The 60,984-nt window shown below is 38.9% G+C and overlaps 2 protein-coding genes across 3 annotated transcripts; both read right to left on the bottom strand.

Moving 5' to 3' along the window:
• Positions 1–299: 299 nt before the first annotated feature.
• Positions 300–25,253, bottom strand: LOC133621008 (heterogeneous nuclear ribonucleoprotein R-like). 2 transcript variants are annotated; one of them, XM_061982771.1, is made up of 15 exons: positions 25,109–25,253; positions 15,922–16,082; positions 15,731–15,849; positions 15,552–15,659; positions 15,358–15,471; positions 14,412–14,588; positions 14,006–14,141; positions 13,679–13,884; positions 10,410–10,559; positions 10,216–10,334; positions 9,610–10,148; positions 6,396–6,458; positions 934–967; positions 773–835; positions 300–642 (listed from the first exon to the last, which is right to left on the bottom strand). In XM_061982771.1, exons 2-12 carry the CDS (start codon positions 16,076–16,078, stop codon positions 6,427–6,429), a joined length of 1,857 nt encoding a protein of 618 aa, XP_061838755.1. In that variant the 5' UTR covers positions 16,079–16,082; positions 25,109–25,253; the 3' UTR covers positions 300–642; positions 773–835; positions 934–967; positions 6,396–6,426. The 2 variants fall into 2 exon arrangements, with proteins under 2 accessions (XP_061838755.1, XP_061838754.1); XM_061982770.2 differs by lacking the exons at positions 300–642; positions 773–835; positions 934–967; positions 6,396–6,458 and having other exon boundaries at positions 9,398–10,148.
• Positions 25,254–27,781: 2,528 nt separating this feature from the next.
• Positions 27,782–40,173, bottom strand: atp5if1a (ATP synthase inhibitory factor subunit 1a). The gene is made up of 3 exons (XM_061983411.2): positions 39,989–40,173; positions 28,136–28,248; positions 27,782–28,043 (listed from the first exon to the last, which is right to left on the bottom strand). The coding sequence occupies exons 1-3, from the start codon at positions 40,058–40,060 to the stop codon at positions 27,902–27,904; spliced, it is 327 nt and encodes a 108-aa protein (XP_061839395.1). The 5' UTR covers positions 40,061–40,173; the 3' UTR covers positions 27,782–27,901.
• Between the last annotated feature and the right edge of the window lie 20,811 nt (positions 40,174–60,984).

Below are 60,984 nucleotides of genomic sequence, written 5' to 3'. Positions count from 1 at the left end.
TCCATTACTACGCACTCGTTTGAGTTTATCATCCACATGCGTACTAAGTGCAATTTTTTCATTTTGAGTAAAAAAAAAATGGCGTAGTACAAAACTTAAAAGCACAACATATTATAAAAGCGACATAAAACGTAAACATACAAAAAAACTAAACCACAGCAATGCTAGTGAATGTGCTAGTTCGTGACGTAATCTGCTTAAAAATGACAAAAGGTTTAGGGGCGGTATAGCTCGGTTGGTAAGAGTGGCCGTGCCAGCAACTTGAGGGTTCCAGGTTCGATCCCATACCCACCTAAATGTAACTTAGTTATTGGGTTTCACTATGTAAAGCGCTTTGAGTCACTAGAGAAAAAAAAACCCTCATTTATTTATTCATGAGTGAGCCATCGAATAATCTATCTTTGAATTAGGGCCATGGAACAAATTGACATCTGTGATAACTATTGCATAAACCGATCCCTTGACACTTGTGCTAGTAGAATTATTGATGACAATAATTAAAAAGCAGACAAATATGTAAAAAAACCCAAAAAAACAACAAGTATAAAAGTCTTATCAGATGATTGCACTCTACAGGAATGTGACTGAAAAGCTGCTTGAATGAAGCTTGTGGTCATCTCACACCATCTGCCTCCGATGGCTCTGTATATGGTAAACATACATCAGGAAATATTACAATGATGTCAAAGGGGGGAAAAAAAACAACCTTACTTTGGTTATAACGTGGATTTGACAAAACAAAATCTTGCATTACACCACAAATCTTCCTTACTTGTCCCCTTTAGTTGCATGTTGTGGACTGTGAAGGTTTCCTTGCAGCTTGTGGAGGCTTCATCTACAAAGGGGGAAATAGGCATGTTTACTATTTTCACTTGACATTAAAAGGTAAAAAAAAAAAAAAAAAAAAAAAGCACTTTCAAAGTGACATCTTACCCATCAGTCCATGTGTCTTAGGGAAGTACTGCTTCTACAGGTGACAAGAAGCAACATATAGACAAGATAAAGACACAATGTCTGATGTTAGAGGCATTGGGCACCATATTGTTGATGCATATATACAATATATATGTAAATTAAACAAGACAACCAAACAAATCCATGTGAAAAACCTCTGGCTACACACTTAAGAAGCTTACCTGCGTGGTTTACCTTGAACAGAGCCACTTACTCTCATCTTGTGGCAGCAAAGAGTACAATCACCATGTGTGCAACAGCCAGTTTCCAACATGAGCCAATTTCACCCACAAAAACATTCAATTTAGTGAACATGTATATCTCTTGTTTTCGGGTGCGACAGTGAATGCAGCATCTTGTAAGGCAGAGGTGTCCAAGGGGGGCCTTTTTTCAACACACATCTTATTTATTAATGGATCGACACATATTGTTAAACTGAAATAGAATCATTATTAATTAGATGCGTTGTCAACTATAACACAAATGTGGATGTTTTGTTTGGACAGCTTGGTGGTACCCCAGTTTTCATATAATTGGATTTTCACTAAAAGTATACCGTCTCAAGTCCCTTAAGAATCCCATGTGTTGGCTGCTTCTTTCCTCATTTATATCAAGGGTCTCTCACCCGTCGTTCACAAGCTACCGAGAGCTCACTAACCCTTTCCGAGTTTGCTTGCTCATAAACATGCAGGTTCGGCAATGCAGGAAGCTGTGGCACAGTAGCTAGTTTACCTATTGTCCTCCTCTATGTGTGCTTTTCCAACTTAACTCAACTAGATAGGTGGCCCTTTCTCACGGTACAACCAAATAAAAAAACCACATCATAAACAAACTATGTGCTAACCAACGTGTTATTTTTAGCGGCAACTCCTGGAGTATATCCAACCAAATGTATTGATGCCTTATGAACCTCATATTCTAACAGTAATTATTTACAATTGTGGGGATGTGAAATTAAACATGGGCACTACCTTTCCAGTAAATAACTGCAGGGCTATTCAACTAGTTTTGGGGGACAGTCCCAGAAAGCGAAAAACGTGAGGGCCGTACATCTTCGTTAACTATTACTCATATTTTTTATGTTCCTAAGAACCAGCGTCGTCTGCAGGTGACATTTGATTTTTGTCTGTTTGTATTGTCAGAAATTCCGAACAAAAATATCTAGGAACATATCATTACAATATGGCCTGCCATGACATTTAGATGGCCTGCAAAAAAAATGTGTTCCTTCAATTTTGACGGACAAAACGTAGACTGCATGCAACTTCGTAAGTTGTACACTTAAATATTATCTGCAACAAGAATCTTAGTTATCAAAAATGTATACCGTATTTTTCAGACTAGAAGTCACAGTTTTTTTTCATAGTTTGGCCGGGCTCCAGTGCGACTTATATATGTTTTTTTCCTTCTTTATTATGCATTTTCGGCAGGTGCAACTTATACTACGGTGCGACTTATACTCCGAAAAATACGGTACATAAATCGCTGCTTGTCACCCTTACTTAGGATTTCAAATCAAGTAATCCATCATATGTTAGTAAAACAATATACCGTATTTTTTGGACTATAAGTCACAGTTTTTTTCATAGTTTGGCCGGGGGTGCGACTTATACTCAGGAGCGACTTATAGTCCGAAAAATACGATAATATTCAAAAACAGTGGTAACGAGGCTAATATATGTTTCTATTGGTATGTATTAGTACAAGCGGACATAATTGCGATGTGGCCCTCAGTGAAAATGAGTTTGACACTCCTGATTTGTAGGATGTCGCTCTAGCGTTTTTAAGAAGCAGGAGCACAAAAAGTTATTTTTAACTGAACACGTGGGTCAGTCTGGTGTCATTCTCGGGTCGGATTTGGCCGCCCGTGGAATAGCACTGACATACTTTAACGTTCAGACAAAACTAGCGTACTCCGTTTGGGTTGAAACAAGCTATGAAAATGAATGTGGCAAAAGTAAGTCATTTTTATTTTGTAAAAGCCTGGAAAACCCTTGAATTATATGTACTCTGCATTGTTTTCTACATGTAAAACTACAATTGTTCTATATTAAACATGCTTTTTGGTAATGTAATGGAGTGTCTGGAAAAAAGTAATTGGATTTCTTGTGGGGAAAATAAATGGCTTTCAGAAGGGATTACTTATGAAAACTGAGGTAGCACGACCTACATTGTTTTTAGCTACCGTATTTTTCGGACTATAAGTCGCAGTTTTTTTCATAGTTTGGGGGTGCGACTTATAGTCAGGAGCGACTTATGTGTGAAATTATTAACACATTACCGTAAAATCCATCCATCCATCCATCCATTTTCTACCGCTTATTCCCTTTTGGGGTCGCTGGAAAAATATCAAATATTATTATTTAGCTCATTCACGTAAGAGACTAGACGTATAAGATTTCATGGGATTTAGCGATTAGGAGTGACAGATTGTTTGGTAAACGTATAGCATGTTCTATAAGTTATAGTTATTTGAATGACTCTTACCATAATATGTTACGTTAACATACCAGGCACGTTCTCAGTTGGTTATTTATGCCTCTTATAACGTACACGTATTCAGCCTGTTGTTCACTATTCTTTATTTATTTGAAATTGTCTTCCAAATGTCTATTCTTGGTGTTATGTTTTATCAAATAAATTTCCCCCAAAAATGTGACTTATATATGTATTTTTCCTTCTTTATTATGCATTTTCGGTCGGTGCGACTTATACTCCGGAGCGACTTATAGTCCGAAAAATACGGCAATATTCAAAAACAGTGGTAACGAGGCTATTATATGTTTCTATTGGTATGTATTAATACAAGCGGACATAATTGCGATGTGGCCCTCAGTAAAATGAGTTTGACACTCCTGATTTGTAGGATGTTGCTCTAGCGTTTTTAAGAAGCAGCAGAACAAAAAGTTATTTTTAACTGAACACGTGGGTCGGTCTGGTGTCATTCTCGGGACGGATTTGGCCGCCCGTGGAATAGCACTGACATACTTTAACGTTCAGACAAAACTAGCGTACTCAGTTTGGGTTGAAACAAGCTATGAAAATTAATGTGGCAAAAGTAAGTCATTTTTATTTTGTAAAAGCCTGGAAAACCCTTGAATTATATGTACTCTGCATTGTTTTCTACATGTAAAACTACAATTGTTCTATATTAAACATGCTTTTTGGTAATGTAATGGAGTGTCTGGAAAAAAGTAATTGGATTTCTTGTGGGGAAAATAAATGGCTTTCAGAAGGGATTACTTATGAAAACTGAGGTAGCACGACCTACATTGTTTTTAGCTACCGTATTTTTCAGACTATAAGTCGCAGTTTTTTTCATAGTTTGGGGGTGCGACTTATACTCAGGAGCGACTTATGTGTGAAATTATTAACACATTACCGTAAAATCCATCCAACCATTTTCCACCGCTTATTCCCTTTTGCGGTCGCTGGAAAAATATCAAATATTATTATTTAGCTCATTCACGTAAGAGACTAGACGTATAAGTTTTCATGGGATTTAGCGATTAGGAGTGACAGATTGTTTGGTAAACGTAAAGCATGTTCTATATGTTATAGTTATTTGAATGACTCTTACCATAATATGTTACGTTAACATACCAGGCACGTTCTCAGTTGGTTATTTATGCGTCATATAACGTACACTTTTTCAACCTGTTGTTCACTATTCTTTATTTATTTTAAATTGCCTTTCAAATGTCTATTCTTGGTGTTGGGTTTTATCAAATAAATTTCCCCCAAAAATGCGACTTATACTCCAGTGCGACTTATATGTTTTTTTCCTTCTTTAATATGCATTTTCGGCCGGTGCGACTTATACTCCGGAGCGACTTATAGTCCGAAAAATACGATAATATTAAAAAACAGTGGTAACGAGGATAATGTATGTTTCTATTGGTATGTATTAGTACAAGCGGACATAATTGCGATGTGGCCCTCAGTAAAATAAGTTTTACACTCCTGATTTGTAGGATGTCGCTCTAGCGTTTTTAAGAAGCAGCAGCACAAAAAGTTATTTTTAACTGAACACGTGGGTCGGTCTGGTGTCATTCTCGGATCAGATTTGGCCGCCCGTGGAATAGCACTGACATACTTTAACGTTCAGACAAAACTAGCGTATTCAGATTGGGATGAAACAAGCTATGAAAATTAATGTGGCAAAAGTAAGTCATTTTTATTTTGTAAAAGCCTGGAAAACCCTTGAATTATATGTACTCTGCATTGTTTTCTACATGTAAAACTACAATTGTTCTATATTAAACATGCTTTTTGGTAATGTGATGGAGTGTCTGGAAAAAAGTAATTGGATTTCTTGTGGGGAAAATAAATGGCTTTCAGAAGGGATTACTTATGAAAACTGAGGTAGCACGACCTACATTGTTTTTAGCTACCGTATTTTTTGGACTATAAGTCGCATTTTTTTTTCATAGTTTGGGGGTACGACTTATACTCAGGAGCGACTTATGTGTGAAATTATTAACACATTACCGTACAATATCAAATAATATTATTTAGCTCATTCACGTAAGAGACTAGACGTAGAACATTTCATGGGATTTAGCGATTAGAGTGACAGATTGTGTGGTAAACGTATAGCATGTTCTATATGTTATAGTTATTTGAATGACTCTTACCATAATATGTTACGTTAACATACCAGGCACGTTCTCAGTTGGTTATTTATGCGACATATATTGTACACTTATTCAGCCTGTTGTTCACTATTCTTTATTTATTTTAAATTGCCTTTCAAATGTCTATTCTTGGTGTTGGGTTTTATCAAATACATTTCCCCAAAAAATGCGACTTATACTCCAGTGCGACTTATATACGGTATGTTTTTTTCCTTCTTTATTATGCATTTTCGGCCTGTGTGACTTATACTCCGAAAAATACGGTACTCTGCATTGTTTTCTATGTGTAAAACTACAATTGTTCTATAGTAAATGTGCTTTATGGTAATGTAATGGAGTGTCTGGAAAAAAAAAAAATGGATTTCTTGTGGGGGGGGAAAATGGCTTTCAGAAGGGATTACTTATGAAAACTGAGGTAGCATGACCTACATTGTTTTTAGCTAATGTAAAAGATTGCATACATATTTCTGTATGTTGCCCTCGGTGGAAAATGTTTGGACACCCCTGTTGTAAAGGAAGGCAAATTAACCCTCTGTTACCAGAGCAGCAAAGGACATGCACCCACACCCTATTAATGTGTGTGATGACTGTTAATAGTAGGCTACTGTTTGCAGGTGCGGGTCTTAACATTTTGCAGTGATTTTCAGCACCCAGGTGGCTCGGGCCAATTCCCCCAATTTTAGGCCCTCGCAGAACTTGAGCGAAGGAGAGGAGTAAGGAGATAGACAAATAAAGCATAAGCAAGACTAGTGATTACAATAAGGCACAGGAGGGGAGACAGCACTTTGTGCAAGGCTAGCTCACCCTGGAGTACCGCTCAGGTGAGTTCTTCACTCTAGCAGCGCTGCTCTCTCATTGCTTCTCCACCTAAGCAGGTTGGAATAAGAGGACAGACGTGAAACAAAAGACAATGGTACCACAGCATTAAAAAAAAAAAAAAAGGTTAATTATTCAGACGTTGCTTCTGAGGAACCTGCAAAATGTGAAGAATTTTAACCCTTTTGGGTGGTCACATCCTTGGTGTCTTCAAAAAGGAGAGGCGAGGGATCGAGCTGATGTGCAGATTTTTGCAAAATGGATTCAATACAACTCAATAGACATCATACATTGTTTGAAAAAAATATTATATCATCCAGATTATACAACAAGTTGTCTGGTACGATTATGTGGAGAGATGTACAGTGTTGAAAGAATGATGTTTAAATTACAATTAAATATGGCACCCTGTTTGTGAAAATACAAATATCCTTTTTGAGTAACGTTTATTTAGGTCCTAATAGTTTGCTGCACTGCATCATAGTGAAAGCGTGATATTTCCCCCCCTCTGAATATTAGCAACAACTGTCATTGTGATTCAACGTATTCCACTGCAAGCCACAAGCGCATCAATAAACAAGTTGTAAATGTAGATCTTTAAGCAGCTCTTCAATTCTGCGCTTCTACCTAATTGAGGGAAGTGAGTGTCGAGAGCATCCGGAAAGTATTCAGTGCTTCACTTTTTCCACATTTTGTTATATGCCTTATTACAAAATGGTATTGAGCAAAGGCTGTGAATACTTATTTACATGTGATTCATTATTTTGTAGTGTTTTTTCTATTTGTAATAAATTTGCACAAAAATTACATTAACATTTTTTTTTTCATATTGTGTGTAGAATTGTAAGAACAATGAATGTATTCTATTTTGTTAAAGTTAAAGTTAGTATTTTTTGTGCAAATGTACTACAAATAAAAAACTACAAAATAATAAATCACATTTAAATAAGTATGCACAGCCTTTGCTCAATACTTTGTTGATGCGCCTTTGGCAGCAATTACAGCCTCAAGCTTGGCACACCTATTTTTACCCATTCCTCTTTGGAGCGCCTCTCAAGCTCAGTCAGGTTGGATGGGACACATTGGTTTTCATTTAGGATGTCTCTGTACATTGCTGTGTTCATCTTTCCCTCTATCCTGACTAGTCTCCCAGTTCCTGTCGCTAAAAAACATCCCCACGGCATGATGCTGCCACGACCATGCTTCATTGTAAGGATGGTATTGGTGCTTGGTTTCCTTAGAACATGATGCCTGGCATTCACACCAAAGAGTTCAATCTTTGTCTCATCAGACCAGAGAATTTTGTTCCTCGTGGTCAAAGTATTTCAGATGCATGTTGGTAAACTTTTTACGAAGAAAAGGCTTTCGTCCGGCCACTATACCATACAGGCCTGATTGGTGCAGAGATGGTTGTCCTGGAAGGTTATCCTCTCTCCACAGAGGAATGCTGTAGTTCTGACTAGACTAAGATGAATGCAGCAATGTACAGAGACATCCTGGATGAAAAACAACACTTCCCATCCAACCTGATGGAGCTTGAGAGGTGCTGCAAAGAGGAATGCGCAAACACTGTGAATACCTACGTATATGTGATTTTTTTTAGATTTAATACATTTGCAAATTAAAAAAAAACATTCACATTGTCATTTTGGGGTATTGTCTGTAAAATGTTGAGGACAAAAATGATATACCGTAATTCTATTTTGGTATAAGGCTGTAACATAACCAAATGTGGAAAAAGTGAAGCGCTGCAAATACATTCCGGATGCAATGTAATTATATGCCGCATTTGGATAGAAATTGTCTTAAAAATAAGACAAAAGAAAGTCAAATGTGTCAAACTAAAAGGTTATGCACTAACAGTCAGCATTTTGGAGTCCACCGAGGTCATTAAATCATACACTGTACATCTATGCACACAAAGGACTTTGATAGGTTTGGTGCTTCGAAAGTTGTTGAAATTCATAGCACAATTTTATTCGGGAATAATAAAGGGTTAAAATCCTCTTTAAGAAGTCTTTTCAAACACATTTTTTTAAAATTTATTGCATCCTGTAGCATGTACCAATTGTAGCCTTGTGACTGATTATCCTTGAGGCAAAGAATTTGACTTGGAAGAGAAGATCTTCATCCCAATGTGAGAATTGAGGTTGAGCTTCAATTGTGCTGCTGCATGAAAAACCACTGAATTTAAGATTTTGACAATTGATTGATTGATTCTCAGCTGAGTTTTATTGAAACGGGACAAACGCAGAAGTTATAAATACATGTAACACCAGAGAACAAACTGCTATGGCTCTTAAGGTAAGCCAAACCAAATTCTAGTTGGGCAATTTCAGAGCAAACAGGAAATTATGGTATCAATTAAAAAAAAAAGCACAATTTGATGACCTCTAAAAAAGCTAAGCATACACTTACAAAATGTTTGTTTCCTCCTCCTGTGTGGATTCTTTTCTCCACTGTTGCAAAAAAAAAAAAGGAATCTGAAGCTCTAACGGTAAGCATTTATGTACAAGCAAGTCCCCAAGTAACTATGGTGCTTCAAATACATCAGTTATGTACACAGCTCTGATAATCACAGCAAACAACCCGCAACACTGCAATTGCTGGGGTATTCTAACTAACTCAAACTTGATGTTCCTACAGAATTGTCTCATGTAGTGGAGGGTAAAAAGTCTGCTGTGTCGTGCCGCGTACATGCCTGATGTACTTTAGCCACGAGAACCACAAATAAAGGGAGTACAAGAAAGGGAGAGAAAGGACACGGACACAAAATGTCCTGCAAGGCAATGTCATTTTTTAAAATGTCCTCTCAAGACTATTGACCATGAATGTCCACTTGGGTAATGTTCACTGTTGGTTTTAAGGTAATCAGGGAGAGAGAGTATCAATAAATGGGTTTCCGTTTTTTTGTTAAGAGGTGTTCCAATGTCACTTTAAATGACTCACCACAAGTTAACCTTCACATTTGCACGAGTAATCATCTTAAGCCAATTCAGGGGTCTTTTTTTTTTTTTTTTAAAGCTACTGACATACAGAATTTTAATGAGGGATGAATAAAAAACAATTCAACAAATATGGCCAATGTATTTTTTGATGTTGTGTCATCATATAGCCAAAATTTTGTGATGCCTTTACTTCCACTGTTGCCCATAAGTATCCTGTGAAAACTCCATGGTGTCATTACTGTAACCATAGTTACCGGAATAGTCGGCCCCTTGCTGCAGCGGCTGCTGGGCGATGGGCTGGGACCCCCAGTTCTGCTGGTTGTTGGTCTGGCGGCGCTTGGAGTCTGGCTGGTTGAACACATCTGCCTTCCTCTTGCCTCCGACATTCCCCCCACGATTCCCCCGGGCCCCACGAGGCCCGCGGCCCCTCTGTGGCTGGAACGGGGTTCCCCGACCTCCACGGCTACCCCTTGGTGCTCCCAGGGGCAGCCCTCTTTGGGAATAACCTCCCCTGCCTCGGGTCGGTGGCGCCCCACGGGCCCGAGATTGAGGCAGCCCACCCCTGTTAGGACGGCTGCCACGCCCTCTGCTACTGTATACGTCATCGTAGCTGTAGTAAGGGTCTTCATAGCCACCACGGTAGTCATGATAGTCATAGCCATAGTAGTCATCATAATAGTCTTCATAGCCATAGTAATCTGCTGGATAGGAAAACCCACCCCGACCACCCCGCCCTCTACCACGCCCTGGTGGTGGCATGCGTGGAGGTGGGTAGTAATAGTAGTCGTCATACCTGCAATGAAAACCGATGTTAGCTAGTTATTGCAGAAGGCAACAGTCTGTTTGCTTCTCATGCTCACCCTGAATTCCTGGTCTGCCTAGCCGCTTGGCGCTCTTTCCTCTTCTTATCTGGAGGCTTTGCCAGAACAATCTCGATTTCTTCCCCTCCAAGCTGCTTTCCATTCATCTCATCCATAGCCTGGCTCCATTAAGAATCTGGTAAGCCCATTTCAAAACATGCAGGATATAACATTCAAAAGTATGCTCGACTCACCTTTACAGCAGCATCCCTGTCTTCGAAATGGACAAAGGCATAATCTTTTAGTTTTTTCACTCGCTCCAGCTTTCCAAACTGGGAGAATGTCTTTTCAAGGAGTTCTTCTGTTACTGCTGTGGCCAGTTTCCTTACAAAGAGCACTTTTACCTGCACAGGGAATCATACACAATCCTGTCATCACTCTTTTAAAATTTGTGATCGATACCACTGCTAAAATACATCCACAGCAAAATCTACTTGAAAGTCAAGAGACGTGATGAGTAGGATGAGTAATACATGAACAGCTAGCTGATCATTATCAGGCATGTGAGCACCCTTTGAAAAAAAAGGAAAAAAAAGAGGAAAATTGACAATCTGCGCCAAGTGCTGCCATGCCCCCCCCCAAAATTTTGAAAATCATGACTACCTTTCCTGCAATTGGTAGCATTTCAACACTATATTTTACCTTTAAACTTATTCTCATCTACTAACCTATTTTGTCTAACCTCTTTTGGCTGTCTTTTTGACACTTACATGTACCACATATTTTGTTTTGTTTTTGTAAGTAGACAATTTACTAACATTATTATAATTTAAAATGTAATGTAAAATTCTATAACATGCATGCAAAGAACTCAGACAATGTTTCCCATTTGGCAACTCTATCCTGTAGCCACATCCCCTCGGGTAATATTGTTGTGACCTCTGTCACGTCAAAAATATACCTTCTTGCTGGCTACTAATACACGATCCAGAACTACAACTGGTTCGGAACTAACCGTGTTTGGATTGTAATCATCCAAATAAGGTGGTGTATGGTGTGACAAATTTACTCCCATATGCGCTTAAAATAGTGTGACTTAAAAAACAACAATAAACTGTCGCACATGTGCAAAAAGGGAGTTCCCTATCATCGCACTTTGCTCCTAAAATAAATCCATCCAAATTTTATAAAACTTGAGTAAAATTTTCGGCCATCTGTATAGCATGTTTGAAATAAATTTAACCCATAACCAAATGAACAAGTGATTGATCACTCGCGCTGAGAGCTGTGTGTAGCCCTCCCAACCCCACCCTTCCTGCGCCATGCACAGAGGGGAGCGGGGCTGCGCTTCCTAGTTCACACACTCAGTGTTCCAACACGGATGATACTACATCTTAGTTGAAGGAACTGGTCAGTAAAAGACAATTTTTTCATGACCACTTGACAAAAATTGCACGGTCGGAGGGAATATTGTACAACAAATCAATGATAGAAGTGACAAACTTGCCATTAAAATAATACTACGTTTGTTGACAAGGACATAAAGCCATGTCCTGCAATTCGGTGCGGCCTTTAGGCAAGAGGAACAGCGAGTACCTGCGGCGGAGGTGAGCGTTAAACAAATTGTGTTTGCATGCTATTGTTTTATATATTTTTGTGGGTTTACATAATTTACTCACGGAACTTTTGTTATTGTTAGAGAGTTACAGTCGGACGGGTTGTTGCGATAAGAAGCCACGGATGTATAGATACCCAAGCACCCACTACTCCCATCTAGCTAATATAGAGTGGCGGTTAGCTTTTTTAAAGAAAATACACGCATCATTGGCAATTGAATTAATCATGACATCATATACATAATGACTTCATATTGGCCACGCTCCTAGCCACTCCCCCACCGCCAAATCTATATTGACAATTTGGGAAAAAGCTTCATGCAAATTTTTTAAGGCACAACAAAAGAAAACTGGCACATTCAACTTAATGCTAATAGACTACTTCCTGACTACGGCAACACAGAGGACCAACTAAAATGAATGCGTATTTGCAAATTAGACTCAGAAGTGTAAAAAAACAAAATATAACAACTGGACAACAGAGTTATTATAAGCCCAGTTTTCAATGTAAACATTTTTTTTATAATCAAACAAATTAACATTTATTTCCACATGAACAAACCCAAAAATACCCAAAGTTGGGACCCTTGGGTGCCTGTATCGATTTCCAAATACTGTAAATTGGTACTAGGGCGGCATGGCTCAGATGGTAGGGCGGCCGGCCAGAAACATCAGGGTTCCTTGTCCGAATCAAGCTTTCGCCATCCTAGTCACTACCTTTGTTTCATTGGGCAAGACACATCACCCACCTTGCTCCCAGTGCCACCCACACTGGTTTGAATGTAGCTTAAATGTAGATAATGGGTTTCTCAATGTAAAGTCAATAGAGAAGAAGCAATATATAAATATAATTCAATTCACTGTATCAGTTCAAATGTGAAAGGGACCCAACCCTATCCGCAAGGGCACAGAAAACTTAAAATTATTATTATTTGCAGATGACGATCCTACATTTTAAGGAATGTGAGCACCCTTGGAGGAAAAAAAGAGGAAAACTGACAAAAAAGAATGGAAGATTTCTATCGGTACGAAGTGCTTCCACGCAAGCCCTGAAATAAAATTTTAAAAATCAAGACTACATTTCCTGCAATTGGGTGCATTTCTACACTATAATTTACATTTACATTTATTATCATCTACCAACCTCTTTTGGCTGTCTTTCACACTTACATGTCCCATGTAATGTACCACATAATTGTTTTTAGTAGATAACAGACTAAAATTATTATCGTTGAAAATGTAATGTAAAATTCTATAACATGCATGCAAAAAACCCAGAAAATGTTTCCCATTTGACAACTTCTATCCAATAGCCCCCTCTGGTAATATAATTGCGGTGTTATGACCTCTGTTTATACCCGTCACGTCAAAAATATACCTTCTTCTTTGCTACTAATAAATGCTCTAGAACTAAAACTGATTCGGAACTAACAGAGTTCATATTGTAATCATCCAAATATGATTAACAGCAAAGTAGAAAGCCGTCGACGTTGTGGCTTGGAGAGCTAACGCCAGCGACAACAAGTAAGCCAGCAAGATGATGCTAACTCGCGAGCTTCTTTCGCTAACCGCTGATCGTCTCCCTGTCCTGCAATTTACCCCGGCGTTTAGGCAAAAACAACGGGTAGCTGCGGTGGAGGCATGCGTTAAATTTTTGTTTGATCATATTTTTATTTTTATTTTGTAGTGGTTTGACATAATTCACCTATGGAACTTTTGTTATTGTTAGAGAGTTCCAGTCGGACGGGTTTTCATGGGACGCATTTCCTGTGTTGTTGCACGCTGCAATATTTCATTTAAAAACCCTGTGATATTTTGATGCGGAAATGAATGTTTAAAAACGCTGATTTCGGCTTTTTCGGACATTTGACATGCCTGATATTTATATAAAAATATGTCACACTTACCTTTGCCATAATCTCCGGGTCTGGCTCAGCAACAGGGTCGGCCCACTCCACAGTTACTGGATTCCCCCACACTTTGACCTTTCCACTCATGAGCCGACGACGGGCCTGTGCGGCCGACTTGTGGTCCTCATACTCCAGGAAGCAGAAGCCCCTGTTTTTCTTCTTATCATCTGGCTGGTGGTACAGAATCACTTCTTGAAGACCCTCTGGAAGGTAAATCAGAAAATGTTCAGTCCCAGTAGTCCAGTACAAAATACATCATATTTTCTAATTATTTGTTAGACTTTGTTTTGCACACAAATCCTCCCCTGGGATATTGAAACTGACCTGTAACTTTGCCAAAGTCTTCCAATATACTTTCTCTAGTTTTATTCTTTGGGATAGATCCAACAAACAGGCGATTGTTTGCAACAGATATACACACTCCCAAGTATTTCCCAGGGCGAATTTCACAGTTATCACACTAGAGGATAAACAAAGACAGTCAACAAATGAGCAACCTTCACAAGCAGGAATTGTGATCAACTGTTATTATTTTCTTAAAACTATACCTGCAATATGGACAATGTGTAAATCTCCGTATTTATCTAAGCCAGCCACAATGGCACTAGCGCTATGCTAAAAGATTATAGAAGTGTCCCCATACTTCAGCAGGTTGCCATTTTTTTTTTTTTACAATGCAGTAATGTTGATGTAAAGTGTATTTCGCCAAATATGCAACATGAGTACTTACAAGCTTCACAGCCTTTTGCGCATCATCCTTATTGCAGAATGTAATAAAGGCGTAACCTCTATTTTGACCAGAAAGCGGGTCCATCATTAACCTGAGGTCCCAGATAGGGCCCGCAGACTCAAAGAGTGGCACCAACTCATCTTCATACAAGTCTCTTGGGATTTTTCCAACAAACACCTGAAAAAGGCACGACACAATGGTGTCAGTATAAGTATAACACCGACTGTGCTAGATTAAAAATATATACAATGAATGCAAGAGTGTTTTGTTATTTTAATGTTTTACAGTAGTAAACTTTGATTTACAATAGACTGATAATCAAGAACGGTCACACGCTGGCCTAGTGGTTAGTAATGCTTGCCTCACATTTGGAAAATCGAGGGTTCTAAGCATATCTGTGGTGATTGAATGTTCTCCCAGTTCACATCTTTTTGTAGTCCGGCCTCACCCCATATCCAAAAAACATTCATGTTAGGTTAATTGTAGACAATTGTCCACAGGTGTAATTAAAAATGTAAGATTGGATGGGCTCCAGCTTACCTGTGATCTCAATAAGGATAAGCAGTTTTAGAAAAATGAATAACAATGAAAAAGGTTCACTTTAAAAAAATGCCTGTTAAAACTTGGACAATCCATCTGGATTTTTTAATAAGCCTGCCAACCGTTGCTAAACTCTGGATTGGCATTTTCCCTCTCAGGCACATTCTGACTGCTTAGGGAAAAATAAATTAGCTTTTTACCTTTCAAAAGAGTCCAAATGATTCAATGGGAGCTTTGAATGTACGGTAGGCATTTTTGTCCCCAAACAATCTTGTAATGCTCAGAGGTAAAGCTTTTAGAGTGGAATTACAAAATTTGCGTACTTTTAACAGAACTTTTTCTGAGGGGACCCTTTCAGGTTCCTTAAGTTTAGTGTATAGATGTTGGTAAATTAGTATATATTTACCTCTGTCCCAATCCCTGGTTGGATTCCTTTGAAAACCTCCTCAGGCGGGGGGCCTCCATATTTCCTCTGCCCTGTGGTGACGTCCAAAGTGTATCCCGTCAGGTCCAAAAGAGCCTATTAATGAACACACAAACGGAATGAATGTCATGACTTAGAAGCAAACTTTTACAACACAATTCTGAACTCTTCCATACCTTTATCTTTGCTTCATCTGGCCCTTTGGTGGACTCTTGTACTTTGCTACCTTGCTTCTCTCTTTGTCGGTAAGTCTTCATTACTCCACAGAGGAAAGCACTCTTGTTCTGAATGAAAAGGGAGATTCAAATTGAAACGAATAACTGAAAACCCACAGTGGCTCTATTTGTGTCGTTACCTGTACGTGCGACAGGTCACTCTCTCTGAACTGCTGCAGCACAGCAAGTGCACCCTCCTCACTGAACTCACGCAGTGCATCAATAGCCCTCTCATCCAATTCAGCATACACCACCAGGCCTACATGACCACAGATAAGGTTAGTTTCAAACATTTCAGGAACATTTTGTATTTTCCACGTGGGCTGCTCACCTGTTTGAAAGATGTTGTCCAGACTTTCCGCAACTTTCTGTGGGAGCCCAGCATCAATGAGTATCTGGTAGCTTTCCGAGAGCGTCCCGGTAACATCCATGGGTTCTTCTTCCTCCGTTATTAGGGCAGAACTACCGTTCACCTCAGCGGCAGCCATTCTCCTGATTCAAAATATAATACACTTATACGATGGAGCTTTCTTCTGATGTTTTGTTTCTCCACTCACAATTCTGCTGTGATGGAGAAAATTATATACACATACACAATTTAACAAAAAATAAGATTCAATACAAAAGCTTCAGTTAAAAAAATTATGCAAAGGACCAAAATGGACACGGTCAGATGTTTTAGTCATTTTATGACAAAATGGAATCATACTTTGATATGTTGCTACTATTTTGCGCCTCTTTGGTAGAATAAGAAACAGCTTTCATAATCAACTAACAACATTTTTACCAAACAAGGCACCCAATCATAATTCATATAGACTCTAGAAAGAGGTTCCAAAGCCTCTGAAGCAGAACCTCCAGGTTCTGTAACAGCTTCTTCCCTCAGGCCGTAAGACTCTTGAACGCATCATAATTAAATTATCCCCTAAACTCCCCACAAAATGGATTAACTCGCTGGAATACCATTTCAGTTACGGTGGGCCAAAAATTAAACGTGTACGTTTGACTGTGTGTTTTCGGTAGAGATGTGCCAATCGGCATCGGACAATTTTTATAAAACGTTTGTGACTGGCCATGGCAGATTTATTTCACAAGACTGATCCCGTCTGACTGACACAATTTGCAGTACACACAATGTAAGAGGAGGACGGACTGATACATAAATAGGTGGTTTCGATACCAGAGATAGTATCAGTATGTAATTGATACAGGTGTAATTAGATATATACTTCTATTTTCCAAATAATTTTGTTGCAGCTTTTGTTAAAAACAAGTTTCCTCTATTTTGAAGCTATTATCATATCTGATTGATAACACCAAAAGACTTCCAAAGTTTGCGAATAAATAGATATGATCAAAATAGTATAAATCTCAAAGAGAGACATTTTAAGCGAACATGAGCAAGCTAGTCGCGTGATCCGTGACATAGGGGTGGGAACTACAGATCCCTTCCCCACCTACAACAATGCTAATGTTTAAGTCTGTGAATCGTTGGGCACCACACATTTCGATTCGATTCTTGGGTGTAACCATTCGATTCAGAATCGATTTATGATTCAAAACGATTCTTGATTCAAAATCAATAATTTTTAACAATGTTGTGTGCCATTCTATGATTAACTACATTTCTCCATAAAATAGACAAACAGCTCTGATAAATTTATATTTTACTTAAAAGAAAACTTGTTTTGTTCAAAAAAATTCTACCCAAACATTTAATAAAGTCAAACACAAATTAGGCAACAAGATAAATATCACACATTTCTCTTTTCTAAAGTAAATATGGGCATCTACAAAAACAATATGATTTGCCTGAGTGGCTGGACAGAACAGATTTAAAGAAAGAAAAAAAAAATAGAAAAAAAAAAAAAGTATATTTTTGTGTTTTTGACTAGATTAATAATTGTTACAAATAAGAATTGTAATTCATTCGAAATGGTTTTTTTTCGCCACCCCTACTAATCATGCAGGCTTTGTGAGAGCCAACACAGATTACTTTGGCCAAATTATGATCCAGAACTTTATACTTTTTACCTTATACTTATACCTGAATTTTAGTGTGAAACACTATAGCAATGCTAAGTGCTAAACAAGAAATAGAAACTAAGAACATAATAAAATTATTGCCTACTGTACAAGGTCTGCGCTCACTGAGATGACTGATTGGATGTACCGTATTTTCCGCACTATTAGCCGCACCTAAAAACCACAAATTTTCTCAAAAGCTGACAGTGCGCCTTTTAACCCGGTGCGCTTTATATATGGATAAATATTAAGATTCATTTTCATAAAGTTTCGATCTCGCAACTTCGGTAAACAGCCGCCATCTTTTTTCCCGGTAGAACAGGAAGCGCTTCTTCTTCTACGCAAGCAACCGCCAAGGTAAGCACCCGCCCCCATAGAACAGGAAGCGCTTCTTCTTCTACTGTAAGCAACCACCCACCCGCGTAGAAGAAGAAAAAGGGCGCGGATATCACCGTACGTTTCATTTCCTTTGTGTGTTTACATCTGTAAAGACCACAAAATGGCTCCTACTAAGCGTCAGGGATCCGGTTCATGAAAAGACGCAATCTCTCCATCCACACACGGATTACTATTTCACAGCAACTGATATTCCTGTGAAACGCACTGTGGATACAACGGGAGCACGTACGGTGAATATTCGCACCACAGGGAATGAGAAGTCATCCTTCACTGTGGTTCTAGCTTGACATGCTTATGGCCAGAAACTTCCACCCATGATGATATTCAAAAGGAAGACCTTGCCAAAAGAGACCTTTCCAGCCGGCGTCATCATAAAAAGCTAACTCGAAGGGATGGATGAAGAAAAGATGAGCGAGTGGTTAAGGTAAGTTTAAGTTTACGCGAAGAGGCCGGGTGGCTTTTTTCACGCAGCTCTGTCCATGTTGATATACGTATGTTTGTGATTGCACATTTGCGTACATTTTGGGAGTGAACAGAGTTGTTAGAACGCTGGTTTTTAATATATTATTAAAGTTTGACTGACCTATCTGACTGTTTTTTTGACATTCCTTTAGCGCAGTTAGATGCGGCTTACAACACCGGGCGGCTTATAGGTGGACAAAGTTTTGAAATATGCCGTTCATTGAAGGCGCGGCTTTTAACCCAGGGCGCCTTATGGTGCGGAAAATACGGTACATATCTTTCCATTCAGATGAATAATTACCGTATTTTTCGGACTATAACTCAGTTTTTTTCATAGTTTGGCCGGGGGTGCGACTTATACTCAGGAGCGACTTATGTGTGAAATTATTAACACATTACCGTAAAATATCAAATAATATTATTTAGCTCATTCACGTAAGAGACTAGACGTATAAGATTCTCAGTTGGTTATTTATGCGTCATATAACGTACACTTATTCAGCCTGTTGTTCACTATTCTTTATTTATTTGAAATTGCCCTTCAAATGTCTATTCTTGGAGTTGGGTTTTATCAAATACATTTCCCCAAAAAATGCGACTTATACTCCAGTGCGACTTATATATGTTTTTTCCTTCTTTATTATGCGTTTTCGGCCGGTGCGACTTATACTCCGGAGCGATTTATACTCTGGAGCGATTTATACTCCGAAAAATACGGTATTCATAATCCACACAAAGAGTTTAAAGGAAAAGTTTCTGCCTGCAGACATAGTCTACGGTTGTTGTGTCTTTGTCTCCATCTCCGGATATAAATTGAATGTCACAGATGAAAAACGTTTAAATACATCGCCAACTCCTCCTCTTATCCAGATGAGAGGCATGATTTATAATCTAGAATACCTTTGACGAGCCAAGACGCGATGCAGCAGCAGGACACCGGCTGGCTCACAGTACAGTACGATAAGCTCTCTGTTATCAATGTGTTATGTCAGACCCACTCGACATCCATTGCATTCGGTCTCCCCTAGAGGGGGGGGGGGGGGGGTTACCCACATATGCGGTCCTCTCCAAGGTTTCTCATAGTCATTCACATCGACGTCCCACTGGGGTGAGTTTTTCCTTGCCGTTATGTGGGCTTTGTACCGAGGAAGTCGTTGTGGCTTGTGCAGCCCTTTGAGACACTTGTGATTTAGGGCTATATAAATAAACATTGATTGATTGATCAATGCGCCTCTAAAAAAATTGCTTGTCTGCGTTAGCGCTATATTGCAATATTGCAAATATTAGGTTAATCAGGTAACGATATGCAAATAAAGTATTGTTGGCGGGTTTTGGATGGTTATTTAGAGGGCTTTGAGGGCGGAATAGAGAGTCCTCATTGACTCAATTTTAAGAAGACTTTTTATTTATGTAGTAGACTGCATTAAAAAAAAGAAAAACATATGTGTACGTGTCTTACATGAGGATAGTGAATAATACATCACATCTCAAATGTTTGCGTATTTCCAGTATAACTGATGTGTTCATATGGTGAGAGCGCAGAAGCATTCCCATCGTGACGTCATCCGACCCCGAATCTACGGAAATTACCGAAGACATTAGGAGCAGAATATTCAAAATGGCCATCAGAAATTGTAGCATTTTGTGATGTTTTAGATAGTATTTCCACATACTTTGCGGATCGGAAATACAATTGGATATAGTTTAATGGATACAATAAAACACAATTTAGCATATAAAGTCAACTTTGTTTCCCTTTCTACTGGTATTTTAATGTTTACAAACTCAAGGAATAATTCCTTAGACACAGAAGGCCTTTGAGGGCAAAAACTACAGGATATAAATAAGAGAGTAAGTTTTGCTTTTGTTTAGTTAATGTGTACTATTGACTTTGCTTTGCTTATACAGTAAGTAATAAAAGAGAATAAGGAACAAGTTAAAAATATTGTGTTAAAATTGTTACACCGTCAACAGCACACACCATCAATAAATGGAACAAATTACAGTTAAAAAATGTAATCAGTATTAATATTGGCTGATCTCACGCATGGATAATCAGGAACGAGTTATACTTGTAACATTTTATATTTATTCGCTACAAAATGTGCTTTGTGTTAATATTTCTGGGTGTCTGGAACAAAATAATTTGATTAGCATTAAGTCTTCGGGGGGAAGACATACAGTTTTTGACTAGGGTTGCCCGATATAGATGATATACGAAATAAATTTGGCGAACGATAAGAGTTTTGTTGATGTTGATGACACATTCTAGCTGTGTCTCGTTTTGAAAGGTTTTGATTATTTATATGCAAAATATTATATTGTGAGATTAATTTTTATCATAAGGGGCTACAGTATATTACCGTAATATAGATTTTAGGCCATATCACTAATCCCTATGTCTGACCTTTTGGAACAAAAATCTAAATACTGCACCACTGTATTTAAAATTGTTAACACAATCCCCTTTTGTTCCACAGGAACTTTCTCAAACAAAGCATTTTCAGACTAAATGAGCTGGGGGGGCAGTACTTTCCAAATACCAAAACCTTTGGCCGCAGTTTGCAGTGCTAAATGCATCGGACTGGAATGGACTACTTTGTGCATTTTATTCTATCTGTGATGTTTGAATAGCCTACAGCTGGTTGTGTTGAGAAATGGAAGACTAACAGGAAAAAGCCTCCTGACAATGTGGGCGAAAAATCAAAGGTTTAAGCTCTGCAGTGGTTTCAGGACATGCAAAACTGAAAGAGGCAACTCGTAAGCTTGGCAACCCCAATCTCTTTCTGGAGATTGTTAAATGTTGTATTTTTTCCAACATACAACTCTAATTTCTAATGTATAGTATATTGAGGAATACCCAAACTAGGGTTAAAGAGCTAAATTTGGCCCACCGAGTCGTTTCTTTTGGCCTGCCAAAGGGTGCCCCTAATTTCATACATATTCATATTGACCTCGTTCAAGCTCACACAATCATGGTGGTATGTCTGCAAGGCTAACTGGTTGCTATCCATTTAATGGAGCGGCTGTATGCTTAAAATTGCTATGTTTGGCAAGCCGCCCATTGGCACATTTTCAATTTAGACATTTTGGGCGCCCCTAGTGTATTGCATGCAATATGTATGGTAAGTATGCCAAGGGTGTCACTCTAGTTGGTGTAACCATCACTAACACATTTACCTGGACTCCTTAAATCACAAGTCTTGCCAAGAAGACTGCCAAGCGACTGTATAGACTAAGCTGGTCTAGAGATCTTCTCCCCTCCAAGACCAGAGTTTAAATCCAAAATACCTACATAAGATCTCTTGTGAAATATTCCTCACCAATCTGTAGTGGAGCAAGTATTGTTGCACTCGGTCTTCTCAGCAGACTTAAGAAAAAAGAACCTTATCTCTTGTAGATTGAAGACTCAATCAAACCTTGCATCTACCCATTGATGCTGAGACGGGATGTAGCAACTCTGCATCTTCTAAAAACATTTGTTCTTCAAGCCATCCATGGAGCTTGGTGCTAACGACATTACTCTCAAGTACCCGGACAACAAGATTGTTCACTACAAAACATCAATACTGGATAAATCTACATGAATCTTCATACATACGAGTGTGCCATTTGTGGAACTCACTTCCAGCTTACACACCTCCCCCCCACCGTGACACCACATATGGATGGATCCATTCAAGAAAAATGTCAATAAGTATTTAGTTGATAAATTATCTATGGATGTTCTCATTCATCCAGGTCATTGTATTTTCAGGGCATTCAATCGATTGCAACTGGACTGTTTGTTTTGTTTTGCATATGGACTATCATTGTTGGTGATGTTTGTGCATTTTGTGTAATGTTACAGTGGCCAAAAATATTAAAAATATGTGTTAAATAAAACCTCTACCTTGCTTTTAATGAACTCTTAGGCCTACTACACTACTGTTTCTTAACGTTGGTTATTATGGTGGCCTTTGGAGAGTCAAGTGATTATTGCAGTGGTACTTGGTGGAAAAAGTTTGAGAACCACTGCTCCAAGTAGGGCTGGGCGATATATCGAGTTTGTAAGATATATCGATATATTTTTAAACAAGATATGAATTAAGAAAATATCGTAATATCGATATAATAATGCCGCTTATTTGTTGTGTTCCTTGTTCTCCCCCGCTTCCCCTCCATGGGCTACTAACCCCTCCCCTTCCTCCTTCCAAGACATGCTTGCAGGATAAGAACATCCATGATTGGTTGGTTGTTTACTATGATGAGTCACGATTGGTTAGGGACAGGCCAGAGGAAAGATAGGGCGGTCATCGAACCAGGAAGGGAAATCACAAAGTGCCTGCCTGCAAATGTATTTTTTATCAGAGTGTGATACATTTTGTATTATTTGCACAGTTATGTTATTTACTTTACGTAGAAAAAATATATTTCTATTTTATTTATGTTATGTAATTCTGTACTACTTAAACCATGGGTGTCAAACTCTGGCTCGCGGGCCAAAATTGTAATTTCACTTGGCCCTTGAGGTGATATCAAATTAACACTAGAGCTGGCCCGCCGATTATATACAGCGGCGGTGCATGTCACTATAAAGTTATATAAGCCTTGCTTGTTCAATATTCAATGCAAAACTTGTTTGGGTCCCTATTAAAAGGTTAATTTGTTCAACCTTGGCCCGCGGCTTTGTTCAGTTTTAAATATTGGCCAACTCTGTATTTGAGTTTGACAGCCCTGACTTAAACAGTTTCTTTTCTGTGCTGTTAACACCCGTCTTGACTAACTGGGTTAATAAAAGTGCAACTGACTGTTTTTACAGAACAGTTGTCATTCACTTCAATTTTACTGAATATCGCTCAAAAATGAATATCTTATTATGTATACTTTCACCGAAAAATATATCGAGCTATAAGTTTATATGCCAATTTCAAAAGACCACGGCCCCCTGGCACCCCTTCTCAACTGTCTATGCAACGTCAAGGCTTGGTTAGCCCAGAATTTTTTAATAATGAATGATGGAAAAACGGAAATTTCAGTTTTTGGTCCGGCCCTCACTGACTTGGGACCATTGCAAAATTATGTGCGTCCCTAAGTCACCAGCCTTGGCGTCACTATAGACAGCGATTTTAAACTTGAAAAATAAGTCAATGGCGTTTTTAAAATGGTGTTTTTATCATCTTCGTCTTTTAGTAAAGGTAAAACCGTTTTTATCTTTTAACCTTTTTGAACAAGTCGTGCATGCTTTTATTTCAAGTCGCCTGGACTACTGCAATGCACTTTATGCTGGCATTAGCCAAAAAGCTATCTCCCGGTTGCAGTTAGTCCAGAACGCGGCAGCACGGCTTTTAACAGGGGCCAGGAAACGCGAGCATATAACCCCAATTCTTGAGAGTTTGCAATGGCTCCCTGTTCATTTTAGAATTGATTTTAAAACTTTGCTGTTTGTTTTTAAAGCTTTACATGGACTGGCACCTCAGTATATCTCGGACCTCATCCAAATTTACACTCCTGCGCGCGCTCTGAGGTCCGAGAGCCAGCTCCTGCTCGTGGTGCCCAAGACGAGACTTAAAACCAGGGGAGACAGGGCCTTCTCTCTGGTTGGCCCTAAGCTCTGGAACACTCTGCCCCTCCATGTTCAAACTGCTCCCACAGGGGAGTGTTTTAAGTCTCGTCTTAAGACTCACTTTATTCTTTGGCTTTTAACACTACGTGAGTTGTGTGGTCTTCTGTCCTCTGTGTTTTAAAAAAAATAAATTTTGATTTCTATTTACTGTTTTCATTGGTTTTACCCTTTAAAATCGTTTTTAATCATATTTATTTATTTTTTGTTTTTATTCAGTCATTGGTGGAGCATAATATTGTTTTTAACATGGCTGTGCAGCACTTTGGAAACATTCTTGTTGTTTAAATGTGCTATATAAATAAAGTGGATTGGATTGGATATATCGAATATCGAGTTTAAGTAAAAAATATATCGATATACTTTTTCGTCCATATCGCCCAAGCCTTAGCTCCAAGCATTGTAAAAAAAAAATACAAAACTATTTTTCTGCAACGCTAGTTTGATTTACTTACTGTGGACCTTTGATTTTCAGAGATTACAATTACTAAAAAATAAAAGTTCCTTAACAAATGGTGAATAAGAGGTTTATTACAACCCTCTTATGCGGACAAAAGGGGTCGTCCTCGCCGAGCTGTAATATTGCGTCGAGTGATCCCTAAGCTAATAATGCACTGCTAACAAATATATGTTTTTCATATTATGCAAAGTTTTCGTCCAAGAATCTAAAATGCGTTACTTTTTCTAACATGCGAGTATTTTGGTATGTAAGGTAACATCATTCGCTTACCATATAGCAGCCTCGCCGCCCCGCCCCCTCGCAAACCTTCGCTAAACTACGGCGGTGAATAATGCTTCATTGTAATTATATTCGGGTACTTTTGTTTAACACAACATGCGTGAAATATGTGAAATAATGTTGTGTGTTTTAGGCACTGAAAAACCTCCACTTGTGAGCAGAAAGAGCCGGCGGTGTGCTTGCTAGGTAGCTTGCAGCAGAGGTGTATGAAGGCCGCGCTGTGCAGAAAGATAGCAAAAAAAAAACACAAGAGCCGTACAAACTGCAAAACGGGTAGTTAGCAACACTTACCGCTTTAGTTCCGACAACCGAGAGTAGCGTGTTTGGATTTATAAGACAACAACTGTGCCCGGCAAAGCGAGAAAAACGTTTAAAAAATGTTTTGTGTCGAAACCACGAGACAAATTTCCAGACGGCTCGTCTCGTCGACGGTGAACGTGAACACCGGGCAAACATCGCGAGAACTGGACCAAAAAGGGGGTGGGCGTCTCTTTTTTTCCCCATTGACTTCTCATTCAAGAAATCTGACGTTGCACACTTTAAATGTATGATTATCCATCCATCCATCCATCCATTTTGTACTGCTTGTCCCTTTCGGAGTCGCAGGGGGTGCTTTGATGGATTGAGACTTTTATTAGTAGATTGCACAGTACAGTACATATGGTACCCGAATACGTTTTTCAACTTGTTTAAGTCGGGGTCCACTCAAATCAATTCATGGTACAAATATATACTATCATCATAATACAGTCATCACACAAGTTAATCATCAGAGTATATACATTGAATTATTTACATTATTTACATTCCGGGGTGTGGGATGTGGACGGGGGGGGGGGGGGGGGGGTTGATATCAGCACTTCAGTCATCAACAATTGCATCATCAGAGAAATGGACATTGAAACAGTGTAGGTCTGACTTGGTAGGATATGTACAGAAAGTAGTGGACATAGAGAGATCAGAAAGCATAAGAACAAGTATATACATATGATTATTTACATTTGATTATTTACAATCCGGGGAGGTGGGATGTGGAAGGGGGTGGGTGTTGGTTTAGGGTTGCAGTTGCCTGGAGGTGTTCTTTTAGTGCGGTTTTGAAGGAGGATAGAGATGCACTTTCTTTTACACCTGTTGGGAGTGCATTCCATATTGGCATAGAAGGAGAATGAGTTAAGACCTTTGTTAGATCGGAATCTGGGTACAACGTGGTTAGTGGAGTTCCCCCTGGTGTTGTGGTTATGGCGGTCATTTACAAACCCCGTTTCCATATGAGTTGGGAAATTGTGTTAGATGTAAATATAAACGGAATACATTGATTTGCAAATAATTTTCAACCCATATTCAGTTGAATATGCTACAAAGACAACATATTTGATGTTCAAACTGATAAACATTTTTTTTTTTTTGGCAAATAATCATTAACTTTAGAATTTGATGCCAGCAACACGTGACAAAGAAGTTGGGAAAGGTGGCAATAAATACTGATAAAGTTGAGGAATGCTCATCAAAGACTTATTTGGAACATCCCACAGGTGAACAGGCAAATTGGGAACATGTGGGTGCCATGATTGGGTATAAAAATAGATTCCATGAAATGCTCAGTCATTCACAAACAAGGATGGGGCGAGGGTCACCACTTTGTCAACAAATGCGTGAGCAAATTGTTGAACAGTTTAAGAAAAACCTTTCTCAACCAGCTATTGCAAGGAATTTAGGGATTTCACCATCTACGGTCCGTAATATCATCAAAGGGTTCAGATAATCTGGAGAAATCACTGCACGTAAGCAGCTAAGCCCGTGACCTTCGATCCCTCAGGCTGTACTGCATCAACAAGCGACATCAGTGTGTAAAGGATATCACCACATGGGCTCAGGAACACTTCAGAAACCCACTGTCAGTAACTACAGTTGGTCGCTACATCTGTAAGTGCAAGTTAAAACTCTCCTATGCAAGGCGAAAACCGTTTATCAACAACACCCAGAAACGCCGTCGGCTTCGCTGGGCCTGAGCTCATCTAAGATGGACTGATACAAAGTGGAAAAGTGTTCTGTGGTCTGACGAGTCCACATTTCAAATTGTGTTTGGAAACTGTGGACGTCGTGTCCTCCGGACCAAAGAGGAGAAGAACCATCCGGATTGTTATAGGCGCAAAGTTGAAAAACCAGCATCTGTGATGGTATGGGGGTTTATTAGTGCCCAAGACATGGGTAACCTACACATCTGTGAAGGCGCCATTAATGCTGAAGGGTACATACAGGTTTTGGAGCAACATATGTTGCCATCCAAGCAACGTTACCATGGACGCCCCTGCTTATTTCAGTAAGACAATGCCAAGCCACGTGTTACATCAACGTGGCTTCATAGTAAAAGAGTGCGGGTACTAAACTGGCCTGCCTGTAGTCCAGACCTGTCTCCCATTGAAAATGTGTGGCGCATTATGAAGCCTAAAATACCACAACGGAGACCCCCGGACTGTTGAACAACTTAAGGTGTACATCAAGCAAGAATGGGAAATAATTCCACCTGAGAAGCTTAAAAAATGTGTCTCCTCAGTTCCCAAACGTTTACTGAGTGTTGTTAAAAGGAAAGGCCATGTAACACAGTGGTGAACATGCCCTTTCCCAACTACTTTGGCACGTGTTGCAGCCATGGAATTCTAAGTTAATTATTATTTGCAAAAAAAAAAAAAAAAGTTTATGAGTTTGAACATCAAATATCTTGTCTTTGTAGTGCATTCAATTGAATATGGGTTGAAAAGGATTTGCAAATCATTGTATTCCGTTTATATTTACATCTAACACAATTTCCCAACTCATATGGAAACGGGGTTTGTACGTTATGGAAGTAGTTTGACATGTACTTAGGTATCAGGGAGGTGTAGTGGATTTTGTAGACTAGGCTCAGTCTGGAGCCTATATCACAATTAAATGCATTTTTAGGACAAAATACTCAAACAGTAACAATTATTGCATGTGAAATATTAAGCACTTTATTGGTCGTTGCATTCAAAATTGTCCGGGATAACAGACTTGGTCTAATAAGTCAGCATCTGATTATCATTTATGGTACAATAATATGGTGGTTTAGTCATCATGTTTAAGCTTCCTAATTTTGCCCTTATGACGGTCAATCTCCTTTTGTAGGCGCTCAATCTCCTTTTTGTGGTGCTCAATCTCCTCTGTATGGTGCTTCCTCAGTGCTTCCATCTGCTCCTTCTCCTTTTGCCTGCAAGTTGAAAGCATTTTTTTGGGGTAATTTTGCGATTATGGAAAACAACTAAAAGACATGAGAAAGTTATTCCATGTGATGGGTGTCACCTGAAGTACCGCTCCTCCTCTGCAACTCCTCGTTTTCCAAAGGCTCCCCCTGCTTCCCTCACGGCGCCTCCTGCCCCGCCACCTTTTCCTGCTCCCCTGCCTAGTTCACCAAGCTGGAATAACAGACCATATTCCAAAACATCAGTCATAATGCAGTGGTATATGTCTTTGGAACAATTCACCGGTATTCAACACATACTCTTCACACATGTTTAGAGTTTAATATGTAATCATTTCAACATTAACCTAAAAATATAACATATACTTTACAACGCTAGATGTAAAATGTCAATTTTTTTAATGCTTAAATCAGGGGAGTCCAAAATACGGCCTGGTGGCAATGTTTAGCCAGCAGATCAACTTTTTGTTGCCACTTAATAGTAATGCTGTACTGCGATAAACATATACTAGTGACTACACTAAAGTAAGCTATATATAAAGTATATATAAAGTAAGTATATATAAAGTAAGTCGTGATCAAAAGTTTACATACACTTGTAAAGAACATAATGTCATGGCTGTCTTGAGTTTCCAATACTTTATACAACTCTTATTTTTTTGTGATAGAGTGATTGGAGCACATACTTGTTGGTCACAAAAAACATTCATGAAGTTTGGTTCTTTTATGAATTTATTATGAGTCTACTGAAAATGTGACCAAATCTGCTAGGTCAAAAGTATACATACAGCAATGTTAATATTTGGTTACATGTCCTTTGGCAAGTTTCCCTGCAATAAGGCGCTTTTGGTAGCCATCCACAAGCTTCTGGTTGAATTTTTGACCACTCTTCTTGACAAAATTGGTGTAGTTCAGCTAAGTGTGTTGGTTTTCTGACATGGACTTGTTTTGTCAGCATTGTCCACACGTTTAAGTCAGGACTTTGGGAAGGCCATTCTAAAACCTTAATTCTAGCCTGATTTAGCCATTCCTTTACCACTTTTGACGTGTGTCTGGGGTCATTGTCCTGTTGGAACACCCAACTGCGCCCAAGACCCAACCTCCGGGCTGATGATTTTAGGTTGTCCTGAAGAATTTGGAGGTAATCCTCCCTTTTCATTGTCCCATTTAAAGCACCAGTTCCATTGGCAGCAAAACAGGCCCAGAGCATAATACTACCACCACCATGCTTGACGGTAGGAATGGTGTTCCTGGGATTAAAGGCCTCACCTTTTCTCCTCCAAACATATTGCTGGGTATTGTGGCCAAACAGCTACATTTTTGTTTCATCTGACCACAGAACTTTTCTCCAGAAGGTCTTATCTTTGGCCATGGGATGTCAGATGAAAGAAAAATGTAGCTGTTTGGCCACAATACCCAGCAATATGTTTGGAGGAGAAAAGGTGAGGCCTTTATTCCCAGGAACACCATTCCCACCGTCAAGCATGGTGGTGGTAGTATTATGCTCTCGGCCTGTTTTGCTGCCAATGGAACTGGTGCTTTAAATGGGACAATGAAAAGGGAGGATTACCTCCAAATTCTTTAGGAGAACCTAAAATCATCAGTGGTTGGGTCTTGGGAACGGTTAGGTGTTCCAACAGGACAATGACCCCAAGCCCACGTCAAAAGTGGTAAATGAATGGCTAAATGAGGCTAGAATTAAGGTTTTAAAATGGCCCTCCCAAAGTCCTGACACTTTGGTTACAAACGTGTGGACAATGCTGAAGAAACAAGTCCATGTCAGAAAACCAACAAATTTAGCTGAACTGCACCAATTTTGTCAAGAGGAGTGGTCAAAATTTCAACCAGAAGTTTGCCAGAAGCTTGTGGATGGCAACCAAAAGCGCTTTATTGCAGTGAAACTTGCCAAGGAACATGTAAAAAAATATTAACATTGCTGTATGTATACTTTTGACCGAGCAAATTTGGTCACATTTTCAGTAGACCCATAATAAATTATTAAAAGAACCAAACTTCATGAATGTTTTCTGTGACCAATAAGTATGTGCTCCAATCACTCTATCACAAAAAAACAACAGTTGTAGAAATTATTGGAAACTCACCACAGCCATGACATTATATTCTTTACAAGTGTATGTAAACTTTTGATCGCGACTATATAAGTTCCATTTATATTATACAGTACACACTGTAATAAATGTGAATGGCGTACAGTGTTCCCGCTTTACTTCACAGTTCACTTACTACGGTCACCATGCATCCCGGATTTTAAAGTACCATACGGTACCATTCAGTACATTAAGATTTGAGTACAAAGTAATTTTCATTTTAGAATTATGTAGGTTTTAGAGTGTGTTAAGTGATTTGGGAGCACAGGTAGTGTTTATAATTGTGTGGAAGACCTGTAGAGTGTGAAAATGGCTTATAAAGACTTTAAATGCATGTAATATTCATAAAAATCATAAAATAAATAGGGGTCCGGATCCGGAATGTAACCACTGCAATAATCAAAGAAACACTGTACTCACTTTTATGATGTACTGTAAATACAGTATTAGGGGTGTAAGTATATATAGTGCATCCGGAAAGTATTCAGAGCGCTTGACTTTTTCCACATTTGATGTTACAGCTTTATTTGAAAATGGAATAAATTAGTTTTTGTCCTCAAAATTCTACATACAATACCCCATCGGTGTACAAAACCCAAATCCAGGGAAGTTGGCACGTTGTGTAAATGGTAAATAAAAACAGAATACAATGATTTGCAAATCCTTTTCTACCTATATTCAATTGAATAGACTGCAAAGACAAGATACTTAACGTTAGAACTGGTAAACTTTGTTATTTTTTGCAAATATTAGTTCATTTGGAATTTGATGCCTGCAAAATATTTCCAAAAATTTGGCACAAGTGGCAAAAAAGACTGAGAAAGTTGAGGAATGCGCATCAAACACTTATTTGGAACATCCCACAGGTGAACAGGCTAATTGGGAACAGGTGGGTGCCATGATTGGGTATAAAAGCAGCTTCCATGAAATGCTCAGTCAATCACAAACAAGGATGGGGCGAGGGTCACCACTTTGTGAGCAAATTGTCGAACAGTTTAAGAACATAATTTCTCAACCAGCTATTGCAAGGAATTTAGGGATTTCACCATCTACGGTCTGTAATATCATCAAATGGTTCAGAGAATCTGGAGAAATCACTGCAAGTAAGCGGCAAGACTGAAAACCAACATTAAATGCCCGTGACCTTTGATTCCTCAGGCAGTACTACATCAAAAACCGACATCAGTGTGTAAAGAATATCACCACATGGGCTCAGGAACACTTCAGAAAACCACGGTCAGTAACTACAATTTGTCGCTACATCTGTAAGTGCAAGTTAAAACTCTACTATGCAAAGTGAAAGCCGTTTATCAACAACACCCAGAAACGCCACCGGCTTCGCTGGGCTCAAAATGATCTGAGATGGACTGATGCAAAGTCAAAAAGTGTTCTGTGGTCTGACGAGTTCACATTTCAATTTGTTTTTGGAAACTGTGGACGTCGTGTCTTCCGGACCAAAGAGGAAAAGAATCATCCGGACTGTTATAAGCGCAAAGTTCAAAAGCCAGCATCTGTGATGGTATGGGGGTGTATTAGTGCCCACGGCATGGGTAAATTACACATCTGTGAAGGCACCTTTAATGCTGAAAGGTACATACAGGTTTCGGAGCAACATATGTTGCCATCCAAGCAACGTCTTTTTCATGGACGCCCCTGCTTATTTCAGCAAGACAATGCTAAGCCACATTCTGTACGTGTTACAACAGCGTGGCTTCGTTGTAAAAGAGTGTGAGTACTAGACTGGCCTGCCTGTAGTCCAGACCTGTCTCCCGTTAAAAATGTGTGGCGCATTATGAAGCGTAAAATACGACAACGGAGACCCTGGACTGTTGAACAACTTAAGCTGTACATCAAGCAAGAATTGGGAAAGAATTCCACCTGAAAAGCTTCTAAAATTGGTCTCCTCAGTTCCCAAACGTTTACTGAGTGTTGTTAAAAGGAGAGGCAATGTAACACAGTGGTAAAAATACCATTGCGCCAACTTTTTTGCAATGTGTTGCTACCATTAAATTGGTAAGTTAATGAAAAAAAATTAAGTTTATTAGTTTGAAGTTGTCTTTGCAGTCTATTCAATTGAATAGAAGTTTAAAAGTATCTGCAAATCATTGTATTCTGTTTTTATTTACGATTTACACAACGTGCCAACTTCACTGGTTTTGGGTTTTGTAAACATAGGGTTTTTTGTTGGTTTTTTTAGAGATTTTTTTGCAAATTTATTGAAAATATAAAAATAAGAAACCACATGTACATAAGTATTCACAGCCTTTGCTCAATACATTACAGCAATTACAGCCTCAAGTCTTTTTGAATACGATGCCAGAAGCTTGGCACACCTATCTTTGGTCAGTTTCGCCCATTCTAACCTCTTTGCAGCACCTGAGAGGTTGGATGGGAAGCGTCGGTGCAAAGACATTTTCAGATCTCTTCAGAGATGTTCAATCGGACTCTAGCTGGTCCACTCAAGGATTTTTACACAGTTTACACCCCAGTCTGAGTTTAACAGCGCTTTGGAACAAGTTTTCATGCAGGATTTCTCTGTACATAGCTGTATTCATCTTTCCCTCTATCCTGACTAGTCTCCCAGTTCCTGCCGCTGAAAAACCTCCCCATAGCATGATACCGCCACCACCATGCTTCACTGTTGGGGTGGTATTGGCCTGGTGATGAGCAGTGGCTGGTTTTCTTCAAACATGACACCTGTCATTCGCACCAAATAGTCAATTTTGTCTCATTAAACCACAGAATGTTGTTTTTCATGTTCTGACAGTATTTCAGGTGCATTTTGGCAAACACCAGATGGGCTGCCATGTGCTTTTTTACGAAAGAATGAAGAATTAACCGTACAGACCTAAATAATGGATTGCTACAGAGATGGTTGTCCTTCTGCAAGGTTCTCCGCTAGGGCCCTTCTCTCCCGATCACTCAGTACACAGCCGTCCAGCTCTAGGAAGAGTCCTGGTGGTCCCAAGCTTCTTCCATTTGCGGATGATGGAGGTCACTGTGCTCACTGGGACCTTAAAAGCAGCGGATATTTTATGTACCCTTCCCCTTATTTGTGCCTCGAGACAATCCTGTCTCGGAGGTCTGCAGACAATTCCTTCGACTTCATGTTTGGTTTGTTCTCTGCCATGCACTGTCAAGTTTGGGACCTCATATATAGACAGGTGCGTTTCTTTCCAAATAATGTCCAATAATAATTAATACATTTGCAAAAATCTAACCCCCCCCCAAAAAAAACTGTTCCCATTGTCATTATGGGGTGTGTTGAATTTTGAGGACAAACATTATGTGGTAATGTGGAATAAGTCAAGCGCTGTAAATACTTTGGAAGTGCACTGTATGTAACGGAGTAACATGCACATTCATAATGATGCAGTGTTTTTGTATTTTGGTCATTTTAAGCATATGACGGCACATGAATGTGACAGACACATCACAATGTTCGCTATTTCCTTCAACAACAACAACAACTAGTCACGGCAGACTTTATGAAAGCCAACAAAGACTACTTTGGGACAAATGATGACCCGGAACCTTATACAAACCCTGTTTCCATATGAGTTGGGAAATTGTGTTAGATGTGAATATAAACGGCATACAATGATTTGCAAATCATTTTAAACCCATATTCAGTTGAATATGCTACAAAGACAACATATTTGATGTTCAAACTGATAAACATTATTTTTTTTGAAAATAATCATTAACTTTAGAATTTGATGCCAGCAACACGTGACAAAGAAGTTGGGAAAGTGGCAATAAATACTGATAAAGTTGAGGAATGCTCGTCTAAGACTTATTTGGAACATCCCACAGCTGTGCAAGCTAATTGGGAACAGGTGGGTGCCATGATTGGGTATAAAAACAGCTTCCCAAAAAATGCTCAGTCTTTCACAAGAAAGGATGGGGCGAGGTACACCCCTTTGTCCACAACTGCGTGAGCAAATAGTCAAACAGTTTAAGAACAACGTTTCTCAAAGTGCAATTGCAAGAAATTTAGGGATTTCAACATCTACGGTCCATAATATCATCAAAAGGTTCAGAGAATCTGGAAAAATCACTCCACGTAAGCGGCATGGCCGGAAACCAACATTGAATGACCGTGACCTTCGATCCCTCAGACGGCACTGTATCAAAAACTGACACCAATCTCTAAAGGATATCACCACATGGGCTCAGGAACATTTAAAAAAACCACTGTCACTAAATACAGTTCGTCGCTACATCTGTAAGTGCAAGTTACAGCTCTACTATGCAAAGCGAAAGCCATTTATCAACAACATCCAGAAACGCCGCCGGCTTCTCTGGGCCTGAGATCATCTAAGATGGACTCATGCAAAGTGGAAAAGTGTTCTGTGGTCTGACGAGTCCACATTTCAAATTGTTTTTGGAAATATTCGACATCGTGTCATCCGGACCAAAGGGGAAGCGAACCATCCAGACTGTTATCGACGCAAAGTTCAAAAGCCAGCATCTGTGATGGTATGGGGGTGCATTAGTGTCTAAGGCATGGGTAACTTACCGTACACATCTGTGAAGGCACCATTAACGCTGAAAGGTACATACAGGTTTTGGAACAACATATGCTGCCATCTAAGCGCCGTCTTTTTCATGGACGCCCCTGCTTATTTCAGCAAGACAATGCCAAGCCACATTCAGCACGTGTTACAACAGCGTGGCTTCGTAAAAAAAGAGTGCGGGTACTTTCCTGGCCTGCCTGCAGTCCAGACCTGTCTCCCATCAAAAATGTGTGGCGCATTATGAAGCGTAAAATATGACAGCGGAGACTGTTGAATGACTGAAGCTCTACATAAAACAAGAATGGGAAAGAATTCCACTTTCAAAGCTTCAACAATTAGTTTCCTCAGTTCCCAATCGTTTATTGAGTGTTGTTAAAAGAAAAAGTTATGTAATACAGTGGTGAACATGCCCTTTCCCAATTACTTTAGCATGTGTTGCAGCCATGAAATTCTAAGTTAATTATTATTTGCAAAAAAAAAAAAAAAGTTTATGAGTTTGAACATCAAATATGTTGTCTTTGTAGTGCATTCAATTGAATATGGGTTGAAAAGGATTTGCAAATCATTGTATTCCGTTTATATTTACATCTAACACAATTTCCCAACTCATATGGAAACGGGGTTTGTATTTCTGAGCCTGGATATACGGAAGATGAGCTACAAGTTTTAGAAGCTGAGTGATAAGCAGATCCAATAAGTAGCACTAAGTGCTAAACAAGAAATACAAACTACTAAAATAGCAAAACAATCACATGCTGTACAATGTCTGCTCTCACTTGGATGCAGACGGATGGGGTGTTTATATATTCCAGTTTAGATGAATAATTAATGATAATGCCCACACAGGTAAAAAAAAACAACAACCTGTGTCTAAGTTGAATGTCAACTTATCATACCAATGTTGTTAATAATTGGTTGATATTCAGGTCAGGACATGTAAATTGTCTGTGGTTTTTGGAAGTTTTTTTAGAGGGCTTTATGGGCTCAATAGATGACTCCCATGAGCTTCATTGTTAGCCACCTTGTACTTGCCATATGTTACAAATTAAAATGCATAAAAAAAGAAAGACATATATGTTCTTGTCTTACATAGGAATGTGAATGATAAGAACATTTAAAAAAAAAAGTGTAGTTTCCCTTTAAGAGTATTTACTTCAAAAATGTAAAACTGAACATACAAAAATAAAGTATGTCAATATTACTTACATACGATGCAAAATAACTTCTGTGATATATTCCAACATAGAAGAAATGCATTAAAACAAATACACTAGCTCGATGCTAACTCACATTGGATATGTCACATACATGCTACTGCATAGCATTAGTTATATTACAGGGCAATTAAAACATCTCAAAATTAAACGTACGGCTAAGATGCACATTACAATTAAACAGCTGATGTGTATTAATCAGAATACTTCCTGGCAGACACTTTATAGATCTTTTAAAAGTACTGTAAAGCAATTTATGTTGCAACTTGCCTGTGTATGTAGAGAGCTATATAAATAAAGTTTTGATTCATTGAACAATATACGAAACTGGCACGTTTAAGGGCATTAAACTATTTCTCACTGCCGCTCTCCACCTAGGACAAACTGTAATAAATGCATACTGGCAAATGGGACCCAGAAATGTAAGAAAACAAGATGTAACAACTGAATAGTATACAGTTCGTCAAGCACTTCTATCCAGCAGCGCCAAGATCCAGCATGCAGAACCCATTTATGATCACAAGAATATATCACTTGATTGATCAAACTTGATCTAATATTCCACTCTACAAAATAAGTAAAAAGTAGAGATCGAACAATATGTTTTTTTTTTCAGGGCCAATACCAATTATTAGTAATCAAGGGGGTCGATAACCGATATTTGGAGCCAATATTCATTTGCAGCAAAAGTTATTTAAACATCAATTGTATACTTCAGTAAACACCTGGATACGGCTTTAACATGGTTTTTGTAACATAATATTTTTGAAACGCCGTACCAGTAGCGTGGCCGCAAGTACGTCGCAGTCGAGCAGACCGGAAAAAAAATTCACACATCAAAACATATTTTGGAATTATTATTTACAATCAGAATACTTTTTATTCTTAAATTAATCAAAATGAAAAATAAAAAATCGGGCTACAGCAAAAAGAGAACTTTTCATATGCAAAGCAAAAGGGCCGTGCTTGAACAGTGGTTTGAAGGGACGGCGTGGCGAAGTTGGTAGAGTGGCCGTGCCAGCAATCGGAGGGTTGTTGGTTACTCGGGTTCAATCCCCACCTTCTACCATCCTAGTCACGTCCGTTGTGTCCTTGGGCAAGACACTTCACCCCTTGCTCCTGATGGCTGCTGGTCAGCGCCTTGCATGGCAGCAATGTGGAAATAGTGTCAAAGCGCTTTGAGTACCTTGAAGGTAGAAAAGCGCTATACATATATAATAAGTATAACCCATTTACCACTATGTACTTCACTATTTTTTTAAATACTAAATACTGGTATCCTATGAGTATATATTGTATCTGCTGATGTAGTTTTATTGAAGTTGTTAAAAGGCGCACTGCCGATGAATGGTCTATTTTTGATCTTTTTTCATATATTAGGCGCACCGGATTATAAGGCGCATTAAAAGGAGTCATATTATTCAAATTGTTTTCTAAATTGAAAAAACTTCCTTGTGGTCTACATAACATGTAATGCTGGTTCTTTGGTCAAAATGTTGCATAGATTATGTTTTACAGATCATCTTCAAGCCGCTTTCTGACAGTCGCTTCCAGATATTGTGGGCGGTCTTATTTACGTGGCTCACCTTCCGCAGCGTCTTCTCCCCGCCATCTTTGTTGTAGCGGTGTAGCGTGCAAGGACAGGAGTGGAAAAAGTGTCAAAAGATGGAGCTAACTGTTTTAATGACATTCAGACTTGACTTAAATCAATAACGGAGCAGCATCTCCTCATCCGGAAACAACAACACCGGAAATGTGTCCCGTGAAAAACCGTCCGATCGGAACTCTAATAATTAAAGTTCCTTGGGTGAATAATGTAAACTCACTACGCCGGTATGTTTTAGCGCTTTCACGGCGAGTTTACTGACAGATATAAGTAAGAACTTTACACTACTTTATATTAGAAATGGCAACAGCGGTGGATGAATGTCCCATAACAAGAAGATAGAGAAAAAGAAGAAGCTTAAAAACGACAATGCACATTTTTTCAGGATTTACGCAGATCCCAAATACAGATCAGCAGGTAAGAAAAGTTGCTTTTGCATAATAATGCGAAACAAAACGCCAGATAATATGTCTTACCTTATACACACACCATAATAATTCTCGTATGTTTAATGCGCCGACAATCCTTCAAGCGGTGCGGCTTCATAGCTTACCAAAGGCGTACTAAAACATTTTGATAGATTTTTGAGCGCCGTGTGTAATGTTCTATATTTTCAATGGAACATTTAAAATGTTGGCATCGTTTACTTGAAACCCATCATAGTGCAGGCTACACTTATCTCTTATGTTTGACTGCCATCTACTGGTCACACTTATCACTAACACTTATCATTACACCATGTACCAAATAAAATAGCTTTGAGGTGGTTAAGCTCAACCAAACTTATTCCTTACAATAGTCGCACCGGGTTATAAGGCGCACTATCGAGTTTTGAGGAAAAAAAAACGATTTTAAGTGCGTCTTATAGTCCGGAAAATACGGTATGTAATATTCAGGCTGATATTGGATCAGATTTATATTGGTATTCACTAGAGATGTCGATATTATCGGACTGCCGATATTATCGGCCGATAAAAGCTTGAAAATGTAATATCAGAAATGATCAGTATCGGTTTCAAAAAGTAAAATGTATGACTTTTTAAAACGCCGCTGTTTACACGTACGTAGGGGGAAGTACAGAGCGCCAATAAACCTTGAAGGCACTGCCTTTGCGTGCCGGCCCAATCACATAATATCTACGGCTTTTCACACACACAAGGGAATGCAAATGCATACTTGGTCAATAGCCATACAGGCCACACTGAGGATGGCCGTATAAACAACTTTAACACTGTTACAAATATGCGCCACACTGTGAACCCACACCAAACAAGAATGACAAACACATTTCGGGAGAACATCCACATCGTAACACAACATAAACACAACAGAACAAATACCCAGAACCCCTTGCAGCACTAACTCTTCCGGGACGCTACAATATACACCCCTGCAACCCGCAACCCCCTACCCCAGAAACCCCGCCCCCCCTAACCCCGCCCACCTCAACCTCCTCAGGCTCTCTCAGGGAGAGCATGTCCCAAATTCCAAACTTCTGTTTTGAGGCATGTTAAAAAAAAAAAAAGAACTTTGTGACTTCAATAATAAATATGGCAGTGCCATGTTGGCATTTTTTTCCCATAACTTGAGTTGATTTATTTTGGAAAACCTTGTTACATTGTTTAATGCATCCAGCAGGGCATCACAACAAAATTAGGCATAATAATGTGTTAATTCCGCGACTGTTTATATCGGTCTTGGTTGATATTGGAATCGGTAATTAACAGTTGGACAATATCGGAATATCGGCAAAAAAGACATAATCGGACATCTCTAGTATTGACCATTAGTCAAGAATGCAAAATCAGTACCGTATCGGAAGTGAAAAAGTTGTATCAAGACAACCCTAGTAGATACATAAAATAGTAGTGATATTAAAAAACACAAACAGAAGCGAGTTGATTTGTATTTCTAAAAACAATAGTTTTGATGTTATTTTTTGCTCACTTTTTGTCTTTCCCACAAAATTAAACACAACCTCATGTTTAAATTATGCAAATTAGATGATGGCGCCGTCACACCCCACGCCACAGATAAATTTCAGTCCTATTGTAAACACTGTTCAGATAGATATTTGCACCAAATATCTCACAATGGCCTCCCCATTCTTCAATTATACAGTCTGCAGCCCTCGGGGAAAACCGTTTGTACAAACCTGCTTGAAGTAAACAAACTGCCACACCTTTAGAAGATACCTTTAGTGAAGCGTTCTTGTCATTTCCTTGCAGAAAATCCCCATTGAGAGCTGCTTGCGTTCCCGTGCCCACGTCACTCAATGTTTACAAAACGTGTGAATCATTCTGAATCGTGTAGTATTTGTCGGCATGTTGCCAGAACAAGACTGACAGAATCCGCAAGACTAAAAAGAGCTGAAGGGGCGCGAAGTCCAAACCTTCTAGAACGAAAACGAGGTCACTCACTCCAACTTTGAGACGAAGTCGTAAGGTTGGCGTAAACATCAGCACGATAATGTCAACATGAGAGGTGTCATTACGTCAGCGTTTACCTGTTCAGATGCCGTTCTAATCTGAGAGGCGATACATCCTCTCAGATTGGTTCTCAAAAGAAGCCGAGACATAATCCTACAGATATCGGCTGTTGTTGCCACGCCAGCGCGAGTTAAAGTACCCCTTTAACCCTCCTCTCTGCCAAAAATGCGGAAATGTGTATGGACGCGACGTTGCCAGATGGGGAATGACACATTATCGTATCTTGATGGAGAGTGTTTTCTTTAAAAATGACTGTACTCACACTATGCGAGATGGCTTAGAATCTGCAGCTACAGTACAACATTGCCACAGACCAGGTATAGTATGCGTTATAAAGGCATTTAACGTGGTAACATTTAAATAAACTGTAGGGGGAAAAAAAGCTGCTTTGGTCTCACAGTGCCCTCACGCGGCTGAAACTTTGCACAGTAACAATTAGGGCTGTGAATCTTTGGGTGTCCCACGATTCGATTCAAAATCGATTTTTTCCCCCAATTCAACACGATTCTCGATTCAAAAACGATTTTTTTTCCCGATTCAAAACGATTCTCTATTCATTCAATACATAGGATTTCAGCAGGATCTACCCCAGTCTGCTGACATGCAAGCAGAGTAGTAGATTTTTGTAAAACGCTTTTATAATTGTAAAGGACAATGTTTTATCAACTGATTGCAATAATGTAAATTTGTTTTAACTATTAAATGAACCAAAAATATGACTTATTTTATTTTTGTGAAAATATTGGACACAGTGTGTTGTCAAGCTTATGAGATGCGATGCAAGTGTAAGCCACTGTGACACTATTGTTCTTTTTTATTCATTTTTTTATAAATGTCTAAAGATCATGTCAATGAGGGATTTTTAATCACTGCTATGTTGAAATTGTAACTAATATTGATACCGTTGTTGATAATATTTATTTTTGTTTCACTACTTTTGTTTTGTTTTGTGTCGTGTTTGTGTCTCCTCAATTGCTCTGTTTATTGCAGTTCTGAGTGTTGCTGGGTCGGGTTTGGTTTTGGAATTGGATTTTGTTGGATTGATTAATAAAAAAAGCTAAATTAAAAAATAATTAAAAATTAATAAATACATTTTAAAAAATCGATTTAAAAAAAATGAGAATCGATTCTGAATCGCACAGTATGAGAATCGTGATTCGAATTCGAATCAATTTTTTCCCACACCCCTAGTAACAATTATCGGGATGTGTTTGCAAATGTATCGAAGTGGTCTATTTATTGTGGGCTTTGAATGCAACAATGGTGGCTCCCAATCAATAAACAATTGATTATTGATTGGATAACTATTGTACGCAAGTGGCGTTCAAAATTAAGTAAATTGATGCTTGAAAAAATTAAAATAAATAAATAAATTGATAAATAAATAAAAATGTTGATTAAAATAAAAAAATAATTTAAATAAATTACATGTATTTTTTTTATTTGCAAACAACTTGATTATTTGTGTTCTTAAAGCTGCTAAACGGTGGTTTTAACCGCTTTTTGATTGATTGATTGAGACTTTTATTAGTAGATTGCACAGTACAGTACATATTATATATATATATATATATATATATATATATATATATATATATATATATATAGTATAGTACATACGAGTTTCCCTCTTACACACATGTTTTTGTGTGCTATGGCTAAGAGGTTTTTTTTTTAAATGTTTTTGTTATTTTAAATTTTTAAAATTTTTTTCTCCCTTGGCCTCAGTCTGGACCCCCTCTCCAGGGGCCCAGGCATAAACTGAATTTTTTTGTATTTAATTTTTTTTCTCTCCCTCCCAGCGTTTACCTGTTTCTCACCATTTTTGTAAGGGCCGCCGGAAGTTGGCAGACCCTTCAGCGATCCTGTTCTGTCTCCCTGTAATGTTTGTCTGCTCTTGAATGGGATTGTGCTGAAAATGTTAATTTCCCCTCGGGGATTATTAAAGTATTTCTGATACTGATTCTGATTCTGATATTGCTGCTCACTGCTCCCCTCACCTCCCAGGGGGTGGAACAAGGAGGTGGGTCAAATGCAGATGGTAATTTCACCACACCTAGTGTGTGTGTGTGTGACTATCAGTGGTACTTTAACTTTAACTTTAACATGCAGCAATCCAAGGATATGATCATAATTCTTGTGAAATTAATGTTTAATGTCAATACCCGACCTGTCTTTTGTGCCTTTAAAAAAGAATTGTAACTTTACTTTAAAACGCTTTTGTACCTCTAACAACCAAAAAGCTGTGAAAACTGTGATGCTGTGCTCCAAATTTGGACTATTTACAGAACTTTACACATTGCTACATATATATATATTTTGCATTGTACTGCAGTTGTTTTATTGAGTTTACAACCCCCTGGCGCTGTTTTGTACTGTTGTTGTTCATATGTTTATTTGTAAATGATGATGATTATAAACAAAGATTTATATAAAAAAATAAATACAATAAAAATAAATTAATGAATGTTTAATAACACCAAATTATAATTGCCTTTTATTTTTGTATATCATCGATGACATTTGCATTCCCATAAAATAAAATATATAAATGCACAGTAAACATTGATTGTAAAATAAATGTTTTTATTAAGGATAGTGTCCTGCACAGGCTGCACATATTGCATATTTAATCAAACAATTGATTAATTCAAACTACCCTCAAGGTAATAATTTGTTGCCTGTTACTGCTTAAATCAGGGGTGTCCAAAGTGGGGCCCAGTGGCATATTGTTGGGGACAAAATCAACAGCAAAATTGTAAGAAAAAGAAACAAAAAAATCGGAATGTAATGAGAAAAAAGCTGACATTTTTCCAATCTATTGATGATTATTAATACACTTGGTCACCTATAACACAAAGCTTACAAAATGTTTGTCTTTAAATACATATAACTGTTTTTAGCATATTTTTTTTTAATAAAAAAAAAAAGGCCCCTATTTCCTTTGACATTTTATGCAGCCTTTAATGAAACAAGTTTAGACACCCCTCAACAAAATCATTAAAAGGGTTAGAAAAATAGTAAAATAAACTAAAAGTAAACCTAAAGTTTAGTTAATTAGTTAATTAATAATTACAAATAAGACTAATTTATGAATTAATTAATTTGAAAAATTACAGCAACAACAATAAACACTGTTAAAGGTGTAACTGAACATAAATATTTTTGAACAGGCTGAATTGTTGACACACTAAGTTATGCAGTTACACAATTGTAATATTGTTATTATTGTGTTCTTACGGGAGGAAAAAATAACAGTAAAAATGTAAGAAAAAAAGCAACAAAATCGGAATGTAATGAGAAAAAGTTGAAATGTTCTAACTAATAATTAACAACAATATAATTAGTCATCTATTACACAGAGCTGACACAAAGCACTGTCTTTAAAATTGTTTATAAATATATAAATAAATATATATATATATATATATATATATATATATATATATATATATACACAAAAAGATATCTGTTTTTAGCATTTTTTTTTTTTAAATTTAAAAAATATCCAAATTTAGTATGCTGCCCTTAAATCCTTAAAATATGTTACATTTGATCAATTTAATTGAGTTTATTTGGAAAAAAAAGTAATGTTATTTCATTGTTTTTTGGTTATTTGTTTACTTTTAGAATACATTTTTTGTTACATCACTGTAACGTGCTTATAATATCAACATGCTATTAAAGGTGCCATATGTAATAATGTGGCCAGAAATGGTACTGCAATTAAGGTACAATTCTGTAGTGCCCTCCCACTCTCCATGACTGAGGTTGCCAGATACGCAGCCGAATCCGACTCCTACTCCAAGGAACTTCTAATGGCAATCGACGAGTCCTATGCTGTAGGTTTCTATTGTTTATGCCTCTTGCAAGATGGTTTACTAATTAATTATGCCACATTTTACTGATGTCGATTAGTCAAATGTATTTATAAAGTTACGCTGCAATATTTTTGTCGAGAGCCGGGACAGATTGTTGGCATTAAAATGTCTAGTTTTACCGCACGGACCACCATTGAAATATATTACAGTTTGTATATATAACAATATATAATATATTATATATTGCATAGGCCTACTTTGATGGCAAGCCAAGGCCAACAGTAAAATTACCGCCGCATTTTGTTCAGAATAACTCCATGTTGCATCCAACCTGATGCACTGCATGCTCTTCCATGTACGCACATCACCGTTTTCCAGTGCAGAGCGTAATTTTATGAGCCAACTCACGTTACGCAAAAAGCAAGTTACGTATAAATCATAAAGCCTACTACCATGTCAATACACAAAGTAGAAAATCATTACATGTAATGCATTATATTGTGCCGAGCAAATACCACCCCATATGTGCCTGATGCACATAAAGTACCAGAAACCGCAATTAGCCGTGCTAATTGTCAGGTTCAAACACTGATGACATCTATTAAACAGACAAAGAAGCAAGGAATCAAACAGAGACATAATTAAATTGAGCTCAATTGAGGAGAAACGTCTTGGCTGTACTCTTGTACAGTCTCCCACCACATTCTGACGAAAGATTGTACGCTTCCTCTTTTATTTGGACTTTCCCTGATTTACATTGCAACAGCTGTTTCTAAAGGAAGGGGGTCATAAACAGCCGCTGCCTTTGGTCACAAAACAGTTCAAAGAAAAGGTGCCTGGAGGGGGGTCAGGTCCTGCTTCCTCTCCGTTTTGTAGATCTCGGGTCAAGATAAAATCTTCCTGTGGATTTCAATACATCAAAGAAACCGACACTTTCATGTCGTTTCCCATCCTACACAGTGGAGTTTTACAAGCCTTTTGATTGGTAAGATCAAAGACAGCTTTTGTCTGCTCGCCGGGAACTCATTGAAACACAAAGTTTTGTGATAACTTAGATACAATTATTCTGACACTAATGTAAGAACGCATTCCCTCAGCGTATCAGCATATTGAGAACAAAATAGGCACATATCCACATAGGTTTTATTTGTCGAAAATATATTTTGCCCTGTCAGTTGGATGACACATCAACATACAGGGGTAACGGGCATCTATTTCCCTCGTTAGCCTACATGTTGATGTGTCATTGACCAGGCTAGCATGCTAAGCATTACACTAAGAGCTGAGCATCACACTAAGCATTTGTTGCACGAACATACTAGCTTTGTTAGACAAGATCATATACTTTATTGGACAATAAAATTTACATACAAAATGTCTATTTCCATTTATTACAAGTAATAAGAAAACGTAAATGCCTTACTTACCTATCAAGGAGGAAATTATCAAGTTTGGCGTCAAATGAAAACATTTTCTCCGCCTTCAATCGTCTCAATCTTTCAAAGGCATCCCCGATACATTGTTTTGTTCCTGGCTTTATCATGAATATTTTGAGAATCGTAACAAGGTCTTTTACTGACATGTTTAGTAACTTTACCAGTGGCAGTAGCTCGACGAAGGTGATGGATGTGACACACTCACGGACTTTCTAATTGGTCAAACTGTAGAGGGCGTGGCATCGAAATGAAAATAATAACATTATTTCAGGGCTGTAAATCTAATATTGAAATGAGCATATCTCGGCCGAACTACCATTATCAGTTATAAAGGTATTCGAAAAGAACAGGATTTATTAATTAATGCCTTTTGACATATCAGGGCCATTTAGGGCTATATAAATAAACATTGATTGATTGATTGATTTAATGATGACTTGACATGAAAGTACTCCGTATGGCACCTTTAACGCAAATGTCATGGCTGTGTTTCATGTATTTTGCTAATTCTGTGTAAAATGGCAAACAACAAAATGGCACCACTGTGGTGGAATGGCCCCAAAACATTTCCAAGAAGGATCATATTGGATGATTTTCTACTTTGGATTTTCAGAGGTTTAATGATTCAGTTCAGAGTAGTAACAGAGTTGCAACAAATGATGGCAGTATTCCATCATAAACATTGATGAAGCTTATTTTCACCAGGGGTGTCCAAACCTTTTTCACACAGAAAAATCAAAGCATGCGAGGCCATTTTGATACAATACAATATACATACAGTGAATACAATATATATATATATATATATATATTTTTTTAACCTTTAGGGCTCCACTCAAGTTTGGTCCCAGGGACCCGAAAAGTCTCAGTCATCATTAAAAAAAAAAAAAAGAAAGTAATATGTTAATTTTTTTATTTTTTTATTCAACGCTTAAATCCCTAGATCAACTTCAGGTCTATCTGTCGATATAAAGTAATTAAACAATTAAATGTTAAATGTTTTATGCACTTTTTGTCAAATGTTTTGTTGGAAAAAAACGCAAAATATGCAATATTCTCCTCAGAAAGATTTTCAAAGTGAAATGTTTGGTGTGAAGTAAGTGGAGCCTCAAATAGGTCAATATTTCACAACGTTGATTTTAGTTCATCATTATTTTATGAGCAATGACAGTTTAAACCACCCACCCCAATACATTTCTCATAAAACACTCATTACATGGTTAGTCATATATTTTTTTTATTTTTTTTTATTTTTATACTTTCACCAGTTAAGTCTCCAGATTAAATTCAGATCTATATAGTTTTTTTTTTTTTTTTGTCCTGTCCAGCTCCTCAGGCAAATCATATAGTTGATGTAGATGCCCATGTCGGCTGTTCAGATTTACTTTACAAAAGAGAAGTACAGGATACTTCTCTTGTTGCCTTATTTGTATTTGACTTTATTAAATGTATTTATAATATCGTTTGGTGCAGCCGGGCCGGAGCAGGAGGGTATAGAAAGATAAAAAAAGGAAGACAGATGGGGAAATTGTGGGGACAAGAGGGGGATTAGACAGAGAGACAAAAACAACAACAGCAAACACAACAATAACAACAACAACAACAACAACAACAATAGAGCAACATCAGCAAATAGGACATGTACAAATATGATGGTAAAAGTGATAGCAAATAAGCAGTTAGCGAACATAAAGAATAATACAGAAATGACAATGAGCATTATTACACTACAAATGGAGCGATACAGATACCAATAGAAATAGCGCTATTGATAATGAACAATACCAATAATTTACCTTTATTATCAACAATACAGTTGTTCAAATGCAACAATACATATACGTAATGATAACTAGAGATACTAAAGAATGCAGAAAAATGGAGGGGTAGAAAGAGAAGCAACCTATATTAACCTTGTAGATTGTTATAGTAACAATAGGTTAAGCTTTGTCAGTGTGCCATGTGTTACCCAGCTTACCCTAGGGCAACAACGTTAATATATGTTTGATGAAACGTGATTATGTGCATGAGTGTATGTATGTATATGTACTAGTATAACTATATAGGTTTTTTTTAAATAAACATATCTTTTAATCTTTCTGTCTAATGCTCTCTTGGTCAAAGAACAAGTTGTTTTTTTTATAGCAAACAAACTATGTTTTCCCTCAAAACATATTTCAAAGTGGAATATTTGATGTGAATTAACTGGAGCCTGTATGGTAGCTTTGTCTTATTAGAGTCAAAATTAAAACTTAATCGCATTATATTTTACCTGTTTACTTTTGTATTCCACTTTTTCATGTTTTTTTAATAGTGTTTTTAGAACGTGCAGAGGCCCGTTAAAAAAAATTAGCTGCGAGCCGCAAATAGCCCCCGGGCCGCACTTTGGACACCTCTGATTCACACGGTTCTATACTGATTTTTTAGGATTCATACTTTCAGCTTCAAGATGATTAAATAAATTCCACATAGAACATTTGGGCTGAGTCATCACAACTGAATCCCTTGTATTTATAAAGTTGTATTTCATTTTAATTAGTCAACTCATAATTTACTGTAACTGTTATAATGCCACCAACTGTTCAAATGTATGATGTTTGATGCCTTAATCAGCCATTGTAAAAATGATATACCTCTAACAATGGTATTCTAAAGAATGTCATAGGGACTAAATGTACATTTCTTGTACACTCACGCATATAGAAACCTAACTCCAATGTCTATTTGGTTTATGAAATAATTCCATGGTCATTCGCAGACAGACTTCCGTTCCACAAGACCCACAGAGCAGTCAGTTACCTGCATCCTTTCAAAGCAGCTCAAGTGTTGCCATAGGAAATAGTATCCTGGCAACAGCACTAACCTGAGCAAGGTCATGCAGACAATTGGAGCTCTGGTACAATTTCCCCTCATGAATTAATCCATTTTTAATAATGTCTTGCTTGCCCTAACATTCTATTTAAACACAATATTTGTTATTGACCTTGAATGTATTGTTAATGAATTCACATTACAATCACGTGGCTCAGATAGGTTTGTATATCAAGCATAATGCACAAAATCAACCTTTTCAAACCGGTGTACCGCAAATAATCGAACAGAACATCATTTAAAAGCATTCCTACATTTTAGGAAAGGCTTTTTGGATGGAAAATGTTTGATTGACAACACTAAATTGGCCCTGGTGTATGGATGTGTGGGTGAGTGTATTCTGTTTATCGGTGTTGGCCCTGCGATGAGAAGGCGACATGTCCAGGGTGTACCCCGCCTTCTGCCCGTGTGCAGCTGGGATAGGCTCCAGCACCCCCGCTACCCCATAAGGCAGTGGTCCCCAACCTTTTTTTAAACTGCGGACCGGTCAACGCTCGAAAATTTGTCCCACGGACACATTTTTGGTCATAAAAAAATACAATCGTGTGCTTACGGACTGTATCCCTGCAGACTGTATTGATCTATATTAATATATAATGTAGGAACCAGAAATATTAATAACAGAAAGAAACAACCCTTTTGTGCGAATGAGTGTGAATGAGTGTAAATAGGGGAGGGAGGTTTTTTGGGTTGGTGCACTAATTGTAAGTGTATCTTGTGTTTTTTATGTTGATTTAATAAAAAAAAAAAAAATACAAACAGTATATATATTTTTTTATTTTTTTTATTTTTTATTTCTTGTGCGGCCCGGTACCAATCGATCCACGGACCGGTGGTTGGGGACCACTGCCATAAGGGACAAGTGGTAGAAAATGCATGGATGGATAAATTGAAGTAAAAACATGAAAACAAGAGGGAAACATCAAATAACACAATGGACATAAATTACATTAAAAGATGCAACCCGCTGGCACTTCATCGGCCACCATTTCTACATCAAGGGTTGGAATTGGGGGTTAAATCACCAAAAATGATTCCCGGGCGCGTCCACCGCTGCTGGTCACTGCTCCCCTCATCACCTCCCAGGGGGTGATCAAGGGTGATGGGTCAAATGCAGAGAATAATTTCGCCACACCTAGTGTGTGTGTGACAATCATGGGTACTTTAATTTAACATAACACAGCCATGCCCGTAACTACCATTGTCTACCATGTCCTTTTTTAAGTCTTTTTTTTAAGTGACAAAAAGAATCCTCTCTCAATCTTTGGTCGTGCACAGACCGGCTACGACTCCAGACAACAACGTAACGCAATGAGGTCCACGTTTATTTTAAACATCATTCGATCCGAAACGTGCTGGGGAACTGCACTTAAAAAAAAAAAATGTTCACAATCATTATGAGAGACAAGAACACATGTTTTTTTCATTAGTTTTTTCCATTCTAAAGATGATTAAAAAATGCTCGCAAGATGCGGCTAATTGGAGTCACCATTGTTGCCCTTTAAAACAACTTCAAAACCCTCCATCAACATTGTATTTACACTCTACAAGTATATATATAATGTAGTAACAGACACGTTCATAATAATACTTAACATGTTCAATATTTACTTTATTTTGGTCAACATAAGTTATTTCCTCAGCGCATTTTTCCTTTCCCACAGCAACGCACTTACTGCAACAAATGTGTGTTCCTACTTCAGGAAACAGTTCTAATCTTGGCATACAACAACAGACAACAAAGATGGCTATTTTTGGACAAATGAGGATTCACAACCTTATCTTTTTTGAACCGGAATATACAGAGGATGAACCGCTGGTTATGGAAGCAAGCACAAAGAGAGGGTGAAACGTTAGTGCAGACGGAAGCCAAGAGAGTCAGGACCAGTGTGACTTGACGCTGCAAATGTGGAACTGGGAGATAGTAGACATAAATCAACAGGAGAAAACTTCCCTGGCCAGCTTGACCAAGAGGGCGACTGTCCATCAAGTGAGTCACTATAATATTGATCATGATACATGCAGCACATCATGCTTGTTAGCAATGTTCCCTCTGATTTTTCATGTGTGGGAGCAAACGCCAAAATTCCCTGAGCATTCACTGGAGCAACATCAGACGTGCACACTGTGGCCATACCAGCATCACGCCTGTCTCAAACCTGATATGATAACGATTCAAATGGACTGGACTTGCACATGAAGTCGGGACCCGGGGTGACCACTCCTTATGCATCAGTCGGTGACGTCTCTGCGCCCCTATGTGTCTACATGCAAGAGGATCCCCTGCTGGCCCCACTATGGACTGGACTCTCACATTATTAACCGTATCCACTAAGCATCCATTGCACCGGTAACCCGGGGGGGATGCCCACATCTGTGGTCCCTCTCAAGGTTCCTCGTTGTTCCCATTGGGTTGAGTTTTTTCCTGCCCTGATGTCGTTGTGGCTTGTGCAGCCCTTTGAGAAATTTGTGATTAAGGGCTATATAAGTCATAAATCAATCAATCAATCAATGTTTACTTATATAGCCCTAAATCACGAGTGTCTCAAAGGGCTGCACAAGCCACAACGACATTCTCGGCTCAGATCCCACATCAGGGCAAGAAAAAACTGAACCCAATGGGATAACAAGGAGAAACCTTGGAGGGGACCGCAGATGTGGGATGTGGGATCTAACATAATAGTGAGAGTCCAGTCCATAGTGGGGCCAGCAGGAGACCATCCCGAGCGTAGACGGGTCAGCAGCGCAGAGACGTCCCCAAAACCCCTAAACTTTGATTGATTGCAATTTAAAATTCCCACTTTCCAGTACAAATGGAATGCAGCATTAGACAATTTCACTGACTGTAGCACAAAATTGAGTGAAGTGCAGGAGTAGCTTTCACCATTGTTATTCTGTAGTTAGGTCCATAGGTAATTGGACAGTGCTCATGACTTTTCCTTCATATACAGGGGTACCTCAACATACGAGCTCAGTTGGTTCTACGATCGAGCTCGTAACTCAAAACACTCGCATATCTCAAATCAACACCGCTCACTGAAATGATTTGAAATCAATTTAATCCGGGCTTTGTGTTATGTGTACAGGGGAAAGGAGACGGCACAGACAGGAGGGATGTCGTCTAGCTCTATTTATTTATATGTATAAACAATATATAAATATGAAAATAATATTATTAATAAACAAGAGAATGGAGTGTGACTAAATCCAAGAGTGTATGGTGTGCGACTATGTGTGGAGAGTGTTACCCGGAAGTGTTGAGCGAGGTGTGGTAATCCAAGGGTGGGGCAAAACAAGCTCGGAGATCCGTGAGACAGACGTGAGATCGAGGGGAGGAGAGAGGCGTCAAAAGTCCGTGTCCAGGCGGGAGGTCGAGATCCAAAATGCAGCCAGGGGAGCAGAGGGAACGCGGGACGACGAGACACACGGCTTGTGACGCGGGAACGGAGGTACGCTGCTGGAACGACAAGGAGGACACGAGACAAAATGAACACGACAGGTAGCTATGTTCTGGCGCGGGATAGCAGGTTGTGCAGGCTTATGAATGCAGGTCCTCTGATCAGTGACAGGTGCGCTGATTGCTGGCGATTGATTGCAGCTGCTTGCTGCAGCCGGACTGACGCGCCGGAGTTGCGCTCAGCGCAACACACACACGTATGCGCACTGATGTGCGCTCGGGCCGTGACACTTTGCCCTTGTTGAACACCACAATCTTAACATGTAACATGCCTATTAAAAGAAACACTTTTAGATTAAAAAAAATATGGTTTGAAAAACAATACAATAGCATGTACTACAAACAGTTACAGTGGTTTTATGAAATAATGTTATAATGTTGTTCAGCGTTTAACTTCGGTGCGGGCTTGTGTAGGTGTCTTCTACCAGCTGATTCTCTGTCCTGTAACAATAGGAACTGTTTTTGGTTATGTTGGACACGGATATCTTTGTGGCCGTGTACCAAAGGTAATGTTTGATCTGTCAATTTGTTGATTCAGAACAAGACAGAACAAAGTACTACACATCAAATGCACTTTTGGCAGCATTTTAATGGATATATATTAGTTCTTTGGACGTTTGCTGTCTCCGGTTTTGTGTGTGCTGCGGTCAAACTGATTCGCCCGGTTGGCTTACCTTTACAACAGGCTTTTAATGGTTAATTTATCTGATTTCTTTAAATTTCTGTGTTTGTTGGTCCGGTTTGTGTCTATCTGTGGACAGTCACTACTTCATCCGCATATGCAAGGAGGCTCATAACTCAAATTAGGCTCGCAATTTAAAGCATGACAAAAAAGCCAAGAGGCAGCTCATATCTCAAAATACTCGTAAGTTGGGGTAGTTGTTAACTGAAGTGACACTGTACAGTATCGCCACAATGAATGTAATATTAAACGATATGGCTAAAGTGACGAGAGAGTCTGTTTTGTCTTGCGGTGTCTTGTTTGGTGTTCCTTGGTAGAGCCACGGGGCCGCAGCTGTGTGTACTTTCTAATTAGGCATTGATGCCACGTTTGTCAGATTCGAGAGTGTTTTCCTGTCAACACCATCCTGCATGGGCCCACAATTACCACAACAGGTCTGGTATATAAAAGGATAAAAATTACATGAAAACAAGGAAAAACAAGCGTGAAGGTTCAGAGATGAGTGAGGTCTTGCTCCCAGCGTCTGCAGTAATTTGGTCACTGTACCGGATTGTCGTAGTGAAGAGAGAGTTCAGCCGGAAGTCAAAGCTCTTGATCTACCAGTCAATCTACGTTCCTATCCTTACTTATGGTCATGAGCTGTGGGTAGTGACCAAAAGAACAAGATTCCGGGGTACAAGAACATTAGTTTCATACGTAGGGTGGCTGGACTTACTCTAGTAAGGGATTTAGTAATTCAGGAGGAGCTCAGAGTAGAGCCGCTGTATCTTCGCATTGAGAGGAGCCAGTTGATGTGACTTGGGTATGTAGTACAGATGCTTCCTGAACTGTGTGTGAACTGAAAGAGGTGGAAGGCAGGGTTTTCCTACTCAGTCCGCTGTCCCCACGACCTGGACCCGGATAAGAGAGGAGAAAATGGATGGCTGGAGGAAAAGGGAAAACCTCCCGGGACAAATATTCTCCCGAAAATCTCCCGATTTTCAGCCGGAACTGGAGGCCACGCCCCCTCCAGCTCCATTCGGACCTGAGTGAGGACAGCCTTTTTTCATGACGGGAGGACAACAGGGTGACAATAACTAAATCATCCAGACTAGAGATAAATTGTATTATTATGTTTATCTTACCTAAAAACAAATATATTTATTAATTAAAAAACAAAAACAAAAATACAAATACATTTTTACTATATTTTGCTAAAAACATCAAAATTAATTGTATTTTTATTTGTACTTTTTCTGACACCTTATTACATCCAGCCATAGAATTATACATTAAAATAAACATATTTGAAATAATTAATTTTAAATGATCATAATTCATTTAAAATGACCATATTTAATTATTAAAATAATTGCTTGTTTATCAACAACTTTAGCATTTTATTCATTACATTTTGAAGCTCTCAGAAGCCAAGTTATGTTATATTCCTTAAGATTTATTTATGCAAGTTTGAAGTATCAATTATCTAAACACAGTTTTGTTTGCATATTTTCAGGATGTAGATATATATATATATATGTATGAAATACTTGACTTGGTGAATTCTAGCTGTCAATATACTCCTCCCCTCTTAACCACGCCCCGCCCCACCCCTGACCACGCCCCCCGCCCCCCACCTCCCGAAATCGGAGGTCTCAAGGTTGGCAAGTATGGGTGCTTGGGTCATGTGACAGCGATTATCGTCAGGATCCCAAAGTGCAGAGGGTAACAGGCGACAGTTTTCGGGTAAAAAGGAATTTATTTTTGGACTCACGCAAAAGGCAAGTGCATTTAGGAAAAGCCCTAAAGCATAGAGAAGGCTATGCAAATACAAAATGAAACAAAACTAGCAAGCGTTTACAGACGTGCATCAGATAAAGCATCCACAAGGATTAAGATCATACTTGCCAACCCTCCCGATTTTCCCGGGAGACTCCCGAATTTCAGTGCCCCTCCCGAAAATCTCCCGGGGCAACCATTCTCCCGAATTTCTCCCGATTTCCACCCGGACAACCCCCCCCCCATCTCCCGAATTCGGAGGTCTCAAGGTTGGCAAGTATGATTAAGATTCCGCCAAATTCAAGCGGCAGGGGCTCAACTGGTTCAGATCCGAGGATGTTGTTGTGGTTTGAGAAGCCCTTTGACGCACTTGTGATCAAGGGCTATGTAGATAAATGTTGATTGATTGATTGAACTTCAACATACATGATTGTTCAAAGAAAACAGGTGCGTGGCGCCAGTGCTTTTAGGCAGGAGTAAGGTCAATGCAGGGTGACACGCACAACACAGGAAGTACAACCAAAATAAGAGCGCTAGAGTGGAACTTAAACACCAAACATAGGAAAACACAGACAAAATCAAAACAAGACCAGGTGATGACAAAATCGTATGATATCTGCAGAATGGTGGAGCATGTGGTTGGCCTCTCAGCGAAGGGACTATGGGTTGTACTCAACATGGACCTTTATGGAGTTTACATGCGTTCCCTTTTATTTTCGCAGGCCACACTAGTTTCCTCTAAAAATAGATAAGAGATAGATTATTAGTGCTATTTGTTGATCCAGTTTTACAAATGCTTCACTATTGTCTTGAAAGTGGCTTTCTATTGAAACATACATTTTGCAAATACAGGAAATGTCTTTTACATGCAAACTATGCATGAGTAAATCACAAAACCCAAAACCAGTGAAGGTGGCACGTCTTGTAAATTGTAAATAAAAACAGAATACAATGATTTGTAAATCCTTTTCAACCTATAGTTAATTGAATACACTGCAAAGACAAGATACTTAACATTCAAACTGGCAAACTTTGTTATTTTATTAGCTCATTTGGAATTTGATGCCTGCAACATGTTTCAAAAAAGCTGACACAAGTGGCAAAAAAGACTGAGAAAGTTGAAGAATGCTCATCAAACACTTATTTGGAACATCCCACAGGTGAACAGGCTAATTGGGAACAGGTGGGTACCATGGTTGGGTATGAAAGCAGCTTCCATGAGAGACTCCGTCATTCACAAACAAGGATGGGGTGAGGGTCACCACTTTGTGAACAAATGCGTGAGCAAATTGTCGAACAGTTTAAGAACAAAATTTCTCAACGAGCTATTGCAAGAAATTAGGGGTTTCACCATCTACGATCCGTAATATCATCAAAAGGTTCAGAGAATCTGGAAAAATCACTGCACATAAGCGGGAAAGCTGAAAACCAACATTGAATGCCTGTGACCTTGGATCCCTCAGGTTGTACTGCATCAAAAACCGACATCAGTGTGTAAAGGATATCACCACATGGGCTCAGGAACACTTCAGAAAACCACTGTCAGTAACTACTGTTTGTCGCTACATCTATGAGTGCAAGTTAAAACTCTACTATGCAAAGCGAAAGCCATTTATCAACAACACCCAGAAAGGCAGCTGGCTTCGCTGGGCCCGAGCTCATCTAAGATGGACTGATGCAAAGTGGAAAAGTGTTCTTTGGTCTGACGAATCCTCATTTCAAATTGTTTTTGGAAACTGTGGACGTCGTGTCCTCCGGACCATAGAGGAAAAGAACCATCCGGATTGTTAAAGGCGCAAAGTTCAAAAGCCAGCATCTGTGATGGTATGGGGGTGTAATAGTGCCAAGGCATGGGTAACTTGCATATCTGTGAAGGCACCATTAATGCTGAAAGGTACATGCAGGTTTTGGAGCAACATATGTTGCTATCCAAGCAACGTCTTTTTCATGAACGCCCCTGCTTATTTCAGCAAGACAATGCCAAGCCACATTCTGCACGTGTTACAACAGCGTGGCTTCATAGTAAAAGAGTGCGGGTACTAGACTGGCCTGCCTGCAGTCCAGACCTGTCTCCCATTGAAAATGTGTGGTGCATTATGAAGCATAAAATACGAAAACGGAGACTCTGGACTGTTGAACAACTTAAGCTGTACGTCAAGCAAGAATGGGAAAGAATTCCACCTGAAAAGCTTCAAAAATTGGTCTCCTCAGTTCCCAAAACGTTTACTGAGTGTTGTTAAAAGGAAAGGCCATGTAAAACAGTGGTAAAAATGCCCCTGTGCCAACTTTTTTGCAATGTGTTGCTGCCATTACATGGTAAGTTAATGATTATGTACAAAAATAAAAATAAGTTTCTCAGTTCGAACTTTAAATATCTTGTCTTTGCAGTATATTCAATTGAATATAAGTTGAAAAGGATTTGCAAATCAATGAATTCTGTTTTTATTTAGCACTTACACAACATGCCAACTTCACTGGTTTTGGGTTTTGTATAAAATGCATCTTTTTCCTTAAGCGCTTTGTTTGCCTTTTGTCATTGTCAGTCTCACAGTCTGCTCACTGACAGCTACTGTCTGCAAATCACAACACTACAAGAAGAAAATGAGCACCAACAATGACTCATTAAGTTTATTTTTAGACTTTAAGACTATTTTAAGTGCTTGTCATGCGATGGTGCTGACAGGCAGCCTTTGTGTGTGAAATGTGTGAAAAATATCAAACCAGATCTGGTGCAAAGCCTCATTAATGATATAGATCAACTATTGCATGAAGGAAAAAGTAATCTGGCATGTGTGTTGCTGCAGAGTGACTGAGGAAAAAACACTAAACTAGGGTACAAATGCATAAGATACACAAGTTGTATTCAGTTTTGGATGACACAATGAAGGGATACATAGATACAGGATTACGCCCCAAAAAAATACTGAACCATTTGTGTGTTTTGCTGTGTCTCAATGAAATACTTCACTTTTAGAGGCTCGAACTAGCGACCATGTCCCCAGCTAATGAGAGTTAAGTGCAGTCGCGCTAGGCAATGAGCCAAAAGCCCTAATCAGTCCTCTATTGTCCAGCGCAGCTTTTAAGGCTTTCATGATGAAAAATTACAACATAGACTAACATTTATCCATCCATCCATTTTCTACCTGCTTGTCCCTCTCTGGGTCGTGGGGGGTGCTGGAGCCTATCCCAGCTGCACTCGGGCGGAAGGCGTGGTACACCCCGGACAAGTACATAGACTAACAAAATACGTATTTTTCCATTAAACTACATGTGTTATAAATATATTTTCTGTATGATTACAATAACCTTAAACATTTTCTTAGGTTAATAATCACTAAATGTGCACATGTCCTGATCATATACAGGGTAGAAACTTCGGCTAGGATTTCCTGTCCGATTAGTGCACAAGTGCCTTGTGTATTGCGCCAATTCATGATTAAGGCTGGGTAACGAATTCAGTACTTTTATAGGGAACGACTAAATTCTGCCAGCACTAGCGGGTATTGATTCTTGTAAAATAAAACAGTGTGTTATTTCTTATGTCTTTTGCAAGTGGAATCACATCCAGTCGGCCGGTTCAAACACTTGGCGAGGAAACAAGTTCTCAGAGTGGACTCTGACTGCCTCTAGGTAATGTTGCGATTTTCCATGTCAACAAAGCAAGTATGCCAAATAGAAAACATTATAACGTGCAATAAGGCTACACTTTTCAAAATATGCAAGTTCTATGCTAATTTACAGTGGCTGTGTCATACACAGTACAGGCCAAAAGTTGGGACACACCTTCTCATTCAATGAGTTTTCTTTATTTTAATGACAGTGTGGATTGCCACTGAAGGCATCAAAACTACGAATGAACACATGTACTTATCATAATAAGATGAAATAACTGAAAACATGTTTTATATTCTCGTTTCTTCAAAATAGCCACCCTTTGCTCTGATTACTGCTTTGCACACTCTTGGCATTCTCTCGATGAGCTTCAAGAGGTAGTCACCTGAAGTGGTTTTCACTTCACAGGTGTGCTGGAAGCTCATCGAGAGAATGCCAAGAGTGTGCAAAGCACTAATCAGAGCAAAGGGTGGCTGTTTTGAAGAAACTAGAATATAAAACATGTTTTCAGTTATTTCACCTTTTTTTGTTATTTACATAACTCTACATTAAGTTAAAAAGTTAAAGTACCAATGATTGTCACACACACACTAGGTGTGGTGAAATGTGTCCTCTGCATTTGACCCATCCCCTTGTTCACTCCCTGGGAGGTGAGGGGAGCAGTGGGCAGCAGCGGTGCCGCGCCTGGGAATCATTTTTGATGATTTAACCCCCAATTCCAACCCTTGATGCTGAGTGCCAAGCAGGGAGGTAACGGGTCCCATTTTTATAGTCTTTGGTATGACTCGGCCGGGGTTTGAACTCACAACACATGTGTTCATTCATAGTTTTGATGCCTTCAGTGACAATCTACAACGTAAATAGTCATGAAGATAAAGAAAACGCATTGAATGAGAAGGTTGGTCCGAACTTTTGGCCTGTACTGTACATGCTACTGATTTTACATGTTGATTTCAACACCTTCAACTCTTTTAATGAAAACTACTACTAAGATGCACATTATATTCAAATAGCCGGTGTGATACAAGTACAGGGGGACACAAAAAAAACGTTCATCAATAAAAATCGAATAACTTCCAAAATGTTATTTAGATTAACAAAAAATGTGCTCTAAATGAGCTCCCCGTTGCTGCAAGCACATTTGGATCCGACGGGCAAAGTTCTCGATGACCCTCCCACATTCTTCCCTTGGGATCGCTCTTATTGCTGCTGTGATTGCTGCCTTCAGATCAGGGATAGTCTGGGGGTTGTTGCCATACACCCTGTCCTTAAGGTATCCCCACAGATAAAAATCTGGGGCGTTCAAGTCCGGTGAATGCGGCGACCACTCCGGGTCACACCTGCGGCTGATCAGTCGGTCAGGGAAACGATGCTGTAGCCATGCCAATGATTACATCTGCCTCATGTCGGCAGGTGTAATCTAAGATTTTCTTTAATCTGTATCGTGTAAGGATAGAGGTCGAGATCTGCGATCAAAATTGTCCGCACAGACTCCCGGTTCATTCCAAGCTCCTGACTTCGTCGACGCACAGACTTGCGTGGGGTGCAAACCAAAGAGTCTCTGACTGCATCAACGTTCTGTGGTGTCCTTGATGATTTCGGTCGTCCAGAGTGTGATTGTCTGTTAGTATCTTTACGATTGAGGTTATTAACAGTCCCATGGGTTCGGAACTTGTTGACCCATCTGTAGATCATTCACGACATCCAAACCGTTCTTTGAATTGCAATTGAGCCGCGTGGATAGAATTCAGCCGAAAATAGGCCTCAACTATAAATGTCTTTTGTTCAGTAGTCCATGGCATCTCGAAGTTGAAATTTTCTAAACTTTTAGAACATTACTTTTTCTAGGTAAATCTGAAAAATAAGAATAATTGATTAATTATTTCAAAAGTTATTCAAGTTTAGGTGATGAACGCTTTTTTTTGTGTCACCCTGTACAATACGTACTGTGAAAACACTTTTTATTGCACAACAAAAAACTGGACATTCTGCTCAATGCAAAAACTATTTCCTGACTTGGCAACACACTGTAGTCTATACAGTACTGCCATCTAACGTTTTGGAATTGCCACTGCATGCAAAGATTGCTGTATAATACTTGCAAATGCAACTCAGAAGTGTAAGAAAATACATGATATAACCACTACACAGCAGGGTTATATCAGCTCAGAGTTAAATGTTAAATAAGCAAATTTGATTATATTATTGAACCAACACATTACACCAGGCACGTGCACACATAGGGCCCTATGGGTGCTTGAGCCCCTGCCCTTTTTGCCTCGTCTTAAAAAGTGCCCTCTGCCTGTGTGTGTGTTTTTCTTTTTCTTTTTTTTTTCTTTGAACAACAATAATAAATTCCTGTCAGGGATGTAAAAAAAAAAACAGCGGTACAAAAACTCCACGTTTTCTTGTAATACCGGGTTGTTTGAGCCTGCCGCTTCCGCCAGAGAGGAGAGAGAGCCAACTGCGGCGCTGAGGAGACGTGACAGTGGAGCAACTTGAACCTGTGAGTTATGGTCTAGTCGCCGTCCACTTATTCAGCATCTAATATGGGTAATATTTCAGAAAAACGCTGTATTATTCTATTATTCAATGTGTCAGCTTCTGTTTTTGCCGGACGTCGGAGCACGGCACATCAAATCCGCACAGAGCAGAGCAGATCGTGCGGGACAGGAAGTAGTGTACAAAATACAAAATAAAACACCGGGTTAATTTTCAAAATAAAATGCACTGTGTTTACGGTGGATCACATTTCTTTCACAGTAGAGGTTTAGATATAAAGTTTATAGTGACTTTGCTATTTCTGTGTGGGTTAACAAAATAATAATAATAATAACGATAATAAGAATAATGATAATGATGATGATGATGATAATAATAATAATAATAATAATAATAATAATAATAATAATCCATCCATCCATCCATCTTCTTCCGCTTATCCGAGGTCGGGTCGCGGGGGCAGCAGCCTAAGCAGGGAAGCCCAGACTTCCCTCTCCCCAGCCACTTCGTCCAGCTCCTCCCGGAGGATCCCGAGGCGTTCCCAGGCCAGCCGGGAGACATAGTCTTCCCAATGTGTCCTGGGTCTTCCCCGTGGCCTCCTACCGGTCGGACGTGCCCTAAACACCTCCCGAGGGAGGCGATCGGGTGGCATCCTGACCAGATGCCCGAACCACCTCATCTGGCTCCTCTCCATGTGGAGGAGCAGCGGCTTTACTTTGAGCTCCCCCCAGATGACAGAGCTTCTCACCCTATCTCTAAGGGAGAGACCCGCCACCCGGCGGAGGAAACTCATTTCGGCCGCTTGTACCCGTGATCTTGTCCTTTCGGTCATAACCCAAAGCTCATGACCATAGGTGAGGATGGGAACGTAGAT

The sequence above is a fragment of the Nerophis lumbriciformis genome, linkage group LG21 (genome assembly GCF_033978685.3).
Source record: "Nerophis lumbriciformis linkage group LG21, RoL_Nlum_v2.1, whole genome shotgun sequence".
NCBI lineage: Eukaryota > Metazoa > Chordata > Actinopteri > Syngnathiformes > Syngnathidae > Nerophis > Nerophis lumbriciformis.
Note: the sequence above shows the minus strand (reverse complement) of the source record. Positions and strands in the feature narration are given on the sequence as shown.

Excerpts from the sequence above, each read along its gene's own strand:
- atp5if1a (XM_061983411.2), bottom strand. The coding sequence starts at position 40,060 with ATGTCTCGGCTTCTTTTGAGAACCAATCTGAGAGGATGTATCGCCTCT. Across the intron at positions 28,249-39,988 it reads TTAGAACGGCATCTGAACAG|CTTGGTGAACTAGGCAGGGG; the intron begins GTAAACGCTGAC and ends CTGTTATTCCAG. Across the intron at positions 28,044-28,135 it reads GAGGAGGAGCGGTACTTCAG|GCAAAAGGAGAAGGAGCAGA; the intron begins GTGACACCCATC and ends TTCAACTTGCAG.
- LOC133621008 (XM_061982770.2), bottom strand. The coding sequence starts at position 16,078 with ATGGCTGCCGCTGAGGTGAACGGTAGTTCTGCCCTAATAACGGAGGAA. Across the intron at positions 15,472-15,551 it reads CAGATGAAGCAAAGATAAAG|GCTCTTTTGGACCTGACGGG; the intron begins GTATGGAAGAGT and ends GTTCATTAATAG. Across the intron at positions 14,589-15,357 it reads AACCAGGGATTGGGACAGAG|GTGTTTGTTGGAAAAATCCC; the intron begins GTAAATATATAC and ends TGCCTTTTTCAG.